This window comes from Bos mutus, chromosome 3, assembly GCF_027580195.1.
Source record: "Bos mutus isolate GX-2022 chromosome 3, NWIPB_WYAK_1.1, whole genome shotgun sequence".
Lineage (NCBI taxonomy): Eukaryota > Metazoa > Chordata > Mammalia > Artiodactyla > Bovidae > Bos > Bos mutus.
Genome location: NC_091619.1, coordinates 55,472,495 through 55,544,583, shown reverse-complemented (window position 1 = coordinate 55,544,583; position 72,089 = coordinate 55,472,495). Strand labels below are relative to the sequence as shown.

The window sequence follows — 72,089 nt, the reverse complement described above, 5'->3', positions numbered from 1 at the left end:
TGCTACAGCCAGCTGATACTTTTATAAATTGAACAAGGCAAAATTCTACTTGGAAAAGTTAAAAAACAAAAAAGTTATCCAACGCTTCAACCTAACGTTAAAAATCGTGGGTATCACATTAGGTTTACAAATAAACTATCAACTGAGCAGTTTAACCGTGGCTTACCTCTTATCGGTTTCACTAAAGAACAATTTCCATTGATGATTCCAGCAATGCATCCTCACCCCAAGCCCCAGCACAAGTTCACAATACACTAACTTCCATATGTGCAGATGTTAAAAAGCACTAGGAATTGCACATTTAAGTACCTACTCTAATTGATGGATCATGACCTTTGGCAAGTCAATTTCTCTGAGCTAGTCTTCTCACCTGAAAAAAATAAAATAGGAAAAGTAGAATTGAGGCAAGCGTGCATGCTCAGTCCCTCAGTCGTGTCCAACTCTTTGCAACCCAATGGACTGTAGCCTGTCAGACTCCTCTCTCCATGAAGAATACTGGAGTGGGTTGCCATGCCCTACTCTAGGGGATTTTCCCCACCTTGGGATTGAACCCCTCTCATGTCTCCTGCATTGGCAGTCAGGTTCTTTACCACTAGCACTACCTGGGAAGCCCTTTCTGAGCCACAAGCTTTTGTTTCCGACTGTACAGCTAGGTAAAAATCTCAGCATTAGAATCTACTCAGCCTTCTATGTACCCCCTTGGTGAACCTTATCTGAGCTGGGATGAGAACAGAGTGGCTTTCTCTAGCAGCTGTGGATACATTCTAGTTGCAGCATGGCTTATAGGCTGTATCATGGTTCGTATCAGTCCTGTCCGACTCTTTGCAACACCACGTGGACTAATTGTCTGTCAATGGGATTTTCCAGGCAAGAATACTGGAGTGGATTGCCATTTCCTACTCCAGGGGATCTTCCCAACCCAGGTGTTGAACCTGAGTCTCCTGTGTCTCCTGCATTAGCAAGCAGATTCTTTACCACTGAGCCACTGGGAAGCCCTCTCCTGGGAAGCCCAAGAAGCATAATTCTTGGGGCCTTTCTAGCACTAAACTAGGATTCTAGCTAACTTTACTAACTTGCATAATTAGAAAAATAACTGTACACAGAAGTTAGGCTTTTGTTGAGAAAAATACTGATTTAAATTGTATTGGTATTATAAGTTGTTGTTTTGTTGTTTACCACCTGTATAAACATTCAAGAGAAAACATTCACAAAAATCTCAAAATGATTACATAAGATTCTTCAGTTCAGTCACTCAGTCGTGTCCGACTCTTTGTGACCCCATGAATCACAGCACACCAGGCCTCCCTGTCTATCACCAACTCCCGGAGTTCACTCAGACTCAAGTCCATTGAGTCAGTGATGCCATCCAGCCATCTCATCCTCTGTCATCCCCTTCTCCTCCTGCTCCCAATCCCTCCCAGCATCAGTCTTTTCCAATGGGTCAACTCTTCGCATGAGGTGGCCAAAGTACTGGAGTTTCAGCTTTAGCATCTTTCCTTCCAAAGAACACCCAGGACTGGTTTCCTTTAGAATGGATTGGTTGGATCTCCTTGCAGTCCAAGGGACTCTCAAGAGTCTTCTCCAACACCACAGTTCAAAAGCATCAATTCTTCAGAGCTCAGCTTTCTCCACAGTCCAACTCTCACATCCATACATGACCACAGGAAAAACCATAGCCTTGACTAGATGGACATTTGTTGGCAAAGTGATGTCTCTGCTTTTGAATATGCTATCTAGGTTGGTCATAACTTTCCTTCCAAGGAGTAAGCGTCTTTTAATTTCATGACTGCAGTCACCATCTGCAGTGATTTTGGAGCCCCCAAAAATAAAAGTCTGACACTGTTTCCACTGTTTCCCCATCTATTTTCCATGAAGTGATGGGACCAGATGCCATGATCTTCGTTTTCTGAATGTTGAGCTTTAAGCCAACTTTTTCACTCTCCTCTTTCACTTTCATCAAGAGGCTTTTGTTATTGAGCACCGTTTTAATAGTTACAGGCCATATGTATATCTTTATGAAGTGTTATTCAAGTTTTTTGCCCACATTTATTGGGCTATTTTTTATTACTGATTGTAGGAGTCTTTTATATTTGTACTATTATCAAATATAATGTGAATATTTCCTCTCAGTCTGTATCTTAGTTCAGTTCAGTTCAGTTGCTCAGTTGTGTCCAACTCTTTGCCACCCCATGGATTGCAGCACGCCAGGCCTCCCTGTTCATCACCAATTCCCAGAGTTTACTCAAACTCATGTCCACTGAGTCAGTGATGCCATCCAACAATCTCATCCTCTGTCGTCCCCTTTTCTTCCCACATTCAGTTTTCCCAGCATCAGGGTCTTTTCCAGTGAGCCAGTTCTTCACATTAGGTGGCCAAAGTATTGGAGTTTTAGCTTCAGCATTAGTCCTTCCAAGGAATGCTCAGGACTGATTTCCTTTAGGATTGACTGGTTGGAGTGCTGAAGAATTGATGCTTTTGAACTGTGGTGTTGGAGAAGACTCTTGCGAGTCCCTTGGACTGCAAGAATGTCCAACAAGTCCATCCTAAAGGAGATCAGTCCTGGGTGTTCATTGGAAGGACTGATGTTGAAGCTGAAACTCCAATACTTAGGCCACCTGATGTGAAGAGCTGACTCATTTAAACAGACCCTGATGCTGGGAAAGATTGAGGGCAGGAAGAGAGGGTACGACAGAGGATGAGATGGTTGGATGGCATCACCAACTCGATGGACATGAGTTTGGGTAAACTCCAAGAGTTGGTGATGAACAGGGAGGCCTGGCATGCTGTGGTCCATGGGGTCGCAAAGAGTTGGACACGACTGAGCGACTGAACTGAACTGAACTAAACCCATTGGAGATCAGGCTGGGAATAAGCATGAGATAAGGTTGAAATGAGTTGTTTCAAAACATAATGATTAGCAGCAAGGGCTTTGAAAATATTCCATCTGCATTCATGTTTTCTAGCTGTGAGTCTTGGGGCAAGTTACTTTATTTGTGGAACACGTAGCCCTGACCTTGATAAATCATGATTTCCCATAAGTATGAGGTATTAATAAACAATGATTGTTTTAAGGTTCAAAGCACATGCAATGGAATAAGAATGATTAGCTCTCTCTTTTTTTAAAGACTTAATTTTCTTAGAGCATTTTTGGGTTCACAGTTAAAATTAAGAGGAAGGAACAGAGATATACTATATATTTTTCTGCCCCACACATGCATAGGCTTCTCCGTCAGCAACACCTCTCACCAGAGGGAACATTTGTGATGACTGATGAACCTCAGCTAATACATCATGATCACCCAGAGTCCATAGCTTAAATTAGGTTTCACTCTTGGTGTTGTGCATTCTATGGGTTTTGACAAATATATGGCATGTACTCACCGTTATAGTACCATACAGAGTATTTTCACTGCCCTAAAAATCCCTTGTGCTCTGCCTATCATTTCCTACCCCCAAAACCCTTAACAACCACTGATCTTTTCACTGTTCCCACAGTTTGGACTTTTTAATATATTTGGAATCATACAATATGTGGCCTTTTCAGATTGGTTTCTTTCACTTGGTAATATCCATCTAAGTTTCCTCTGCATTTTTTTTCATGGTTTGATAGCTCATTTCTTTTTAGTGTTGAATAATATCCCATTGTCTGGATGTACCATAGATTATTTATACATTCACCTACTGAAGAACATCTCAGTTGCTTCCAAATTTTGGCAGTTAGGAATAAAGCTACTCTAAACGTCCATGTGCAGGTTTTTATGTGGACATATATTTTGAAATCCTTTGGGTAAATACTAAGGAGTGAGACTGCTGGATCTGATTATCAGTTTTCACCCAGATACCGTCCACAGAAGTTGGCGTCTTCAGACATGAACTTTCTTAATAAACAGAAGCAATTTAAATCTACTGGTATAAAGATGCTGTGTGGTAACAGAGAGTACAGACATTGTTTTATTGTTCTATCATTTCAAAATCTATCTACTAATATAATTAGAAATTAGGAGAGTTAGGTAACTATCTCAAGAACTCAAAAAATAATGGACCTCCAGGTGTCAAATATGAAGAAAAATACTCATAAGAAGATAGTATGTGGTCTTTGGAGGCAGAAGATTAGTAACTCAGGGATACAAATATGAAATTGGCATAGTTAGTATCTTATTGTTAGTATATGCTTTAAGAATCGCTTAAGAAAACTAAAAGATTAACTTTGTTTTTTTTTAATTATTTTATTTTTGGCTTGTCTGGGTGGGCATTTTTATGGATGGGCATTTTTAAAATAGATCTTTTCCCTGCTAGTTTATTGAAATCAACATGATCCTTTTATACAGAAAAGAAAATTACTTGGACAAAATTTTTTCAAGGAAATGAAAATGATATTAATTTGTTTGTCAGAATATCATACATTTACTTATTAAACCAGTTACTGTACACGTTTTCAAACATTGACTTGCACTTTTTAGAAATGCCTTGGAAAAAGGAGCATCAGACACCACTTTTGACCTGTGGTGTTGGAGAGTCCCTTGGACAATGAGGAGATCAAATCTATCAATCCTAAAGTAAATCAACCCTGAATATTTATTGGAAGGACTGATACTGAAGCTGAAGCTCCAATACTTTGGCCACCTGATTTGAAGAGCCAACTCATTGGAAAAGACCCTGATGCTGGGAAAGATTGAAGGCAGGAGGAAAAGGGGATAACAGAGGACAAGATGGTTGGATGACATCACCAATTCAATGGACATGAGTTTGAACAAACTCTGGGAGATGGTGAAGGATAGGGAAGCCTGGTGTGCTGCAGACCATGGGGTCGTAAAGAGTCAAACACGACTGAGTGACTGAACAACAACAATGCTATTTTCTGGAGAACATTTATCAGTTGCAAGATTTTTGGTGGGAAGTAGTTGGATACCTAACTAATGATGGCTTGAAGAATCAGAGCTTACTTTACACAGTAAGAAGTCTGGAGTTTGGCACTCCGTGGTTGGCTCAGCTGTCACCAGTGTCATCAGTGACATAGGCTCTTTCTACCTTTCAGCTCTGCTACACTTCACTTTTTGGCTGCCCTCTTCACCTAATGAGCACAGAGACTTTCCCAGCCTCTGTCCCTTACAGGAAAGAAGGGTAGGCTTTTTGAAGACATTTCCCTTTTTCAGGGAGGAAAATCTTTCCTGTGAATAATCCCAACACCACCTCTTCCTTCTCCCTCATCTCTCTCCTGCTAGGAGACTACTACTTAGATTATTAGCTGGGACCAGGTTACACAGTGCCCCAGTATGAGGGAGCCTTGGGCAAAGAAGCATCAGATATTTCTGACTTCTGTTCTGCCAGCAAGAAAGAGAAGGAGGCTGACTATTGGAAAGACAACTAATAGTGTCCAAGCAGTAACCACACACCAGAGGAAGGCCTTAATTAATATGGATTAATATTTACTAAACTCTTACTCTGACCTAGACACAGTTTTAATCATTACATGTACAATTTAAATTTTACTGATGTAGAAACTGAGGCATGGAGATGTTTAATAGCTTACCGAAGGAAATGCAACCCACTCCAGTATCCTTGCCTAGAGAATACTACAATCCATGGGGTCACAAAAAATCAGACACATCTGAACGACTAACACACAAGGCCATTCAGCCAGTAGAAAGCAAAGCTGGGATTTCAATTCAGGAAGCCTAACTTCAAAGCCCAATCACTTAACCATGTAACCACTGCTTCTACATAATTAATACAGTACAGGATTAAAGATAAATGCCAATAAAAATTTATAATTGAAAACAGAAGTGGTAGAAAATTTCAACATATCCTTAGACTCTGGGATTTTAATATTTTGGCTTGATCCACTGCTTAATAAGCAATCTACAGTGTGTGACTCACCACTGTAGTTGATATTATGATAACTCATCCTCAGGGAGATAAAACATGTATGTGATATAATAACATTTAAGATAAATTATGACTCTGGAAAAATTCTTTTTCCTTTGTTAAGAAGATAAAGTGCTTCCTGAAAAGTTTCTTGTAAAACATTTGTCAGGTTTTCATAACCATTGTTTTAAAAATGCTCTTAATATTTTTATAATATGAGAATTTGATCTTAGCTAAAAATGTATCATTCATTGCACATTTTCTCCTTAAAATTATTGTGCTTTAATAACCAATTATAGGATCATATTAAAGAACTTATTGATTTTTTCCTTTTTCCTGGTTATATGACTCTAAAGAATCCCTACTCAAAAGACCCCCATTACTTTTTAATAGAAAAAAATTAAAACAGCTATGTAATAAAATATACATACTAATAATTCTTTTTAAAAAATTACTCCCTAGCATTTTAGGAGAACATAAAAAAGGAGAGAAGAAAATAGTCATAATGGAGACCTAAAAAGGATTGATAAGTAATAAGGAATAAAGGGAGCTTCCCTGGTGGGTCAGACAGTAAAGAATCTGCCCACAATGCGGGAGACCCAGGTTCGATCTGTGCGTTGGGAAGGTGTCTTGGAGAAGGAAATGGCAATCCACTCCAGTATTCTTGCCTGGAAAATTCCAAGGACAGAGGAGCCTGGTAGGCTATAGTCCCTGGGGTTGCAAAGAGTCAGACATGACTGAGCAACTAACACTTCACTTCAAGGAATAAAGAAAGGAGATTTCAGTTTAAGCAGGGCCTTCACTGGAATTTTCAAGCAAGCCGCAGCCCAAACTCTTGAAGTAATTATGATGGGAGGTTGTTCAAGAAAACTTGGCTCAAGGTAGGTTGCTAGGAATTGTGGGATGGGGGATGAACTCTGAGACCTTAGCTTTGCCCAGCTAGTTAAAGAGAAAAGAGCAACTTTAGGAAATAGAAATGACATGTCACAGGAAAAGTAATGGTAAAAGAATAAGTGCTTTGACTGAATTTAGAGAAGATGGAGAGATGATTTGGAGTGGCTTTTGAAACAATCCAGAAAGACAAGTGCCTGAGCCAGAATGGTGTTTAAAAGCTCTCATTGGCCTGAATCCCTCATGGGGAGAAGACTATGTATGTCTGTGGTTAAAGAGGAGCCCTTCTAATCCTCTGCCGTGCCTGGTCTCTGAATGGTGCCAAGGATTCAGAGGAGCAGGGCAATGGCACTGTATGAGGCCAGGCAGGGATTTTTGTTGTAGCTGATTGGTTGGTTTTCCTTTAGAAAGTAAGGAAAAGAGAGAAAGGACAAGAGATGAAGATCCCTCAGAATAGAAAGAAGCTGAGGCAACTTGGGCACCAGGCTGCTTCATGGTTGTAAAAAATTATTTTTAAAATGCTGATGCCTTCCTTCAGTGATGTAAATGCTTTATTTTTTTTCTGTGACATAAATACCTCCTTAGCTTCCCCTATGAACTCTTCAATAAAATTTAAACTGCTCACAAACACAGTATGTACATAGTTCTTTGGAAACTCAAGAACACTACATTTGAACAATGTGAAGAACAGAAGCAACATGTGTGGATCTAGGAAAAAGGAGTCTCAAGATCAAGTGTCCAAGCAGTTGCAGAAGTCTTAGTAAGTCTTAGTCTTCCACAAGCCATTGAATTGACAGAGATAAAAACAAGTTACATGTAGGTCTCTTAAGAGCAAGAGAATTCCAGCTGACAATAACTGATAATTATATTGATAATAATAACTATGGCTACCATTTATAGCACACCTATGGATAAGACATAAAGAATCACAGCCTTACGTTACAAACATGGAGTATATTTTTATGTCATTTAAATACAGGTAACTACAGATCTCGGGTTGTTTACACATCATTGTTTCCCAGTTAATCTCTTCTGTTGTCAGTCAGCATCATGCTAGGCACTTTTGGGCAAGGAAGTATTCCTTGATACTCTCTTGATAAGCATACCAACTGAAAGGCTTTTATTTCATCTTCATAGCAAAAATACTCAACGGAGAGGGGAAAGGCTAAAAGAAGACAGCCAAAAGTGTTGTCTGAGCTCTGTCCTTTTCAACTGCATTCAGCAAGAACTTTGCTGGCCCCTGCTTACACCTTTGCCTACTCACAAAAAGTCTTAACAGTCAGATCATGTCACTCCTCCACATTCACCGTTTCCTATTTCATGGGTAAACTCTAGTCTTTCCCACAAGCTCGGCTGAATGAAAACAAATAGATTGCCAGGTATTTCTCCAGCAAAAATGGGTTGATTTGGGATTGACAGAGAACTGCAATTTGGGATCTGTAATGATGATGAATAACGTGCAAGTCCCTCACAGTTGGGTAAGGAGAGACTTTGTAGAGAAGAAAAGGAATTTGGGAAGGCTAGAATAAACCCAGAATCCGTGGCTTTTTGTTGGCTGAGTCCTTGGCAAGAAAGGAGCAGTCTCCTTTTTTCTGCTGGGCTCAGCCGTTGTCTCAGGGTGTGAGAGCCACCCCCCACCCCCAACCCACCACCCCCCCGGCCCAACCCCAACCATTTCTGGTCTCCCAACTTTATTTAACTGAGCTTTCTATTTATTAAATTTTACAGCTGCAAGCTTTATGTGATCTGTGTTCTAGACACAGTTCCCTCCAGTTCATGGTGTCTCCCACTGCTCTCTTCAGGGTGCATTTCACTCCAAGCACTCCCCTGTCTTCCCTCTTGCCCTTCTATCAGCCTGCACCACTTGTCTCTCATGTGGTCAAATGGTTCCTTCCCCACTCCTGACAGTCTTACCTGTGAAGCCTTGCCCAACCACATGATACAAAATAGCAAACCTCTCTCATTGGCCTCCTCCCCATTACCTGACTTCTTGCTGTTCATATCACTTTCACTAGATGTCCCATCATATGTGTTTCCTTAGTCTCTCTCTCTCTCTCTCCACTACTGTTAACTCTCTGAGGACAGACTTGGTCCATTTCATTTCACATCCAACATTTAGAATAGTGCCTGACATCTAGCAGAAACATAGTTTCAAATTTCCAAAAGGTTTACTGAGGTATATTTGATACAATTTTATTTTTGAGTGAGTAAATGAATGAATGAATAAATAAGTGAAAAAAGAAAAAATTAAGGAAGCAGTTCCTTGTTTAAATAAGGTATATCCTTAGAAATTACTTGCTTGAGGCTACATGCAGAGATCAATAAAACAATCTTATCATGGCTCACATAATGATTAAAAAGAAAACAGATGGAATTTGAGGCAAGAGCTTTAATAATAGATGATTGTGGCTTTTGAAAGCCTAAAACCTGAGAGTTAAAGCTTAGGCAGGCAGTCCAAGGCACTTAAGGAGGAGGTGAACATTCTCACTCATGCTTTCCTTAAGCCTTGTACAACAATGTATCTCACCCAAGAACTGGCCTTTCCTTAGGTCTGGAACTAATGATCACACAGTACAATGTCTTACATAAATGCTTTTCTTAGACTCTACCTTAATGATTATAATTGTAACAAATCTTGCCTGGGAACCTGTTTCTCAACACTTGTACCCCTGATTACACAGCAGCAATATTATCTTGCCCAGAGACCTTGCCTGGAACCCATTCTCCCTGGTTAATCTTGTGCCAGTTATCTCAGGATGATGCCTTGGGAAAAGGTCTGGTGGAATTCTTACAACCTTGAGGTATTCTTTTTATCTATTTCATCAGCTAGTTGGAAAGTATATAAGGTCCTACTTAGCTAGTGAGGTGGCTACTCTCCTGCCCCCTTCTGATGTCTGTGTCAGAAGCTTTTTCTGTCACTTTCACTTTAAATAAAATCTACACAAAGCTCTGAGTGACTGAGTTAAATCTTCTCCTTTGGAGACCATGAATCTGGTGGCACCGTTCACTGCTTACCGCATAAGCTATCATCTTGGGGGCTTTCCCAGTATCTTCAAGACAAGGTAAGAATACTCAGAGCTGAGACTCTTTTGCTCTTTTGCTGTAAAGTCTCTACTAACTCAGAAGCATATGGACCAAACTTCTTTTGCTGGTCAGCTTTTTCTGGTCTCTGACCATTTCACAACTGCTTGGGGGAATTAAAGCTACTAACCTAGTGTGCAGACTGTAGACTTTCAGGGGACCTGCAATCCATGCTGTTATTGTGTTTTTCTAGCCAAACCCCCATTCCAAATTTTACAGGACACTGCAGGCAGGAACGCATTAGGGGGCTATCTGGAGCTCTAGCTCCAGGCACATCTCTCAGACTGGAAATCACCATCCTGACCCCAGAGACCCAGAGGCAAGTTCTTATCATGGCCATGCCTCCAGACTATATGGATGGAGGCATTGCTGGTAAGCATGAGATTCCTGAGGACACAGTTTGAGGAACCCCAGATTTGGGCAGATTGGAAATGGAGCAGGCTTCTTCCTTTAGTAGTGCTAGCTCTTAGAGGACCAGAGAAAGCCCTCCGGTGGCTCTTGTCTCAATTCCTTAGATATTCTTTTTGTACAGTCTGCTGGACAGGAATAGAAATGTTGACCTTGACACACCATGAACATGAAAGATTAATTTTTTCCCTCTAGGGCCAGCTCTCCATCACCTCCTTTGTTATCACATAGACTGGTGTGATGACACTCAGAAGAGACATCTTGGGTTTTGGATCATCCCTTTATGACTTACCACTTCTACTGCGGTCAGGAATATGCTCAGGAATGTGCACAGGCATACAGAAGAAGGATGTTTCCCCCTAGCAGTCTTAGCTTGGGAGGCACTCTGGAAGGTTACTCTGCTCCACCCCAGGTGGCACCAGAGAAAAAGGGGAAATCAAGCCAAAGCTTTAATGGTGAGGAACTGGACATCAGGCTGGGATGCCATCAGGTCTACCCCTGGTGCACCGCTACCCCTCCTCGGTAGTAGAACGAGGAGGGACGGCAGTAGGCCACCTGCATCGGTAAGAGAAGGGTTAAATCTGGCCAGGGAAGGAAGCTTAGGTGGAATGCCTGTCCCTGCCCCCACCTAGAGCAGGGAGGGATGCCTCCAGTAGAAAAAAGCCACAGCACTCTGTGCTGCTTTTTTCTCTCTTACGGATGGGAGCTAGCAGTCCCAGAGCCACCCCCTTTGAATTGTATATTGAAACACTAGGATATGTTTGATCCCCAGAGCCTAAAAAGGCCCTTACCTACAGGCTGTCTTTGCTTTAAGAGAGAACCTTACCTTCCCAGAGAGGCTATCCCTGCTGGGACAACACCTCATCAGTCAGTCCACCCCTCTCATCAGAGCCAATTTGAACACACTCTGGTTTAACTTTTAGCTATGACACTATGACTACAAAAAGGAGAGATGACATTTCTGACACTAAATGGCCATGATATTCTTTAGACTCTGGAGAAAACTGGTTAAAATGAAATCTTTTTGAAATTGCAAGATTATTTCTTTTTGCATGTGCAGTTAGGAAAAAGCTGACTTGTTAAAATACTTTTTTTGGAGTTCCATTCCTGCCTGAGAAACAAAAACATGCCTGGGGAAAACCCTGAAGCTAAATCTTATCATGTCCTTGAGATTCACAGCCCACTCTGTCTGAGATTCCAGCCATGAGCAAATCAGTAGAATTTCAAGCCAATTTGCCGGGGGGGGGGCAGGGAAATAGGGCAAAGAAACATTTTAAATTTCAAGCATCTATTGAGATAATCATATGGCTTTATTTTTCAATTTGTTAATGTGGTGTATTACATTGATTGATTTGCAGATATTGAAGAATCCTTGCATCCCTTAACAAGTCGTGCTGGGAAAACTGGTCAACCACTTGTAAAAGAATGAAACTAGAAGACTTTCTAACACCATATGCAAAAATAAACTCAAAATGGATTAAAGATCTAAATGTAAGACCAGAAACTATAAAACTCCTAGAGGAGAACATAGGCAAAACACTCTCCGACATAAATCACAGCAGGATCCTCTATGACCCACCTCCCAGAATACTGGAATAAAAGCAAAAATAAACAAATGGCACCTAATTAAAATTAAAAGCTTCTGCACAACAAAGGAAACTATAAGCAAGGTGAAAAGACAGCCTTCAGAATGGGAGAAAATAATAGCAAATGAAGCAACTGACAAACAACTAATCTCAAAAATATACAAGCAACTCCTGTAGCTCAATTCCAGAAAAACAAACGACCCAAACAAAAAAATGGGCCAAAGAACTAAATAGACATTTCTCCAAAGAAGACATACAGATGGCTAACAAACACATGAAAAGATGCTCAACATCACTCATTATCAGAGAAATGCAAATTAAAGCTACAATGAGATACCATTTCACACCAGTAAGAATGGCTGTGGTCCAAAAGTCTACAAGCAATAAATGCTGGAGAGGGTGTGGAGAAAAGGGAACACTCTTACACTGTTGGTGGGAATGCAATCTAGTACAGCCACTATGGAGAACAGTGTGGAGATTCCTTAAAAAACTGGAAATAGAACTGCCTTATGACCCAGCAATCCCACTTCTCGGGCATTACACTGAGAAAACCAAAATTGAAAGAGACACATGTACCCCAATGTTCATCGCAGCACTGTTTATAATAGCCAGGATATGGAAGCAACCTAGATGCCCATCAGCAGACGAATGGATAAGAAAGCTGTGGTACATATACACAATGAAGTATTACTCAGCCATTAAAAAGAATACATTTGAATCAGTTCTAATGAGGTGGATGAAACTGGAGCCTATTATACAGAGTGAAGTAAGCCAGAAAGCAAAACACCCATACAGTATACTAACGCATATATATGGAATTTAGAAAGATGGTAACAATAACCCTGTATACGAGATAGCAAAAGAGACACAGATGTATAGAACAGTATTTTGGACTCTGTGGGAGAGGGAGAGGATGGGATGATTTGGGAGAATGACATTGAAACATGTATAATATCATATAAGAAACAAATCACCAGTCCAGGTTCTATGTAGGATACAGGATGCTTGGGGCTGGTGCACTGGGATGATCCAGAGGGATGGTACGGGAAGGGAGGTGGGAGGGGGGTTCAGGATGGAGAACACGTGTATACCCGTGGTGGATTCATGTTGATGTATGGCAAAACCAATACAATATTGTAAAGTAATTAGCCTCCAATTAAAATAAATAAATTTAAATTAAAAAAAATAAATTTCAAGCAGAAAACTGTGAGGTCTCTGTCCAGATGTATATGTATCTCAGTGTGTGTCTTCATCTTTGGGCAATGTTGCTGAAGGTTAATTGTCCTAAAGAGAAGTAAGCATTTACAAATCAAACAATTCTAGATTCAAGAAAATTATAGGAGAAGGCAATGGCACCCCACTCCAGTACTCTTGCCTGGAAAATCCCATGGACGGAGGAGCCTGCGAGGCTGCAGTCCATGAGGTCGCTAGAGTCGGACACGACTGAGTGACTTCACTTTCACTCTTCACTTTCATGCACTGGAGGAGGAAATGGCAACGCATTCCAGTATTCTTGCCTGGAGAATCCCAGGGACGGCAGAGCCTGGCGGGCTGCCGTCTATGGGGTTGCACAGAGTTGGACATGACTGAAGCGACTTAGCAGCAGCAGCAGTGGGAAAATATAGTAAATTATGAATAAGGGGTTCAATAATGATGCTTAAATTGTTGTGTAATGGATTGCAGATAATATGATAATGTCGTTTATTAATTCGGTGTACCCAGAAGTTTATGATAAATTGGAAAGCTATTATCTCACATTTTGTACAGTTACAGAGAATAATTTTAAGAACATAAAGATTAAACCCTTTGCTCAAGGTATCATAGTTATCAAGATATGCAATATTTAGGAGTTGAAGCCAGGTTTTCTGAGACTAAACATAATTTTCTCCCCATTTCATGACGCTTCCTCCTGTCTAACCTGATTAACATGAACTACACATGTAATTTCTAGTTGAGAAATGACTTGCCCAATCAGCAGTATAAAGAATTAGGAAAATAAATATTATGCAGGCATATTCATAGATCTTATCTCTAGTGGAGTGGGGTATTTTAATGAAGTTATTTACCACTGGTCTGAGGCTCTATATGTTTAAAATTTATTTTTAAATGCAGTGTTATTATTTATTCTCATGAAGAGAATTCTCTCGTGTACAATATGACCATATAGACAGAGTCAGGATTAAGAGCTTGCCTGGTGGCTCAGATGGTAAAGAATCCACCTGCAATGCAGAAGACATGGGTGAGGAAGACACCCTGGAGAAGGAATGATAACCCCATCCAGTATTCTTGCCTGGAGAATTCCATGGACAGATGAGCCTGTGGTCTACAGTCCATGGGGTCGCAAAGAGTCAGAAACAACTGAGCGGAAACTATCATATTGGATTAAGAGGCTGAATAAATCTCCACCATACCCTCGGCACCCATCCTCCTCAAGTAATACTGCTGGTAAAATGTAGTAAAACCAGAAAAAATATGAAGGACACCAAGCCAGTTTGAAATGTATCTGTGTGCCTCTCCTCATATCGCTTTACCTATAGTCTTAGCATATTCTAGATGAACCATGAATACTTTTTTCTTGACTTATTTATTTGATAAGAATAAAACATATATACCTTTCACTTTCAAAAAAAAAAAAAGAAAATTATACTAAATGAATTTCAGGCTTGTGTGAACTGGGACATATTTACTATTGAATTGGTACCTGATATTAATGTTTATTTATTGACTTTGTGGAAATACTTTTGTAAATGACATAGCTTTGGGTGATTTATGTTTACCAATCTACAGAATGATGATATAAAGTACAGTTCATGGTTGCTGAAGGAAAGTAGGACGTGTGTTTTCAATAAAAAGTTCTAACAAATAGAATTACATTCTGCTAAGGGAAAAGGAAGTAAATCTGAACTTATAGGTAGCTGTTCTCTGAGTGGGCAAATACAAAATATAAAAAGGTTGTGACAAATAAAAAAGGTTTGTGGCAGGTAGAGGAGAGTTTTGTGCATCATCCAAATTTCTTAAGTCATTAAACTGCCTTTTATTGATACTTTGAATGACTATTGTTTCACCGTGAATGTAAAGTGGTACCAAACTAGAATTTGTTTTTCTCTCCCCTTTAAAAGAACAAAGTCTTCTTGGAATATGGCTTTTGATAACAGACTATATAAATTTCTTTCTCTTTAAGTGATTCATACTTGCTTTTAAAATCTTTTGTTACTTTGATGAAATGAATGAGTTATTTCATAATGATCTATGGAGACTATGGCACACATAGACAAAGCTCATTCTGCTTCTACAAAGTTAACCCTTCATCAGGGAATTTAAAATGGATAAAAAATGGCTATAAACTAAACAGTCAGGACTATGGGAAGTTTAAGCTCCCTGACAAACCCCACTTTTAAGCCTTTCCTGGCTTCAGGGTTAATATCTCACAAGAGAGAAAAAAAATGGTTAAAATGTGTTTTCTGCAATTTCCAGTGATTGGGACACCCACTTTGCTGGACAGGTCACACAGACATTGGCATAAAAAACTTCACGAGCTTCTTAGAGACTATCATTTTCACAGATATCCTCAGTCATCAGGCAAGGACGGCAGAACAAAAGGATCGGTTACATGGGATTGAATAAACTGCTAAATATGATTACAATTTTTGTAATTTTGTCTGACATACTACTGGCTTCTAATCTTTGTTTACAGATATAAAGAAACTCCTCTCTTCAAGTTACTAATGGTTTAAAACAATTTAGTGATATACACCAGTTGGTAAAATTATAACTTTTTTCTCTCTGCCTCATCTCTCCAGAAATTGGAGGCTTATCAGGTATAAACCTCAAAATATACTGGGGAGCTCTAAAAGAAAAATCCACCCAACTGATGTCAGGCCTATGGCATCTATTATGTTTCACTGAATATTAAGTTCTAGTTTTGTTAATTAAGGTCTGTATATACTAAGATTCACTTCTGAGACAGTTCCTTGTGGTTATGATATATTGGTAAGAGGTTTAATTAAGTTATTATAAAAGGCACTTGCCGGGAGCCGGCGAGAGACATTCCACTCGTGACAAAGGTCATGAGGAAGGAGGCTCGGCATACACAAAGGCGGGATCGAGCCTCAGGAGTCCCCCTGGATATTCTCGAGCATCTACCCGCCAAAAACCAGAGTCTGCCTACTTTATTGCTTTGTGCTCTCACCTCTGACTTTACTGGGGGCTGTCCCCCACCACCATCTCGCTCTCTCTGTCAAAGAGTTAACCTACAGCTCCAATTAATAAAGTTCCTGGGCAATTAGGAGTGTTTAAATCCAAACCCCTCAGATGGCTCTCTAACTCGCCTGTCAAGTTTACCCGGACTCCTACAGCTATGCATACGATTGTTTACAGTCTCCCAGCCTCGAGAGGCACGGGAAGCTTAAGATATTCAAATAGCTTAGAGCCTCTCAGAGAGTTAGAAACTGTCAGAATAAAACTAGTAAAAGATTTCATTGATGAGCCAATGCTTGATGCCAAGTTTCCACATCCCCTGAATTGTATCCTTGAATGTGTATTAATTAATACAGTTGGTATGTAGAAAAAATAAGTAGTGGCCTTGGTGTTAGTAACTTTAGACCCTTAAGGTAATAAATTCTTTCCTTTGTTGTAAACCCATTACACATCCGCCCTATAGGAATGCAATTTTATCTTCGGAAGATGGCACCAAACCTTAAAATAATTACTCTTAGAGAAAATAAGTCTTACGGTTGATAAGTCTTTGTCAAGAGCCATAAAATATTAATAGGCCTTCTGGCCAGAAGATGATGTAAATCACCTAAACCATTTGTATATGATAAATTTGCAGGAAAGAAACCCTGGTTTTTGATAAGGATCAAAAACTGCTGACTTTGCATCCCCTATTATCCTCTATGTGTAACTTAGGGTATATAAGCCCCTGTTAAAAATAAAGCTACGGGCCTTGCTCACCAACGCTTGGTCTCCCCATGTTATTCTACCCTTCAAATTCCAGCTGAGTCTCCATCTGGAGCGCGGATATCCTCTGCGACCATTTATTTGCCTGGGCTTCTAAGACCCACTCGAGAAGGTGTCTAAGGTGGGGCACCTTCCGCTATTCGAGAGGGCGCCTGCGGCCTCCGTGGTCAGAGCTAACCTGGTGTCACGGGTTATATTGATTTTCCGCGTAAACCAAGCTACTCAGCTTCTTTTCTCCACTGAATTTTCCTACTGAGCTATCCTCATTCTATTACTCTTTATATCTCTAATTAACATTTGAATAGGTCACCTAAGCCATCTCTCCTTTGAATACCCTGGATCAGCCAGGGCTGGACCCCGGCAGGCACTCTGAGTTTTTTTTCTAAAGTTTATCTCAGTAACCAGTCTTTGAATAAAGATCAGATGCTCGGAGAGGGCACTGGCGACCCACTCCAGTATTCTTGCCTGGAAACTCCCATGGACGGAGGAGCCCAGTGGGCTGCAGTCCATGGGGTCGCTAAGAGTCGGACACAACTGAGTGACTTCACTTTCACTTTTCACTTTCATGCCTTGGAGAAGGAAATGGCAACCCACTCCAGTGTTCTTGCCTGGAGAATCCAGGGGATCCTGGTGGGCTGCCGTCCATGGGGTCGCACAGAATCTGACACGACTGACGTGACTTAGCAGCAGCAGCAGCAGCAGATGCTCCAGGATCTACAACCAGGAGATTAACAACAGGCCAGAGTCATTTAACAAACTAAGTCAGATGATCTGGAGATGTCACTGGGCTATACCTAATGGAAGTTCTTGACTTAAAAGCTCTTACTTATGATTTTGCTATTCAGTTCAGTTCAGTCACTCAGTCGTGTCCGACTCTTTGCGACCCCATGACCCACAACATGCCAGGCCTCCCTGTCCATCACCAACTCCTGAAGTCCACCCAAACCCATGTCCATTGAGTTGGTGATGCCATCCAACCATCTCATCCTCTGTCATCCCCTTCTCCTCATGCCCTCAATCTTTCCCAGCATCAGGGTCTTTTCCAAAGAGTCAGCTCTTCGCATCAGGTGGCCAAAGTATCGGGGTTGCAGCTTCAACATCAGTCCTTCCAATGAACACCTAGGATTGATCTTCTTTAGGATGGACTGGTTGGATCTCCTTGCAGTCCAAGGGACTCTCAAGAGTCTTTTCCAACACCACAGTTCAAAAACATCAATTCTTCTGCGCTCAGCTTTCTTTAAATCCAACTCTCACATCCATACATGACCACTGGAAAAACCATAGCCTTGACTATTACTATTAAATATATTGTTTTTTATACTGCTTGTTGCAAAAGTGTTGTCCCTTACATTATCAAGTGTGTGACTGAGCCACTGATATAATGATGGTGTACAGTTCCATATGAAATTCATAATTATAATGGTGTGACTCTGTATATGAGAAGAAGCAACAAGAAGGAATATTTTCCTGGACCAACAGACTAGTGAGATAGGTGTGGTCCAGAGACTTTTGCTACTCACAGGGCCTAGTCGAGTAACAGCACACTGAGTGACCTATCAGTGAAACCTTCAGCAGACCTGGGAATGAGCTTTCCCAGCACTGTGGGACAAGATGGTCATGAAATGTCCTCCGAACCACGGGCATACTCATGGCCATAAAGGGGCCCTGTGACTGGAAACTGACACTTGCCAGTTAAATTATGCCAAAGATTAAATCATGGACACTACAGCTGCTGACCTTCAACATCCCCTGAATGGAATTCAGGGTGAAAATCAGAAATTAGACATTCACTCTGTGCTCTGATAAAAGTGGACAAAACAGGCCTTCAGATATGCCTTCAAATATTTTCAAAGATTTCTTGAGCCCAAATTCTTTCATCTTCTCATACCTAGAAAAACACTGAAATTGTTAATGGTGACAACTACTTTGGCTTATATGTTAATACCGCAATAAAGAGGCTGAAGCCTACTTGGACAAACTTAGACAACTGGCTACCTGGCTATAGGTCTCCTAAAATAGCTGTCTACATTGGGGTTCAGACCCATTCTTCTGAAAAGAAATGGTAAGATTTACTTTGTTAAGATTCAGGTTATCCCTCTTTCAACTACTTCTAACTGGGTTTGTTATACCTACATTCAAAATGTGTATGAACACGCCAAATGGCTCCATTCTTATAAACAGGGCAGCCCAAGTGCTGACTCTATCTAGACCAGGATCAAAGTTACTACCAAATGTGACCTGATTCTTACTCTTGCTTGGACTGCTAACTACAATAATTCTTTTACTGATTATTGGTCTCTGCCTTTTTAATCTACTTGTCTAGTCTGTTCTTTCTAAAGGGTACAGTGGCTTCCCAGACAAAGTAAAGGTGATGAAGAAATTCTGGTCACACTTCAAAAGGGACTCCCCTGATGTTCTACTCTCATCACAGATGCAATTTTGATTTACAAGCTCTCCTTGGTGGAAAACTATCTCGACTGTAATAATTGTAATCATCTTATTCTTGCTGTTTGCTCCTTATATCTGTAAGTGTATAATGAATTTTGTATCTAAGCAGCTTGAGGCATTTAAGTTACAAATGGTTGTTCAAGCTCCTATGATTGCCACAGCCTCCTCCAACTATTACTTGGGGCCCCTGGATCAGAGATCCTCAATATGAGGGTAAGGAGAATATGTTGCCTCAACAATTTAGGGTCTGTGCCCCTTATCAGCAGGAAGAAGTTAGAGAAAGCTTTCTCTGCCCCTTTCCCTGGCAACCATATTCTGCTAAAAGAAAACCGGGGGAATGAAAGAGTTAAAGGTTAGGCAGGCAGTCCAAGGCCCTTTAAGGAGGAGGTGAACATTCTCCCTCATGCTTTCCTTATGCCTTGTGCAACAATGTATCTTGCCCAAGAACTGGCCTTTCTTTAGAAGCTAATGATCACATAGCACAATGTCTTACTCATAGAAATGCTTTTCTTAGATCAGATCAGATCAGTCGCTCAGCCCTGTCGGACTCTTTGCTACCCCATGAATCGCAGCATGCCAGGCCTCCCTGTCCATCACCAACTCCTGGAGTTCACTCAGATTCATGTCCATCAAGTCAGTGATGCCATCCAGCCATCTCATCCTCTGTCATCCCCTTCTCCTCTTGCCCCCAATCCCTCCCAGTATCAGAGTCTTTTCCAATGAGTCAACTCTTCGTATGAGGTGGCCAAAGTACTGGAGTTTCAGCTTTAGCATCATTCCTTCCAAAGAAATCCCAGGGCTCATCTCCTTCAGAATGGACTGGTAGGATCTCCTTGCAGTCCAAGGGACTCTCAAGAGTCTTCTCCAACACCACAATTCAAAAGCATCAATTCTTCGGCGCTCAGCCTTCTTCACAGTCCAACTCTCACATCCATACATGACCACTGGAAAAACCATAGCCTTGACTAGACGGACCTTTGTTGGCAAAGTGATGTCTCTGCTTTTGAATATGCTATCTAGGTTGGTCATAACTTTCCTTCCAAGGAGTAAGCGTCTTTTAATTTCATGGCTGCAGTCACCATCTGCAGTGATTTTGGAGCCCAGAAAAATAAAGTCTGACACTGTTTCCACTGTTTCCCCATCTATTTCCCATGAAGTGATGGGACCAGATGCCATGATCTTCATTTTCTGAATGTTGAGCTTTAAGCCAATTTTTTCACTCTCCTCTTTCATTTTCATCAAGAAGCTTTTTAGTTCCTCTTTACTTTCTGCCATAAGGGTGGTGTCATCTGCATATCTGAGGTTATTGATATTTCTCCCGGCAATCTTGATTCCAGCTTGTGTTTCTTCCAGTCCAGCGTTTCTCATGATGTACTCTGCATAGAAGTTAAATAAACAGGGTGACAATATACAGCCTTGACGTCCTCCTTTTCCTATTTGGAACCAGTCTGTTGTTCCATGTCCAGTTCTAACTGTTGCTTCCTGAAAATTGCATACAAATTTCTCAAGAGGCAGATCAGGTGGTCTGGTATTCCCATCTCTTTCAGAATTTTCCACAGTTTATTGTGATCCACACAGTCAAAGGCTTTGGCATAGTCAATAAAGCAGAAATAGATGTTTTTCTGGAACTCTCTTGCTTTTTTTCCATGATCCAGCGGATGTTGGCAATTTGATCTCTGGCTTTTCTTAGGCTCTATGTTAATGATTATAATTCTAACACATCTTGCCTGGGAACCTGTTTCTCAAGAGGTGCCCCTGATTACACAGCAACAGTATGTCTCACCCAGAGTCAGTTGCCCAGAACTGTTCTCCTTGGCTAATCTTGTGCCAAAGTTATCTCAGGATGTATGCCTTGGGAAAGGGTTTGATGAAATTCTTACAACCTTGAGGTATTCTTTTTATCTATTTTCAACATCTAGTTGAGAACTATATGAGGCCCCCTTAAACTAGTGAGGTGGCTACTCTCCTTCCCCCTTCTGATGTCTATATCAGAAGCTTTTTCTGTCGCTTTCTCTTTAAATAAAATCTGCACAAAGCTCTGAGTGACTGAGACTGTCTTTGGTCCAGGAGTTAAATTTTCTCCTTTGGAGACCACGAATCCGGTGGCACCATTCGCCAATCACGGTGCAAGCTATTAAACCCAGCTATCTGTGTTGATGTTGTTAATTTCAACCTTGTACTTAGTAGTTGTTTCTTTACAAAGAGAAAACAATGGTGTTACCACAAAAATCCATAGTTAATGCAATATTTTTTTCCTGAGTTCTGAAGAAAACACAGGCCTTTCCCATAAGAATTAATAAAGACTACACAGACTACCTCTTTCTAGTGTAAGGAGTGTAATCACGAAGTGTGGCCCAAGGACCAGCAGCCTCAGCATCACCTGGGAGCTGAATAAAAGTGCAGACTATAGACCTTACCTTGACCTCCAGAGTTGGAATCTGCATTTGAACAGGTAATTCTCAGGAATATTTAAATTTGAAAAGCACTATGCCAAGTATCTTTTGGTCTACTCTAGAAGGTCTGTGCAGGCTAATTTTGTTTGCTGAGAGTTTTGCCTGGGGATTCAGAGGCGCAGGTACCTATACTCCAAAAACAGAAGGCGGAGCCCTAATCCCCATTTGCAGATCTGGTTAATGTTGATTCCTGTTCTTTGTCTGTCTGGTGGGGTGAAATGAAGTAGCCGAAGCAGCGTAAGGAGAGAAGGAAAACAGAAAAATTTACTGCCCCCTGTTGGTGGGAATAGGGGAAGTCAAGGAATCTGGCAGAGCCCGGGGCTTCTCAGAGGTATTGAGGACAGAATTAGACCAGGAAGAAAACAAAAAGGGAAACTAGGGAAGAAGGGGAGAAGGAAATGGCACCCCACTCCGGTGCTCTTGCCTGAAGAATCCCATGGACGGAGGAGCCTGGTGGCCTGCAGTCCATGGGGTCGCTAAGAGTCGGACACGACTGAGCGACTTCGCTTTCACTTTTCACTTGCATGCATTGGAGAAGGAAATGGCAACCCACTCCAGTGTTCTTGCCTGGAGAATCCCAGGGACGGCGGAGCCTGGTGGGCTGCCGTCTATGGGGTCGCACAGAGTCGGGCACGACTGAAGCGACTTAGCAGCAGCAGCAGCAGCAGGGAAGAACAGAGTTAAGATTTTATACTTCTGCTTTTGTTCTGAATCTCTCTGGTTATTTTTCATCTTTTAAAATAATTTCCCCTACATCTTTGCTTTCTCTTTTTTCTTCTCTGAAAAAATGGTAGTAATATCTTATACATGGCATGATACTATACACTATCTGAAACTCCAGTACTTTGGCCACCTCATGCGAAGAGTTGACTCATTGGAAAAGACTCTGATACTGGGAGGGATTGGGGGCAAGAGGAGAAGGGGACGACAGAGGATGAGATGGCTGGATGGCATCACTGACTCGATGGATGTGAGTCTGAGTGAACTCCGGGAGTTGGTGATGGACAGGGAGGCCTGGTGTGCTGCAATTCATGGGGTTGCAAAGAGTCGGACACGACTGAGTGACTGAACTGAACTGAACTGATACACTATCTGGTACATAATAGATAGAACAATATTTTATAGAAAGCAACTTTATAGAATTTTTTGCAAATGAAAAATATTCCATACCTTTCTCACATTTTCTTTATTATGCTATGTGCTCAGTCACTCAGTCGTGACCAACTCTTCGTGAACCTATGGACTATAGCCTGCCACACTCCTCTGTCCATGAGATTCTCTAGGCAAGAATACTGGAGTGGGTTGCCATGTACTCCTCCAAGGGATCTCCCCAACCCAGGGATTGAACCCATGTCTATTAGTCTTTTGCACTGGCAGGCAGATTCTTTATCACTAGCTTGGATTATCATTAAAAGTAGTTCTTGTTTCCATTCATTTGGGCAAATTTTGGAGGGTTTTCTTGTGCACAAAATCATCTTCATTATTGCCATCATGAGGGTGGAGTTATTGTTGTTCAGTTTCTCAGCTGTGTCCGACTCTTTGTGACCCCACAGACTGCAGCACACCAGGCTTTCCAGTCCTTCACCATCTCCAGAGTTTACTCAAACTCACGTCCATTGAGTTCGTGATGCCATCCAATCATCTCATCCTCTGTCACCCCCTTTTCCTCCAACCTTCAATCTTTCCCAGCATCAGAATCTTTTCCAATATCCTTTTCCAAGATCCAAGATGCAAAAGCCAGCTTTTTGCATCAGATAGCCAAAGTATTGGAGCTTCAGCTTAAGCATCAGTCCTTCCAATGAGTATTCATGATTGACTTCCTTTAGGATTGACTGGTTTGATCTCCTTGCTGTCCATAGTTCAAAAGCATCAATTCTTTAGTACTCAGCCTTCTTTATAGCCCAACTCTCACATCTGTGCATGACTACTGAGAAAACCATACCTTTGACTATACAGACTTTGTCAGCAAAGTGATTTCTCTGCTTTTTAAAATCTATCTAGGTTTGTCATAACTTTTCTTCCAAAGAGCAAGCATCTTTTAATTCCATGGCTGCAGTCACTATCCACCATGATTTTGGAGCCCAAGGAAATAAAGTCTGCCACTGTTTCTATTGTTTCCCCATTTATTTGCCATGAAGTGATGGGACCAGATGCCATGATCTTAGTTTTTTGTTGCAAAATCCCAGAGGTGAAAGACTGCATGGGGATAATTCAAGAAATGAGAAATGAAGTGAAAGCTCTCTGTGCTTTGGCAAAGTGGTGACTCAATAAACACAAATGACTTCCCAGACCCTATTTGCACCATCCACTGCACTCCTTTGCCTTGAAAATGAGAGTAACTGTAAAGAAAATGGGATAAGGCAGGTGTCCAATGTGCCATCTTAGTCCTTAGCAAGGTCTATGTTTTATTCAAACTCTGCTTAATACTATGGGGCAACTTAATTGGGAAAATAACTTGAAAAAGAATAGATACATGCACATATGCACGATCGAATCACTTTGTTGTACACTTGGAACTAACAAAATATTGTTCATCAACTATACTCCAATATGAAGTAAAAAGTTAAAACAAATTTAGTCTACAACTGTTTTTACCTTGTGTTTAGATTTAGTTCAAAAACACTGCAAAACTGAAGTGGCCCATAAGCTTTGTAGCCAAGACACACAGAGGATGATATTTTCCTCTTCTCAATGGGATTGCTGACAAGCTGAAACAAAAGCCTGAGAGAAAATTATTCAAAGCTTTTGGGGACTCCTCAAGATGTCAGATCTCCTGATTCTCTGACCCCAACTGCATGTTTAACTCACTTTGATTATGGGTCTCTACCTGTAGATTCCATGAGAAAACAGAGAGGCCTTCTGGGATCAGCCTGAACTGTAGATTTAGACAATAAACAAAAATGTGCTTTAGATTCTTCAGTTACTGAAACTGAAGAACTCTTATTTTCTTGAAAACAGATAAAAACAGTAGAATCTTAAAATGTATATAACATTGAAATAAATGCTTAAACACTGTATTCCTATTTTTCTTCACTTCAGGTTTGTTTCAGTTCTTAGATATCATAAAATCTATAGGAGCAGATTTTTTTTTTGAATGAAAGGATAATGTGGGGTTTTGTTGTTGTTGACAAGGTCTCACACTTTATAGGACGTGGACACTGCTCAGGAATGACTTTAAGTCACTTAGTCAAGTCAGGATTTGCCAGCTTTCTCGTTTTGTCTCCTGTAGGGTCAGCGTGGTCAGAAGAGAAGGTAGGAAGAAGAGATGCTCAGCCAGCCCAGCCCCAGGTCTGGTTTCTGAGAGTAGAAAGTGTTCTTAGGTAGGTCAGAACAGAGGCCATGGGAAAGGGCTTTCAGGAGTGAATATGACTCCCAAGACACAGTTGAAAAAAAAAAGGGGGGCGGGGAGTCCAGGGACTAGGAATCTGAAGAGGCAGGTGATGAGAGTGGAATCCTGCCAAGTGGCCAGACCTAGGGATTAGGTTCCAGAACCAAGGAATCAAAAAGCAGATAGACAGGAATGGATGTCATACCTGGACTCTCAGCCCAAGGTGAGCAAAATCTGCCTGTGTTTTTCAGGTTTTAGACCAGATGACGTTGGATACAACTGCTCACTTATGATTGTTCTTTATAAAGCATTGCATGCACTCTGTAGCCAACATTCTCCACCCCTACATTCTAAGGGAGCCTTTGTAACTGTTGACAAGAACAAGTAAGTAGAGAAAGAGCTGGATGTCAGCCCTCAGCTCCCACCTTAGCCAGTGAACAACTCACATAAGTGTGCACAGTGGTAAGAAGAAACTTCCCTGATTGTGGCAAAAAGCTACTGTCATGATGTGGCTTACGCATTTAATTTTTTAGTATATTGCTTTACTGATGGGAATAATGTTTTTCTTGAAAGTATAAGAGATTAGTAAAAGAAAATTAAATGCCAAGGAAAGCTGACAATAAAGTGCATTGTTGCAGTCAATGAGTCACAGTTCCAGGCAAAGCCTTTGAAGTTGCCACACCTGGTAGTTTCCACTCAGACACAGCATGAGTGAGAGGAAAAAAAATGGCTGTGAATCAGCCCCAGAAGACAAGACAGCTCAACTGACCTCTGAGCTATAGCATGAGCAACTCTGGTAGCCACATGGTGACCAGTGACATTCGTTCTCCAGCACCCCCGAGAGAGCACCAAAACCCAAGCTACTTCTTTTAAGAGGAATCAAGAGGGAAACGGTTCCAGAGAAAGAGATACTTTTAAAATTGGGGAGATTATTTTCACACTATAATCCAGGGCTGCTTCTTATTCTGCTTTACTTTACTTCTCTGACTCTGTTCATTGATTTATTCAACAAATATTTATTGAGTATTTACTGAATTAGGTACTAAGGAGGTAGTGAGAAAAACAGGCAGGGTCCCTCTGTCATAAGCCCCTCAGCAGGAAGCAGGCAGCCGGTAACACAATATGAATGTGACACTGTAGCCATGATCATGCTTCACAGGGGAGGCACCTGATGCACTGACAGAGTGAAAGAGAGGATTCTAGGTGGTAGAGAGCTCAGCTCAGGCTCCCAGGGCAGTAAAAGAATCTGTAGGAAAAGCAGGCGAGAAGCAGTGGGAGGGAAGTTTACAAACAGAAGGACAGTAAAAGACAAATTCCCTTCAATATCCCTCAACATTTTAGCTCTTAACACTTCATTTCTAGTTTCTTGAGAACATAGAGACATGGTTCAGTAGAAAATGGAACCTGGAACCTAGAGTCAGTCGGTCTCATTCTAACCCTGTAATAATACTCACACAGCTTTGAACAAGTTTGAATCTCAGTTTTGTTACCAGTGAGACAGAAATGATAAAACCCAGCACATGATAAAATTAGCTCCCTTCCCCATTGGCTAATTTTCATAATCTGTCTGAGACCCAATGTCTTCGTTGACAAATAGTAGTAAAAATTATACCTATTCTAGGGAATTGAAATTTAAGTGGGTTCACTTGTAAACTCTAAAAGCATTATATAATTATCAGGTAACATTAATCGCCTATAAAATATTTGTGAGGCCTACTATCCTCCAGATCCTGTGAGAGCTATTGGAGAAATAGAAGGTTGACTGAGGCACAGCCTTGCTCTCAGGAGAGAGTTGCTAAAAGAGAAACCCATTCTTTTCCTTGATTCAGAGAGAAAAGGCAGCAAGGACGGAAGGAACGGCCTCTGTGGCCGCACAGGCATGCGATTCCTGGCACTTGGCCCTCCCCGGGGGATACCCGATCCCTTCCCTCCAGTCATCAGCTGACCTAAGGGTCTCAGGGAGAGGGTTACAGGATGGATTTTTGAATCTTCAAAATAAGCAGACAAAGGAATCTTCCATCAAACAAAAAATTACCTGAGAGCCATAGGGAAGTAGTTGCTCTGACTGATGGAGGAAGTTTTCAAAGATGAAGAGAGAAAAATAGATCTCTGTGTGTCTAGTAAAAGTGGATGGAAAAACCCAGATTCTCTGATTCCCAGCCCAGCCAGCCAGCCAGCCCTCCTTCCTTGAAGCTCCTTTTGCCTTATTTTCCTATTCCTTTTGAGAAGACATAAAATAAGTAAGGGGTGGAAGATTTCTTGCCCAACCATGATTCAGGAGGAAGCCCAGCCACAGAACAGGCAAGTGTGGCATTGCCTAGAGAAAAAGGACTTGCAGAGACAGGTCTCATTTAGATCCACCCCAGATTTTGCAAAGAAGGCACCACCTTCATCACAGACTCTAAGCCCTTCCAAGTTCAGGAAGAAATTATCTGCTTCGCCATTAACAACTTGGCACAATGTACCTGGAAGGACCAGTGTGACTGAACCAGAGGTTTTTCTCAACATGACCCACAGGGACAGTGAAGGTCGTGTTTGCAGCCTGAAATTTGTGACTCTCCTGGTGGCCTTCAGTCCAGAATTCCTCTTTCTGGGAGCTGGACTGCAGCTTCGAGACAATGGGTACGATGGATTACTTGTTGCAGTCAATCCTCAGGTATCCGAGGATCAGAACCTCATCCCAAACATTAAGGTGAGTGGTGTATATGAAATTGAAACCATCATCTTATTCATATAGACCTTTAGCCTTTTGTACGAAATTAACAACACTGCCTAGTTTGTATTTGAGCAGCAGAGAAAGGGGTGTTTCTCAAAGATAGCAAAAAAATTATAATTAAAGCCATGCCAATTCATTCACCTAATTCTGTGTAGTCTCAGCTTACACACTGTTTACCTAGCCACCTTTTCTCTGTTGTTGGTTACTACTAATTTTAGCTTTTGTGTTTAATTACTTGACTGTTTTGGGGGCAGAAACTCCAAAAATAACCTATTGTGGCAACAAAGACCAGATGCGTGGCTGATGAAGAAGCATGATTGTGCTTATTAAAATCATGTTGCTGAAGTCCATCCTGAGGGTGGGAATTCTCAGATAGAAAGAGAGTCTGGATGGAGCACCAACGAGCAACATTCTTTTCACCTGAATGTCCTGTGAAGTAACTTGACTATTTTCCCCTTAGTATGGTAAGGTGTAGGCTCACAGCTCCATTACTTGAGTCTCCCTTTGATGAAATTAGTGTTGTCATAACGTGTGGTCTTGGGCATGCCCACACGTATGACATAAAAAAGATCTGTTCAGTGAAAGCTTAGAAAGCTTTGTGAAAGCTTTTCTTTTACAAAATTGGGAAAATTATATGGGCAAGCCGAGACACACAGTTAGTGTCCTAAATTCTCAGATAAGCATTTGAAGTTTATTTATTTTTGCTTCCAAGTTTTCCCCAAATCTAATGCTGTCTCTAAAAGAAATGGGCTCCTTCAAAATATTTTCATTATTTTTGTTACTACTTATTCAAGTATAACTAGAAAACCAAAACATTAAGAATTCACAGTGATAATATAAACTTTTCTTTTATTTGGTTATAGGAAATGATAACTGAAGCTTCTTTTTACCTATTCAATGCTACCAAGAGAAGAGTGTTTTTCAGAAATGTAAAGATTTTAATACCTGCCACATGGAAAGCTAGTAATTACAGCAAAGTAAAACAAGAATCGTACGAAAAGGTAAGAATTCAGGATTTCATTAAATGAATTCAACTGAAGAAGAAAATACAATATAATGTGTTCAAACTTTAGGCAATAACAAATCATTGCTATTAATACACAAATAATATTATTGAAAAGATTGTTATGCACAAAATGTATGAAAATACATACATGTAATAAATGAAAATTGTGAAGTAAAAAATAAGCAAAATGCCATTGCCCAAGCAGTCTCGCAGACGATCTCTTTCCTCGCAGACGATCTCTTGCACTTTTTAACTTACAGAGTCCTTCCTTTCTGAAATTCTTGGTTAAGGACCAAGAACTAGTTTTACTGAGTATGAGATGTAAAGGGAACGATTCCAATTATGAGTATCTTCATTTCCCACCCTGTCAAGGGCAATAAACATGCATGTCCACATGGACGCCTAAGCCACTCACACAGAAAAATTTGACTTTCCTATCCCACAAGAGTGCAAATTCGTAGAATTTCACATTAGCCCAAGTCCGGGTCACTGTTTTTGAGAAGTATGTTGAGAGAAGCAAGGAAGAAAGCAGCGTAAGAGGCATGACTAACTTTTCTTTCCCAACCAAAAAATAAAGAAAAAAAACTTAAGCTTCAAGGACTCTCGTAAGCCGAAAATTAAAACACCTGTGGTCATGTCTGGCACATACTGGGAACAAGCTACAAATAAATGTTAAATAAATTTGGCAAATGACTATTTGAGATTACTGTGAAAAGAGTCCTGACAACTACCAGAAAGGGCAGGAGCAGAGAGGCATTGAGGACAGAGCTCAGGGCGTTAGCAATGGGTTGGGTTCGAGATCTGTAATGACAGCTCAAATAGAAGGGCTGGATTACAGCAATTTCCCCTTTTCCTTATTTGTGTCACTTGGCATGAATTTTCCTAAGGCTGTTTTAATTCTTAGCTCTTTTTTGAAGTTTATTCCTCAGTAACTGAATAATATATTAATAGCAATCTTTATAGGCATTCCAGTGTCCTAAAAAAGTTAAAGGGGCTCTTAAAACTATTTGACTTATAACCAAATGAAAGCATTTGAGGCTCAGACATGGAGATAAGAGAGACAGAGGCACTGGGATAAACTAAGAAGAGAGATAATGTTTATTAAACTTCAATTAAATGCCAGAAATTCTACATATATATAATTATTACAATATTAATATTATATTATTATATTGTTTGTGTATTATTATATTATTGTGTCTCAGCTGGTAAAGAATCCACCTGCAATGCAGGAGACCTGGGTTCGATCCCTGGGTTGGGAAGATCCCCTGGAGAAGGGAACAGCTACCCACTCCAGTATTCTGGCCTGGAGAATTCCATGGACTGTGTATTCCATGGGATCGCAAAGAATCGGACATGACTGAGCGATTTTCACTTCACTTCACTTCAAATGCCAGACTATATATATATGCACACACATATATATAATTATTACAATATTAACATTATATTATTATATTGTTGGTGTATTATTATATAGTATATATTCCTACATATTCCATATAACTGCTTAATTGCTTAATATATATATTGCTTAGTTCTCAGTCACACCTAAAATTGTTGCTGTTAGTTGCTATTATCAAAAATTAGGAAAATGAGGCTCAAATACAGTAAGGATTTTATCCCAAGTCAAACAGCTGGTAAATTAAAGAGCAATTTGAATTCATGCCTGCTGCTGCTGCTGCTAAGTCGCTTCAGTCGTGTCCGACTCTGTGCGACCCCATAGACGGCAGCCCACCAGGGTCCTCTGTCCCTGAGATTCTCCAGGCAAGAACACTGGAGTGGGTTGCCATTTCCTTCTCCAATGCATGAAAGTGAAAAAATAAAGTGAAGTCGCTCAGTCGTGTCCGACTCTGAGCGACCCCATGGACTGCAGCCTATCAGGCTCCTCCGTCCATGGGATTTTCCGAAGTACTGGAGTGGGGTGCCATTGCCTTCTCCGAATTCATGCCTATTTGATTCCAAAACCTGTGCTTTTTGCTCTAAGCTATGCTGTCACCAGTTATCTTACACAGATGTTGTTCATCACTTTGGCCTTTAGTGGAACAAAAAAGTATTGGCATTAACCAACAACAAAATCAGGTGGTACTTCTTATCCTAATGGAGAAGACAAATAAATAACTAACGCAAAGATGACTGAACAGAAAGATTAAAGGAAAGAATCACTGAATCATATATCTGCTAGATACCAATTCTTTTAATCTCATAATGTTAACCAAGCAAGCACTTAGTGAATAATCATTATATACAGGAACCATGTGAGGTATGACAGAGGACACAAGGAAAAGCAGTATAGTTCCTGTCCTTGTGAATCTACAGTCTAGTGTAGGTAGGCAGCAGAGGGTGGGGATAGGGTTAGGAAAAGTAGGTAAAAACTTAATATGGCCTATAAGTAGAATATAACCCCAAACAGCTGAGTATTCCATTCAATGCTGAGCACTCTTTCCTTATTGCTTCAGGACAACTTTCCAGACATAGAAATGAGGTTTTATCCTCTTGAAGACTCTTCTAGGACAAGACTGTAGCTCTTTCACAGGTGTTGCCTTGAAAAGTCCTTGGCCTGAATTCTTACATTTCTAAAAATAAATGTTAATTATTATAAAAATAATTCATGCTTACTGCAAAAAACAATGTAGAAATATGGAAAATGAAAACATTACCTTTCATTATTTCTCAGTGGTGTGTACATAGACACACACACACACCAGTACACATGTAGTACTTTTATAGTGATCAGTACATATATATATAGACATATATATATATATATTCACACATTTATGAAAGTGAAAGCCACTCAATCGTGTCTGACTGTCTGCCACCCCATGGACTATACAGTCCATGGAATTCTCCTGTCCAGAATACTAGTGGGTAGCCGTTCCCTTCTCCAGGGGATCTTCCCGACCCAGGTCTCCCACATTGCAGGTGGATTTTTTACCAGCTGAGCCACGAAGGAAGCCCATACACTTATAGGATTATATTAAATTTATTGTTCCAAAATCAGCTTTAAAGAAATTAACCAGATAGATACTCAACTTCTAAGAACAAGTCTCCAGACAACTTCTAAGAGCAATTCTTGAGACAATGTATTATCTTTCTTCCTAAAAACAATATTGTATATAAAACTGTGTTCTCTAGATGGTTATTGGAATAGATATTTATTTTTGTTTCCAACTTAAAATAATGTGTTTTATAAATAGTAATTGAAATGGTCAGGGTACAATATGAAATATAACTTCAACAGAAAAATTGTTTTGTTGATCTGATTGGTTATGGGAATAAAAGGAAAAGGGATCAACCTACAGAAAGTTGTTCACAAAAGGCTATACCATTTCACAGTACAGCTCTAAATGATGTGTAAATGCTCTTAAAATTTCTTTGAATATTTAAATTACATTTTACAGTGTACCTAATGTCAGAATTTTACCGTTTTGACTTCTGAGAAAATTTTAATCTGGAAAATGGGTACGTCAAATGACAGTAATGAAGTTCCATGGAAATCTGTTAAGTTTTTAAAATGTACACATTTTTGAAAGTGACAGATATTGGTGTTGACATTTAATTGTGAATTCATTCTAAACTCCATCTAAAGGCATATGTTTTTATTTTTTAAAAATTTGTTTTTTGGCAAATTGGGATTAAAAAATGAATATTTTTATAAAAAATAATAAATTGGGATATTAAAACACACAGGAAAAATTCAATATCTTTTTAAATGTACAAATGTAGATATTAGTATCACCAATATCACAGCCAAGATACATGGTATTACAAGGCATTTCTTTTAATTTAGGCAAATGTCATAGTAACTGACTGGTATGGGGCACATGGTGATGATCCGTACACCTTGCAATACAGAGGATGTGGAAAAGAGGGAAAATATATTCATTTTACATCTAAATTTCTACTAAATGATGGCTTAACAGCTGGCTATGGATCACGAGGTAAGTGTGATCAATCAAGAAATAGACAATGGACAGCACTATTTATAATATTGTGCTCAGTACTGAAAGGGATTCAGAGAACCTGAAACCTGTTGGGGAATTACCATTTGGATGAGAAGATAGGCCACATGCCCATAAAAAAGATAAGAATCAAAGTGAGCCAGAAAGGGTTAAGCACCAGATTAGTGGCCCAGACAGGGAGCTCTTTAAGAATTCAGCAAAGAGAGAAAGTATTTTGAGCATTTGAGCTAGAGATCCTCTCACAAGAGGATCTTCAAGGTTGAATATCATTTTGATGAGTGGAAAGAAGAGGGAGAAGAGTGGGAAGAGTATGAATAAAACTGTGGCAGCAGAAGAACCCAGGGCATATTTGAGAGAAGAAAGCAATAGACCCCACTGATGGTGCAGAGAGATTACGGGCAGTGAATAGTGGGAGAAAATGCTGAAATCCACATGGGATAGGTAATGGAGAGCCTCAAATGCCCAGATTAAGGAATCACCACTGCAGGCTTGCAAGCATAGGAATGAAACCATCCAAGCAGGATTTTCAGAAGCTGAATGTGGCTGTGTGGATAATCTGGCTTCCTCAGATAAGTGAGGAAGAAACTGGATTTGCGAGAGAATAACTAGAAGGCCAAGCATGAGGCCATGAGGCTTGAGTAAGATTGCAAGCAGGGAAATGGGAAGGACAAGAAAGATAGTAATGAAAACAAGAAAATTTTCTCTGTGCCAAGTGCTGGGTTATTTGCTTTTTAAGTGTTGTTTTATTTAATCCTAAAAACTCTAAGCAAGGATAGTCCAGAGAGTGGAAAAATATGAAATAGAGATCAGAACTGCTTCAGAGTGAAAGGCAATGGGTGTGTGTGTGGGCAGCAGCATTAAGGAATACATTAGGTTTTTGTCAGAAGTAAAAGTCAGCAGTTTAAAGGGGAAATCCACAAGTCTGAGTTTAGGTGACTGAGTGTGAGGAACAGTGGACTGTGCTTGGAAAGGCCTAGACTATGGCTGGAGAAGGATGACTAGAGTGTGACAGAGAAGTCAGTGTCACAGGTTTGGAGACCAGCATTTAGTGGATGAGATCTGAGAAAGAAACTTTGGTGAGAAAAAAATCAGCAAGTTGAGGGCTAACTTTTCAATTCTTAATTTTTTGCGTGTGATTAATGTACAGTCGGAGAAGGCAATGGCAACCAATTCCAGTACTCCTGCCTGGAAAATCCCGTGGATGGAGGGGCCTAGTAGGCTACAGTCCATGGGGTCGCGAAGAGTAGGACATGACTAAGCAACTTCACTTTCACTTTTCACTTTCACGCATTGGAGAAGGAAATGGCAACCCACTCCAGTGTTCTTGCCTGGAGATTCCCAGGGACGGTGGAGCCTGGTGGGCTGCGGTCTATGGGGTCGCACAGAGTCTGGCACGACTGACGCGACTTAGCAGCACCAGCAATGTACAGTAGTGCCATTCAAATGTTGTTTTTACTTTTACCCCCATTTAAATCCAAACAGATTTTATTATCCTCTGTATAACTAGCAGGAAGTAGAGCCACGCACCCCATAAAACACACTTTATAAAACACCTTATAGAAAAGGCCTTTTTTTTCCTGGTAACTATGAGGTGCTGATAATCTCTGTACAAATATATGACTTCACCAGCACTTCTAAATTCCATGAGTAGGCAGAAACTTTTCCTTAACACTTTCAGCTTTAGACTGTTCCCCTCCCTTCATTTGTCCCAAGGTCCCAAAATTGCACAATAGGTCACAGCCTGAGTCAACTCAGCAAACATTTCCTGCCTTCCCAGGTCTTAAAAGTATTCAGTAAAGAAAGTGTACTTTGGGAGGGGAGTTAATCTGGAAAATTCTAAGGAAGTCAGTTTTTTGCTGAACATTGAAAGAAATGCAAGATTTAGAGAGGTAGAGAGGAACTTATAAAGGACGATGCTGATGATGAAGATTTTCATGAGTAAGAGTTGGAGATAAACATGGAGAATCAGGGATATAATGAAAGAGAAAGGACCATCCAACCTGGTGAGGAGGTTCTATGATTCTTTTGGCTCCTTCCTCCCTCCCTGGCCCCAGGGTTTTAATTTTTGCTCCAGACAGAATTATCTATAGGAAAAAAAAAAAAAAAAGCAGCAGGCAAGCCTGCATAAAACAGACTGAAAAACAGGAAAGCTTTATTTGCTTTTTTGGTGTCTTAGTCCATTTTGGTTGCTATAACAAAATATCATAGACTGAGAGGCTTACTTACAGCAGAAATTTCTCATGGTTCTGGAGACTGGAAGTCCAAGATCAAGGCACCAGCAGAACTGGTGTCTATGATGGCCCACTTCCTGGTTCACAGACAGCCATCTTCTCTCTGTGTCTTCTCGTGGCAGAAAGAAGAAGGGAACTCTCTAGGGTCTTTTGATAAGAGCACTCATCCCATTTATTAGGGCTCCAACCTCCAACCTCATGATCTAATAATTACTCCCAAAGGCCTTACCTTTTAACACTTTCACATTTGGGGTCAGGATTTTGACATATGAATTTGGGAGGGACATAAAAATTCAGTCCATTGAATTAAAACATTCAGTCCATTGGTTTTTTTTTTTTTTTCCTTTCCCAGAATCCTGAACTTATAGGCATGTATGAAGCTAAATAGAAATCTGTTAGGCAGCTTCATTAGGGAAATGAGAGGATATGAGATTGCTCACTACTTTCTAACAGGTGTGCAACGGGTAAATCACTGGTTTACACTTACAACACTAAACATATTTTTTTTTGTGGTGGTGGGAATAAAGCAGGAGATGGGAGTGGGGTGGGGAAGAGGAAAGTGGAAGGAAGAATTGCACTTCAACCATTCAGAACGAGTACATATAGTCAGCTGATGCTATATCGTCAATGACTAGCAAGGTCCATTGCTGTAATTTTAGGAACTCAAAACAAAAATCCTCCCTTCCACAGGCAGAGTGTTTGTTCATGAATGGGCCCATTTCCGTTGGGGTGTGTTTGATGAATATAACAATGAGAAACCCTTCTACATAAATGGGCAAAGTCAAATTGAAGTAACAAGGTTAGTGATTTTTCACATGTTTAAAATTCCTTGTTTATTTTTTGATTCTAAAATCGTTTATAATGGCAGCTAAAACTTAACTGACAATTTTGAAATTTTATTGTATTTTTAAAAATTTGTAAATATTTCTGTGGTCAAATATCAAAACAATAGAAAAAGTTATACTCTTATATATCATGCTCCCACCACTCTCTTCACCCTATTCTCTTTCATCCCCTCTAGGTAACCCACCTTATTTGTGTTTTTTTAGGAAAATTGAAATAAATATTAACACATAGTTTTCTTCACTTTTTTCTTTTAATTGCATAGTGTTCCACTGTATGATATACCATAATTTTTCAACCAGTCCCTTATTGTTAAACAAATGAGTTGTTCACAATGTCTGTTATTATTACAGATTGTAATTATATATATATATATATACACACACACATGACCTTCCCTGGTGACTCAGATGGTAAAGAGTCTGCCTGCAATGCAGGAGACCTGGGTTCAATCACTGGGTCAGGAAGATCCTCTGGAGAAGGAAATGGCAACCTATTCCAGTATTCTTGCCTAGAAAATCCCATAGACAGAGGAGAAAGTCAGGTTACTGTCTGTGGGATCACAAAGAGTTGAACACAACTGAGTGACTTAACTTCACAATATTTGTTATTACTACAGGTCACAATGATATATATATTATTTCCATTTTATACAGGCAGATCTGTGTATGTATTGAGCAGCTTCTAACAATTACCAGGTTATTGGGCAATTTCAGTTGTAACTTTGGTAGATACTGATTCTTCTCCTGAAAGTTATAGGTTTTTCATCCCATCGAAAGTATTGAGACTGTTAAATTAAGAAGGAATCCTTTATCATCATTACATGTTCACTCTCTTCTTCCTCTGATGTCCAATGGCAATGAACTCAAAGAAGCCCTGCTTCAGGATATCACCACTCATGCTTTCCTAGGGCCTCCAAAAGTTCATGGGGATTTCCTAGTAGCTTTTGCTTCGACCTTGTTTAGTTGGGAAAGCCCTTGGCAAAACAGAGCTTCTCATCAGAATCAAATGCTTGAAAATAAAGTGAAGTGCATTTATAAATTAATGACCTTTCTTAATAGCTTTAAAAATGTTTTATGTGTATCTAGCAATCTACAATCCTTAAAACAAATTATTTTATGAACCAATGAAAAGGAAACATAAGTTTTTATAAAACAAACCAATTTCTCTTACTACTTTAGGTGTTCATCTGACATCGCAGGTATTTTTGTGTGTGAGAAAGGTCCCTGCCCCCAAGAAAACTGTATTATTAGCAAGATTTTCCAAGAAGGATGCATGTTTATATACAATAGCACCCAAAATGCAACTTCATCGATAATGTTCATGCAAAGTTTATCTTCTGTAAGTATGATCTTAGAATGGCAAACTCCTACAAGACCCCACCTTTTCCCAAGATAGACTGATATGTTTTAAGTATTTAAACAACAAGGTAATTATGATTCACTACATTTTAAATCTTGGGGAACCTTAGAGTTATTCTAGTTTTTACTTTACAGATTAAAAAAAACACCTCAGCATCCCCCTCACCCCACACACACAATCCAAGGTGATCAGTAAAAACAGATTCCTTTATAAAAGTGATTATTCGCTCTCCAGGGAAAATGGAGAATCCTGGAGTCTTCAAAAAATTTCTTGTATAGTGGTTCTCCAGTATCCTTTTATGGGAAAGTATACCAGGGGTTAATGACAGAGATGTAATTTATGATTATATTTCTCACATTTGAGATAGAAAACCATTTTTATTTATATGGAATTCCCTAATTCTCTTTCCCTCATTTTGCGTATTCTAGAACTTGAAAAGTCTATTGTTACCAAGGGAAGTCAACTAACCCTTAGCTTTACAGGTTCAAAAACTCAATCTTGTCAGCATTCCCCACTAACTGACAAGAAACGTGTAGGAATCCAGAACACATTTTTAATATTATTATTTAAAAAGAGTACTCTGTCATGGAGATCTGACATTTGCATCTTCTAGTCAGTTCATTTTCTATTTGAAGGAACTATCATGGAATAGCCAAATTCCACCCAGAGGCCTGCTTTGACTTTGAGAGTGTGAAATCAGAAAGAAGGGAGTTAGGAGATTCAGAGATTTAGTTCCATCAGCCTTCATAACCCGATACATTTTCCCAACTTCATCATCTCTGTGAGTCATTTCCTCTCCAACAGGCTGGGAACACTATGGGCAGTGTTCTGGTGAAGTTTTCTGTCTCTGTGGCTGACCCAATGTTCCTTGGATTGACACATTCATTTTTTCAGATAGGTTTTTTTTTTTTTTCCCCTTCAGTCCACTTTTAGTCAAGGCTAAGAGTCATTCTGTAACTTTAAGGTGACTTTTCATATTTTTTATCCAATTCATTATAGTTTTAATTTACAGTTTCAATATCTGAAGCCAAGCTAATTCCATGTTATTTAATGCACATTGTTTGTGGCTAGTATTCTCTTTGTGATCATTTGAAAGCCCTACTCATTAATATCATCAGAAAAGTTTCACCATCTCCTAACCATAGTCATGAAATTTAAAAAGTTAAAAACGAACAACAACAAACAGGTTCTATCTTGTCTTCCCATCCTACTAAGAAACTTGTGTCTTTATGCAATTGTTAACTTTTTGAAACTTCAGCTCATTTTCTAAGAACTTAGACTCAAGATTAGAGAGTCTATAAGATTTCTAATTTTAAATTCCATATATATGCATTAGTATCCTGTATTGGTGTTTTTCTTTCTGGCTTACTTCACTCTGTACAATAGGCTCCAGTTTCATCCACCTCATTCGAACTGATTCAAATGTATTCTTTTTAATGGCTGAGTAATACTCCATTGTGTATATGTACCACAGCTTTCTTATCCATTCGTCTGCTGATGGACATCTAGGTTGCTTCCACGTCCTGGCTATTATAAACAGGGCTGCGATGAACATTGGGATACACGTGTCTCTTTCAATTCTGGTTTCCTCAGTGTGTATGCCCAGCAGTGGGATTGCTGGATCATAAGGCAGTTCTATTTCCAGTTTTTTAAGGAATCTCCACACTGTTCTCCATAGTAGCTGTACTAGTTTGCATTCTCACCAACAGTGTAAGAGGGTTCCCTTTTCTCCACACCCTCTCCAGCATTTATTGCTTGTAGACTTTTGGGTCGCAGCCATTCTGACTGGTGTGAAATGGTACCTCATAGTAGTTTTGATTTGCATTTCTCTGATAATGAGTGATGTTGATGTATAGAACAGTCTTTTGGACTCTGTGGGAGAGGGCGAGGGTGGGATGATTTGGGAGAATGGCATTGAAACATGTATAATATCATATATGAAACGAGTCGCCAGTCCAGGTTTGATGCACGATACTGGATGCTTGGGGCTGGTGCACTGGGATGACCCAGAGGGATGGTACGGGGAGGGAGGAGGGAGGAGGGTTCAGGATGGGGAACACGTGTATACCTGTGGCGGATTCATGTTGATATATGGCAAAACCAATATAATATTGTAAAGTCAAAAAATAAAATAAAACATAAAAACAAACAAACAAACAAAAAAAGATTTCTAATTTTAGCTCTAAGCTTCCATGGCTCTATTAGCAGGAAGCATCTACTCTTCATAGGAATATAGCCACTGGAAAGTTGATAACACATTACTTTGGAATGCAAATCATGCCTTTAAAAGGAGTACTGCCATAGGTTTAGTATTTTTACATGAATTATGGCCATATCTCCAAATGAGGGGAAGATCAGGAAATAGATTTCAGTTGCTTTTTTCCTTATCTTATTCTTACATAGATCAGTATTTGAACTAGCGTAATATATGTTGACTGATCAATAGATAGAGATACAGTGGTTATTAAATATGATTTCAAGGAATAGCTGACCAAGATAACATCTCCTGTGGTGTTTTCTTTAACACATTATCATGCTAAGGAATGAGAATTGGGTTTTATTTTTTTAAAGACTAAGTTATTTATACATGGTCTACTCTCTCTGTTATCTAAGGGCAAGTAAAATTTATTAGAGATTGACCACAATACCTCAAGGGTGCTAGTGTTTGAAGCAAAGGGCATCAAGGTTTATTTTTGAAATGGCATTCTTGAAGTAAAGATGGACATTGCTGTAGCACTTCTGATTTCTCGTGTTTCAGCTCACCTTTCCTTTTACTTTTAGTTGTCTGAGAATGAGAAGTATGTCTAGTATGAGAGGAGTATTTTTATTTTCTAAGTACTTTTATTTTGTTCTTTTTCTAGGTGGTTGAATTCTGTAATGCAAGTACCCACAACCAAGAAGCTCCAAACATGCAGAACCAAATGTGCAGCCTCAGAAGTGTCTGGGATGTAATCACAGACTCTGACGACTTTGTAAACAGTCTTCCCATGAGTGGGACGGAGCTTCCACCTCCTCCCACTTTCTCTCTTGCACAGGCTGGTGACAGAGTGGTTTGTTTAGTGCTGGATGTGTCCAGCAAGATGGCAGAGGTAACAGCTGAACCAAAATGGTTGTAAACCATTCATCCCTTTTTTCTATCAGTTTTTAATTTCTTTTCTTTTCAGAGGGTAAGGGCAGGGAAATGTGAGGGCAAACGTTTGGAATATTTATGGGCATCATCTCTTCTTGCGCATGAGAGAAGCAGATTCAGAATGTGGCCCAGAAATTGAGATAATGCAGATAAATAAAGTGCACAAGTAATTTCCAGCCCTTATTTTTGCTATTAATTGCAATCTTTTCCAACAAAAACCCTCTACAAAACTCTGACATGTAACTGAAGGCTCCTTTGTGACCACATTCCACTCACTGGTAAACACCCTTCCTGAGGCAATAGACTGAGTTTGCAGTTAAATGTGCATATCCACTACATGTATATTTTCTATGTCATTGTGTACAGAGAACCATGTCTCAGTTATCTCTAATCTAGCAGCCTTCCAGAAACCCACTCTCTAAAGCTCCATAATTCCTAGGCAGTATTAGACATTTGAAAGTGAAAGTCGCTCAGTCGTGTCCAACTCTTTGCAGCCCCATGGACTACACAGTCCATGGAATTCTCCAGGCCAGAATACTGCAATGGGTAGCCTTTCCCTTCTCCAGGGCACTTTCCAACCCAGGGATCGAACCCAGGGTTCCCACATTGCAGGAGGATTCTTTACCAGCTAAGCCACAAGGGAAGCCCAAGAATACTAGAATGGGTAGCCTATCCCTTCTCCAGTGGATCTTTCTGACGCAGGAATCAAACTGGGGTCTCCTGCATTGCAGGCAGATTCTTTACCAACTGAGCTATCAGGGAAGCCCATGAGAGGTTTTGTCTTTGGAATCAGGCAGATGTGCTTTGAGTCCTGGCTCCTTCACTTACTGTCTGTGTAATCAGGAGCAAATAACCTCTCTGGAAGCTCAGTTTTCTCAACTGGTAAAACAGAAACAACAATACCTATTTCATTGTTGGTACAGAGCCAGTTCATACTGACTCACAGGAGTCAACTGTTAAATTTTTAGGAAATTTGCAAGTTGTAAATGCAGCCATTATTAAAAATTAAACTATGTAGACTTATAATGAAATAAAATATTGAAATAAGCATAATAAATGCTCAAAATTCATTCAGTTCAGTTCAGTCACTCAGTCGTGTCCGACTCTTTGCGACCCCATGAATCGCAGCACGCCAGGCCTCCCTGTCCATCACCAACTCCCAGAGTTCGCTCAGACTCACGTCCTTCGAGTCAGTGATGCTATCCAGCCATCTCATCCTCTGTCGTCCCCTTCTCCTCCTGCCCCTAATCCCTCCCAGCATTAGAGTCTTTTCCAATGAGTCAACTCTTCGTATGAGGTGGCCAAAGTACTGGAGTTTCAGCTTTAGCATCATTCCTTCCAAAGAAATCCCAGGGCTCATCTCCTTCAGAAGGGACTGGTTGGATCTCCTTGCAGTCCAAGGGACTCTCAAGAGTCTTCTCCAACACCACAGTTCAAAAGCATCAATTCTTCAGCGCTCAGCCTTCTTCACAGTCCAACTCTCAAATCCATACATGATCACTGGAAAAACCATAGCCTTGACTAGACGGACCTTTGTTGGCAAAGTAATGTTTCTGCTTTTGAATATGCTATCTAGATTGGTCATAACTTTCCTTCCAAGGAGTAAGCAACTTTTAATTTCATGGCTGCAGTCACCATCTGCAGTGATTTTGGAGCCCAAAAAAAGAAAGTCTGACACTAGTTCCTAATTATTTTTCTACTATTTTTTCTGCTTTGCATTGCCTGCAAATTAAGAATGGGTTTATTAAGTAGACACATTAAAATTATATGAAATTCAAATTTTAGCATCCATAGTAAAATTTTATTAGATGACAGCAACACTTATTTGTTTACATATTATCCATAGCTGCTTTAGTACTAAAATAGCAGAGTTGAGTAGTTGCTGAAGGGAATATATGTCCCACCCAACCTAAAATGTTTACTATCAGATCCTTTATAGAAAATGTCTGCTGATCCCAGATACAGGCTCTTGAGGTTCTTTCTGGTCTATCCTATCTCTATGTCTGCTCCTGCATATCTCTTCCCAACTGTGCACTCAGTGACATCAGGTTGACAACTTAAACCAGTCACAGTGGGAATATTTTACCCCACAGAAACTGCAACAAACCCAGGATTTCCCCCCTCTCTCTTTTGACCAGAAAGCCATTTTTTAGTATTTACCAGAACACTACTAACTACTTCATAGGATTGTTGAGAGGATAATGAGGTAGTTGATATTAAGTTTTTGGTTTATAAGTGGCAACTGTTATTTTATTATAGTATTGAATACTTTAAGAAAGAGTTTATCCTCTTGCATTTTCTGGATCAGTTGTTTTGGAAATCTGGGTTCCATCCCTGGGCTAGGAAGATCCCCTGGAGAAAGGAATGGCTACCCACTCAGATATGGAGGCTGGTAACACAAGAGTAATAAGAGAGAGCTTCGAGTTTCTGGCTTCACTAGTTAGAAGTAGAGGTCATGACTGTGATATTAGCAATAGCTACTATTTACTGAATGCTAACTATGTATCCATTTTGCAGATAAGAAAACTGCAGCTAAAAAGGATAAGTAATTTCTCTATGGTCACACTATTAGTAAAAGTTGAAGGCATATTCAGAGTCTTTGTTTTATCCACTCTACCAGTTTACCTCTCAATATTGAAAGAAACAATATTTAGGAAGGAGAGTAATGAATTCAATGTGTATAGATTCTGAAATGCCTATGGCATGTTAAATTAGTGGTATTTCCTAAGCAGTGTGAAAAGCAGGTCCAGATGTTAAGGGAGACGTGTAGTTTGGAGACAGAGACCAGAATCATAACTGAACAGTTGGTCTCTGAGCTCGGCTTGTTGCTCCTGCAGCCTCTAAGACAAGTGACCCTAATGAATTTATCACTAGTATCACCTGCCCAAACGCAGTCAGTAATATTAGTATTACTTTATACTTAGTATTTCAAGGTGTAACTATTGTCATATACATACCTCAGTTGATCCTCACAGTAATTCTACTTTAATAAGTAAGAAAGAATATTATTCCTCCAATTTACAGATGGGATGCCCAATCTAAGATAAACATGGTAACAGAGGGTAGTGCTAGGACAGATACCTGACTGCTGTTCCTCTCTACTGTAAGGTCTTTGCAATGTTTCCTCTTACTCAGGATGAATTTTCAAAGAAGACATTACAAACCAATTCTCTATTGGTTCTACAGATCTTTGAATTTGGATAGGAGAGAAACAGTGGATATATGTGTTCTTAGGGAATGGTAAAGTATGAACAGCATCCTGGGGGCAGAGTTCCAAATCACACCACCCTCCCCGAAAAGCATTCATTTTTGAGCCTGCAATATCAAACAATATTCTAGCATCATATCAATCTTTACAGCTCAAAAATCATAATCTGACATCTTTAAAAAAATTAGCAGAGATATTTGCTAATTGAATTACTAAGTTATACTTTTGTCTACCAACCAAATGTTATTATCTTTCTTTTTTCCTTTTTGAAACATAGGCTGACAGACTCCTTCAACTGCAACAAGCAGCAGAATTTTACTTGATGCAGATTGTTGAGATTCATACCTTTGTGGGCATTGCCAGTTTTCATAGCAAAGGGGAGATCAGAGCCCAGCTACACCAAATTAACAATGATGATGACCGAAAGTTGCTGGTTTCATATCTGCCTGTCGCCGTGTCAGCTGAAGCAGAAACCAGTGTTTGCTCAGGGCTGAAGAAAGGATTTGAGGTACAGTAGAGCACCCTAAGCCTCGGATCACCATCACTTTCCTTTCTCTCACTTCATATCTGAGGTTGCTTCTGATTTGGGGAAATCTGTTGCAATGTCATCACAGTGTCAAATATAGGAAAATAATAATGGATTACCTTTAAGATCAGGAACCACAACTTTCTCATCACTTAATCCCCTGCACCTAGTAAAAGGCATATAACATTAAATAGTTGCTTCAGAAATGTTTGCTGAAACAATGAGTAAATAAATGAATACAATGGTTAAGGTTGGGACATCAGCATCATTTGAATAATTTCTAACACTGTCCCTATCTATTCTGGGACTGTGGCCATTGTTATCCTTGGATTTTCCAAGCAAAATCAGCATGTCTGGCTTCTGCCTACAGTCATACTAGAACTTAAGCATATGAATATCAATTAAAGTCAGAGGTATGTTTCAAGAATAACGGAGTTCATCTAAATCACCATAAGTTTGGATTTGACACCGAGGATACAACCATTTGTTAAATATCTAGTAGCAAGCAGAACAAAATTGCAATTGTTGCTGCTCACCCATAAGTGTTTCTCCACCTTGGCCTCCCATCAAAATCACCTGGGGATACAAAACTTCTGATATCTCAGTCTCACTCCGAGAGATTCTGTTTTAATTCGTTTTGGGTATGATCAGGCCATTAAAAATTGTAAAGTTCTCATCTTATTTTAATGTATAGCCACTGCTCTTGGTCCTTTTATTGGCCACTTATTGGATCTCAGAAGCAAGGATCTCACACTATAATGTTCTCCCATATCCTCTACGATGGACACTGTTCTAAACTAGGGCATCTTATAGTGATTTGAACAGGAAGAAGCCCTATCCATGAGTAAGCTGACAATGGTGTGTAGGGTGGCAGGGGCTCTGATGGGGTGAGGTAAGGACTGAGCACAGATGGGCATGGAGAGTGCAGGGAGCTGTGGAGGACCTGGAAGAGGAAGAAGCCCCACTTATGGGGAATTTGCAATGAAAGTGAATTCTTCTGCCTAGTAAGGCAATCTGAATTACATCTCCTCCTAAATGACTGATACCCTGTGTTCAGGTGGTTGAAAAACTGAATGGAAAAGCCTTTGGCTCTGTGATGATATTAGTGACTAGTGGAGATGATGAGCATATCAGCAACTGCTTCCTCACTGCTCTCAGCAGTGGCTCAACTATCCACACCATTGCCCTGGGTTCATCTACGGTCAAAAACCTGGAGGAACTGTCCCATCTTACAGGTAAGTAAATCCCTGGGAACATATGCTAGAGAACTTCCTTTCAACTTGGATATTCCAAGAACAGCCATGAAACGCATATAATGTGAACAAAACACAGGGCTTAATTGAAAGAAAAAAATATAAAGAGTTTTCTTACAAAAAAACACAATTCAGTGCTAAATTCTGTCAAAAATTTGCTGACTTTTTGTACTTTTCTTAGAAACTGCCAATTATATACATCTAATGAAAATATTATTACTACTTCTTTGTTAAACCAACCTGAGTATGTATAATCATGGGGCTAAAAGTATGTTTGAATGCACTAACTTCTATGATAAGATCACATGCAGTATTAAACATACATCTTTTTGTTTTAAATGAGGCATAAGATAATTTTATCTTATACTCAATAAAAAAGGAGTATGCTAACTTGAAAATTAGGTTTTATTGAATTATGTTTGAAAATAATGTTTTCAGAATGTAAATGTAAACATATAGTGATATAAATAGATAGCAATTAACCTAGATCATCTATGAATTATATTCATTAAATATTTATTGAATTCAATAAATATTTATTGAGTTTTTATTGCATAGTGGATAGAGCTCTAGACCCTACAATTACAGCCATTAATAGAAGAGACAAAGCCACCTGCCTCGGCCATCCACTCACCATGTGATTGTACAGGATGCCTTGTATAGAAAGCCAAGCACAGCTCCTGTTTTCCCCAAACTCACCCTCTTAAGCAAAGGAAGTTTGTTAGGAAAGGCCTATCAGTTTATCTTTTGTATTACTTTACATTTTAACAGCTAACATCCCACTTGTGTGTTTCAGGGGGTTTAAGGTTCTTTGTTCCAGATGAATCCACTTCCAATAGCATGATTGATGCTTTCAGTAGAATTTCCTCAGGAACCGGAGACATTTTTCAACAACACATTCAGGTCAGAATTTCCTCAGTATTTTATTTACAGATGGGTGAAAGAGGAGCAAGAAAAATAGATGAATTGTGCTGACTGCCTCACTAACATTATTTGAATATGTAACAGTCCTTGTTAAATTAAAAGAAGGCTTTTAATGAGCTTCTTGACATCACTAGAACCAGGCTCCATCTTTATCTGATGTCTATACTCCTCAGACCTACAAGTCATCTTACAGATGGTAAATGAACCTCTCAAGTCAATGGCTTGATGGGAGCAATGAAGTCAGTAAAATATTCTAAGAAAACATTTAACATGAAGATTATGTGTACACAGTAAAAGCAATGATCACAATTCTATCATTAGATGTGGAAAAAGATGAATTTTAAATGACAATATATATTTTAGATTAGGGTACAATTTGCTCTCCTGAATAATCTTTCTACCTTTGATTTTCTCTTTATCAATATGAAATAAAAACAAATATTCAAGAAAGTAAAAGAAAAAAATTAACAAAACATTGTTCATATGACTCAAATTAGTTTCCAGACATGGCCACCTATCCCCCATTCTTTACATGTCATTAGCCCCATTAGACTATGGGCAGAAACTATATCTAATCCCCTTCAACAGTACGGAGTGCAGCACAGAGTATGTTTGGCACAGTAGCAGGCAACCAGGAACACTTGTGAAATTGGTTTGGACAAATAACCCACAATGTCTTTGCTGTTCAGATCAGATCAGTCACTCAGTCATGTCCGACTCTTTGCGACCCCATGAATTGCAGCATGTTAGGCCTTCCTGTCCATCACCAACTCCCAGAGTTCACTCAGACTCACGTCCACTGAGTCAGTGATGCCATCCAACCATCTCATCCTCTGTCGTCCCCTTCTCCTCTTGCCCCCGTTCCCTCCCAGCATCAGAGTCTTTTCCAATGAGTCAACTCTTTGCATGAGGTGGCCAAAGTACTGGAGTTTCAGCTTTAGCATCATTCCTTCCAAAGAAATCCCAGGGCTCATCTCCTTCAGAATGGACTGGTTGCATCTCCTTGCAGTCCAAGGGACTCTCAAGAGTCTTCTCCAACACCACAGTTTAAAAGCATCATTCTTCAGTGCTCAGCCTTCTTCACAATCCAACTCTCACATCCATACATGACCACTGGAAAAACCATAGCCTTGACTAGACGGACCTTTGTTGGCAAAGTAATGTTTCTGCTTTTGAATATGCTATCTAGTTTGGTCATAACTTTCCTTCAAAGGAGTAAGCGTCTTTTAATTTCATGGCTGCAGTCACCATCTGCAGTGATTTTGGAGCCCAGAAAAATAAAGTCTGACACTGTTTCCACTGTTTCCCCATCTATTTCCCATGAAGTGATGGGACCAGATGCCATGATCTTCGTTTTCTGAATGTTGAGCTTTAAGCCAACTATTTCACTCTCCACTTTCACTTTCATCAAGAGGCTTTTTAGTTCCTCTTCACTTTCTGCCATAAGGGTGGTGTCATCTGCATATCTGAGGTTATTGATATTTCTCCTGGCAATCTTGATTCCAGCTTGTGTTTCTTCCAGCGTTTCTCATGATGTACTCTGCATATAAGTTAAAAAAACAGGGTGACAATATACTGCCTTGACGAACTCCTTTTCCTATTTGGAACCAGTCTGTTGTTCCATGTCCAGTTCTAACTGTTGCTCCCTGACCTGCATACAAATATCTCAAGAGGCACATCAGGTGGTCTGGTATTCCCATCTCTTTTAGAATTTTCCACAGTTTATTGTGATCCACACAGTCAAAGGCTTTGGCATAGTCAATAAAGCAGAAATGGATGCTTTTCTGGAACTGTCTTGTTTTTTCTATGATCCAGTGGATGTTGGCAATTTGATTTCTGGTTCCTCTGCCTTTTCTAAAACCAGCTTGAACATCAGGAAGTTCACGATTCACATATTGCTGAAGCCTGGCTTGGAGAATTTTGAGCATTACTTTACTAGCGTGTGCTATGCTATGCTATGCTAAGTCACTTCAGTCGTGTCCGACTCTGTGTGACCCCAGAGATGGCAGCACACCAGGCTCCCCCGTCCCTGGGATTCTCCAGGCAAGAACACTGGAGTGGGTTGCCATTTCCTTCTCCAATACATGAAAGTGAAAAGATAAAGTGAAGTCACTCAGTCGTATCCGACTCCTAGCAACCCCATGGACTGCAGCCCGCCAGGCTCCTCCATCCATGGGATTTTCCAGGCAAGTGTACTGGAGTGGGGAGTGCAATTGTGCGGTAGTTTGAGCATTCTTTGGCATTGCCTTTCTTTGGGATTGGAATGAAAACTGACTTTTTCCAGTCCTGTGGCCACTGCTGAGTTTTCCAAATTTGCCGGCATATTGAGTGCAGCACTTTCACAGCATCATCTTTCAGGATTTGGAATAGCTCAACTGGAATTCCATCACCTCCACTAGCTTTGTTCGTAGTGATGCTTTCTAAGGCCCACTTGACTTCACATTCCAGAATGTATGGCTCTAGGTCAGTGATCACACCATCGTGACTATCTGGGTCATGAAGATCTTTTTTGTACAGTTCTTCTGTGTATTCTTGCCATCTCTTCTTAATATCTTCTGCTTCTGTTAGGACCATACCATTTCTGTCCTTTATCAAGACCATCTTTGCATGACATGTTCCTTTGGTATCTCCGATTTTCTTGAAGAGATCTCTAGTCTTTCCCATTCTGTTGTTTTCCTCTATTTCTTTGCATTGATCACTGAGGAAGGCTTTCTTATCTCTTCTTGCTACTCTTTGGAACTCTGCATTCAGATGCTTATATCTTTCCTTTTCTCCTTTGCTTTTCACTTCTCTTCTTTTCACAGCTATACGTAAGGCCTCCCCAGACAGCCATTTTTCTTTTTTGCATTTCTTTTCCATGGGAATGGTCTTGATCCCTGTCTCCTGTACAATGTCACGAACCTCATTCCATAGTTCATCAGGCACTCTATCTATCACATCTAGGCCCGTTAATCTATTTCTCACTTCCACTGTATAATCATAAGGGATGATTTAGGTCATACCTGAATGGTCCAGTGGTTTTCCCTACTTTCTTCAATTTAAGTCTGAATTTGGCAATAAGGAGTTCATGGTCTGAGCCACAGTCAGCTCCTGGTCTTGTTTTTGCTGACTGTATAGAGCTTCTCCATCTTTGGCTGCAAAGAATATAATCAATCTGATTTCGGTGTTGACCATCTGGCTATGTCCATGTATAGAGTCTTCTCTTGTGTTGTTGGAAGAGGGTGTTTGTTATGACCAGTGCATTTTCTTGGCAAAACTCTATTAGTCTTTGCCCTGCTTCATTCCGTATTCCAAGGCCAAATTTGCCTGTTACTCCAGGTGTTTCTTGACTTCCTAGTTTTGCATTCCAGGCCCCTATAATGAAAAGGACATCTTTTGGGGGTGTTAATTCTAAAAGGTCTTGTAGGTCTTCATAGAACCATTCAAGTCTTTGCTGTTATTCACCAATAAAATTTTATGTTCTTTACAAGTCTGAGCAACTTTACAGTGTTGCTAATGTATTTATTTAATAAATATAATTTTTCAAAGTTATGTATAGATTTGTATCCTTTGTGAATGCACAGCAATGAAATGAAGAGGATCTGGTGTCAGCTAGCCTGGGCTCTATGTGCATTTCACCTCCTTGCTGTGTGGCAGCTTTGTTCCCTAAGTGTCAATGATTTCATCTGTGAAATGTGAGTGACAACAGCACTCATCTCAGAGGGCTCGTTATGCCCTCTGAGGACAATGTGAACAATATGAACACATGAACAATGTTTTGTTAAATTTTTGTGTTTACTTTTGCTAAGCATTTTTTAAATTTCATATTATTAAAGAGAAAATCAAAGGTAGGAAGATTTTTTTCAGGATGAGCCTCTTATCCTCCTACATCAGAGGGCAGACAGAATGAAAACCACAATCACGGAAAACTAACCAAACTGATCACATGGACCACAGCCTTGTCTAACTCAATGAAACTATAAGCCATCCATGTAGGGCCACCCAAGACAGACGGGTCATGGTAGAGAGTTCTGACAAAACGTGGTCCACTGGAGAAGGGAATGGCAAACCACTTAAGCGTTCTTGCCTTGAGAACCCCATGAATAGTATGAAAAGGCAAAAAGATAGGAGGACACTCAAAGATGAACTCCTCAGGTCAGTAGGTGCCCGATGTGCTACTGGAGAACTGCAGAGAAATAGCTCCAGAAGGAATGAAGGTGCTGAGCCAAAGTGGAAACAACTCCCAGTTGTGGATGTGACTGGTGATGGAAGTAAAATCCAAAGCTGTAAAGAGCAATATTGCATATGAACCTGGAATGTTAAGTCCATGAATAAAGGTAAATTGGAAGTGGTCAAACAGGATATGGTAAGAGTGAATATTGACATTTTAGTAATCAGTGAACTAAAACAGACCAGAATGGGCAAATTTAACTCAGCTGACCATTACAGTTACTACTGTGGGCAAGAATCCCTTAGGAAAAATGAAGTACCTGTCATAGTCAACAAAAGAGTCCAAAATGCAGCACTTGGATGCAATCTCAAAAATGATAGAATGATTTCTATTCCTTTCCAAGGTAAACTATTCAAAATCACAATAATCCAAGTCTATGCCCAACCGCTAATGCCTAAGTAACTGAAGTTGAACTGTTCTATGAGGACCTACAAGACGTTATAGAACTAACACCAAAAAAAAGATGTCCTTTTCATCATAGGGGACTGGAAGGGAAAAGTAGGAAGTCAAGAGATACCTGGAGTAACTGGCAAGTTCAGCCTTGGATTAAAAAATGAAGCAGGGCAAAGGCTAACAGAGTTTTGCCAAGAGAATGCACTGGCCATAGCAAACACCCTCTTCCAACAACACAAGAGACAACTCTACACATAGACATCACCAGATGGTCAACACCAAAATCAGATTGATTATATTCTTTGCAGCCAAAGATGGAGAAGCTCTATACAGTCAGCAAAAAAATACCGGGAGCTGACTGTGACTCAGATCATGAACTCCTATTGCCAAACTCAGACTGAAATTGAAGAAAGTAGGGAAAACACCTAGACCATTCATGTATGACCTAAATCAAATACCTTACTTTTATACAGTGGAAGTGAGAAATAGATTTAAGGGACTAGATCTTATAGACAGAGTGCCTGAAGAACTAAGGATGGAGTTTCATGACATTGTACAGGAGGCGGTGATCAAAACCATCCCCAAGAAAAAGAAATGAAAAAGGCAAAATGGTTGTCTGAGGAGGCCTTACAAACAGCTGAGAAAAAAGAGAAGCAAAAGGCAAAAGAGAAAAGAAAAGATACACCCATCTGAAAGCAGAGTTCCAAAGAATAGCAAGGAGAGATAAGAAAGCCTTCCTCAGTGATCAATGCAAAGAAATAGAGGAAAACAATAGAATAGGAAAGACTAAGACAAAAGACTAAAACGGTAGAATGGGAAGACAAAGATCTCTTCAAGAAAATTAGAGATACCAAGGGAACATTTCATGCAAAGATGGGGACAATAAAGGACATAAATGGTATGGACCTAACAGAGGCAGAAGATATTAAGAAGAGGTGGCAACAATACACAGAAGAACTATGCAAAAAACATCTTAATGACTCAGACAACCACGATGGTGTAATCACTTACCTAGAGCCAGACATCCTGGAATGTGAAGTCAAGTGGGCCTTAGGAAGCATCACTATGAACAAAGCTAGTGGAGGTGATGAAATTCCTGCTGAGCTATTTCAAATCCTAAAAGATGATGCTGTGAAAGTGCTGTGCACAATATGCCAGCAAATATGGAAAACTCAGCAGTGGCCACAGGACTGGAAAAAGTCAGTCAGTTTTCATTCCAATCCCAAAGAAAGGTAATGCCAAAGAATGTTCAAACTACCACACAATTACACTCATTTCACATGCTAGCAAAGTAATGCTCAAAATTCTCCAACCTAGGCTTCAACAGTATGTGAACCAAGAAGTTCCAGATGTTTAAGGTGGATTTAGAAAAGGCAGAGGAATCAGAGATCAAACTGCCAACATCTGTTGGATCACAGGAAAAAAAAACCACGCACACACACATAGAGTGTTTCAGAAAAACATCTGCTTTATTGACTACATTAAAGCCTTTGACTGTGTGGATCACAACAAACTGTGGAAAATTCTTCAAGAGATAGGAATACCAGACCACCTTACCTGCCTCCTGAGAAATCTGTATGCAGGTCAGGAAGCAACAGAACTGGACATGGAACAACAGGCTGTTTCCACATTGAGAAAGCAGTACATCCACGCTGTATATTGCCACCCTGTTTATTTAACTTACATGCAGAGTACATCATGCAAAATTCTGGGCTGGATGAAGCACAAGCTGGAATCAAGGTTTCAGGAAGAAAGATCAATAACCCCAGATATGCAAATGACACCACCCTTATGGTGAAAACGAAGAGAAAGTAAAGAGCCTTGATGAAGGTGAAAGAGGAGAGTGAAAAAGCTGGCTTAAAACTCAACATTCAGAAAACTAAGATCATGGCATCTGGTCCCATCACTTCATGGCAAATAGATGGGGAAACAATGGAAACAGTGACAGACTTTATTTTCTTGGGCTCCAAAATCACTGCAGATGGTGACTGCAGCCATGAAATTAAAAGATGCTTGCTCCTTGGGAGAAAAGCTATGACAAACCTAGACAGCATATTAAAAAGCAGAGACATTACTTTGCCCACAAAGATCTGTCTAGTCAAAACTGTAGTTTTCCCAGTAGTCATGTATGGATGTGAATGTTGGTTCATAAAGAAGACTGAGTCCTGAAGAATTGATGCTTTTGAATTGTGGTGTTGAAGACTCTTGAGAGTGCCTCAGCAAGGAGATCAAACCAGTTAGTCCTAAAGGAAATCAACCCTCAATATTCACTGAAGGACTGATGCTGAAGCTGAAGCTCCAGTACTTTGGCCACCTGATATGAAGAGCCACCTCATTGGAGAAGACTTTGATGCTGGGAAAGATTGAACGCAGGAAGAGAAGGGGAGGACAGAGGACGAGATGGTTGAATGGCATCACTGGCGCAACGGACATAGTTTGCTCCAGGAGATGGTGAAGGACAGGGAAGCCTGGCGTTCTGCAGTCCATGTAGTCGCAAAGAGTCGGACAGGACTAGTGACTGAACAACAATAACAGAGGACTTTCATAAGGATTGTGTGAGATAATATATGTAAAGCATTTAGCACAGTGCCTGTCATCTGTATGCAGTTTACATATGCTACACACACACAAGGCACAATTGCACACACAATGTAAGTGCGTACAGCTTAAATCATGACTAAATGATTTTTTTTAATGTACAAAACCCAGCTGAAATCCATGTCTGATTTCTTATCAAAATACATAATGGTATCTGGACAGATTATATACAAATTAATTAGAGCATAGTCACAAACAAAAGTAAAAAGAAGCTTGTTTTAACTACTACTCTGAAGCTAATATTGATATGGATAAGAGGCAAATATGAGAACACCTAAAATCTCTTGATAAAAATTAATGAAGTGACACGTGTACTAGCTACAAAAATATTTTATATCTACTGTACTTATAATACTTTGCTGAAGCAAATATTTTTATATGAAAAATAATTTATATACTTAGGACATGTTAGAATCAAATGGTTTTTATTTCTGCCAACTCAGTTTTGTCATAAAAACAAAGAAAATATGGAATGATTATGCCTATGCTGGAAACTGTCACTTATATATTCTTTTGAACAGCTTGAAAGTACAGGTGAAAATGTTAAACCTCAGCATCAGCTGAAAAACACTGTTACTGTGGATGACCGTGTGGGCAATGACACTACCTTTCTAGTTACATGGCAGACCAGTGGTCCCCCTGAGATTGTATTATTTGATCCTAATGGAAGAAAATACAACATGGATGATTTTATCATCAATCTAGCTTTTCGGACTGCTCGCCTCTGGATTCCAGGAACAGCTAAGGTAAGTGTTGTAAGCTTGTTCATAATGACAACGTTACAAGCACACAACTTTCGACTGAATCACAGAGCTAAATGCATTGTGTAAAGGAAATCAATTCTGATATACCAAAATTCTACTTCAAATTTATGAGGGAATTTTGTGAATGTTCAAAATTTAAAAGGAACGACTAAGGTATGTTCAAAACTTTAAAATGGATATCAAAGCCTTCTCTCACTTCAACAGTGAAAATTAGTACTTACGCAGTGCAAATAAGTTTTTGCTTACTTCCTTCTTTACAAAGTCTATATAGAATACTTATCTATACACTTAGAAAAAAAAAAACCCTCTACTTAGAATTTATAATATAAACACATGCAGTACATATGTTTTGGAACACCTCCTATGTGCCAGGTCTTGTTCTAGGTGTTTTACAATAAAATGCCATAATAGGAATAAGAACAGGGTACTCAGAACCCAAGAAGGCATGTGCAGGCAGTAGGGGAAGGAGAATGCTTCCTGAAAGTGAAGACATCCAGATGGAAATATGGAGGACTGAGGAGCGAGAGGTGTAAATGACATTCTCGGCAGAGGAAACAGCACATAGAAAGGCTTATAGAAAAAGAATATGGCTTTTCATAGAACTATAAGTACTAGTTTGATGTGGATGAAATACAGAATAGCATAGAAAGTGGAGATTTAGGGGAAGAAGAGGAGGGTGTGATGGGGCTAGATGGATATACAGGAGTCAATGAGAGGAACAGTTAAAGGGAACGACTAAAGGTTGTAAGCAGGGTGGTAAATTCGTTAGATCCACTCTTGCATTGCCTGCATGCAGTCCCTCTTCAGGTCTGTTGGCCTTCACCTCCCCTTCATGTGACTGTTGATAGCCTCTGCTAGGTCTTCCAGCCTCTGCACCAGCATCCTTCCTTTCAAGCACCTTTATTAGAGTGATCATTCTGAAGCACAAATCTTATCAAGTCTGTGTCCTACTCAAAACTTTTTGATGGTCTCAGAATAAAATACATGTGGTTATTATTATATACCAAGCCTATTACTTTCTGGCTTCTGCCTAAACTTATCTCTTTTTTAAAATTATTTTTTAATTTAAAATTTTTAATATAATTTTAAAGGCTACTTTCCATTTACAGTTATTATAAGAGATTGGCTATATTCCCCAGGTTGCACAATATATCACTGAGTCTCTCTTATATACTATTTGTACCTCCCACTCCCTGACCCCAAGCTTATCTCTTAACCTTTCTCCCAAATACCTTATGCTCCGCCCCTACTTTTCTCCACACTCATCATGTTCTTTTCACACCTGTACACAAGGACCAGAACACTTTACCTACTTCTTGCTGCTTTTGCCTGACCCCTTTGTCTGGATTAGGTGCCCTGTATTAAAACACTTATTATGCCCACAGAGAAGTTTTCCACGTGGAGTTTCCACCATGTGCCTGTTACTAATGTTTTGAGTACAAAAGCCAAAAAAATAAAAAACAGAAAAAAAGAGATAAATAATCTTGTTTGAATTGTGACTTCACTGTAAAATGGTAAAGCATTGTTTCCCAAAGAAGAAGGCTGGGTAGGGCATTCAGGCATCTTAATATTATAGTCAAACCTTAACCCATTGTTCTCTCCTCTTCCTCCTGCTCCACTGTGTTCCTCCTGCTACTTCCAGGGTTTAAGAAGGAGCAAAGGCAGGAATGAGGAAAAAAGGGAATACTTATGGACAATTTTATCAAAAGAACAAATTTCTGCTACATTGTAGTTTAAGTTTTTTCTTCTAGATATTCTTTTGCAGGTTTCCCTCAGGCAGCCCAGACAGATAAAGAGAATGGCATCTAGCAATATTTCTATAATTCAACATAGACATTATGAAATCCTGATCTATTAAAAAATAGTACTCCTTTTCTTGATCCCTTATAGTGCGTGCGGATTTTGTTGCTTGAGATTTCTGGGTCTGGGAATTTTGAAGGAAGTAGAGGGAAGGAAGGTACTATTGCCTTTTAGTCCAGGTTATCCACATAAACCATAATTGTCCACTTGATTTGCTATAATTTTTTCCATTATGTAAGAGGAATAAAAACATTGAACCTCCTTTTGGGTGAAGGAGCTCAGATTAATGTTTGCCAAGTACTTTGAAGCTGGACACATTATTATTCTCTAAAAATGTGAATCAAGTTGTGTCCTTCCCCACAAACAAATTCAGGGTGTAATTCCCTAAAGAGAAAGTGGGTTGTACAGTGAAAGTCATGTAAATACTGAATTTGGTTATCTCGTAACCAATATTACTCTTCCTGACATTCTTTTGTATCATTTTAGAAAATGCAGTATCAACAAAACAAGAACAATAAACCCTTGGAGGTTAGGCTTGCACTTTAAAATAAGGGTTGATTTTCTTCTTGACAAACAAAGTCTTTGTTTTGCAGCCTGGGCTATGGACTTACACACTGAACAATACCCACCACTCTCCTCAAGCCTTGAAAGTGACAGTGACATCTCGCGCCTCCCGCTCAGCCATGCCCCCTGCCACTGTGGAAGCCTTTGTGGAAAGAGACAGCACCCATTTTCCCCATCCTTTGATGGTTTATGCAATTGTGAGAAAGGGGTTTTATCCCATTCTCAATGCCACTGTAACTGCTACAATTGAACCAGAGACTGCAGATCCAGTGATGTTGAAACTTTTTGATGATGGAGCAGGTAACAAGGAATTCCATGTCATTTTTCACATTCTTAATAACTGTTCCGATGCTGCCATATCAATATGAAGTTATTTTTTTAATTCTCTAAATTTATATTTTTTATCCCTTAACATTATGAGATTCTCAAATTGTCATAGTCATTGACATACCAAGTAGCTACAGGTTTCCATCTGCACAGCAAAAGCAAAAAGTGAACTTGGGAAAAGAGAGTCCCCTTGAGGCTCCTGAGAGTGGCTGTGTGTGAGCAGCACTGAGGGAGAAAGTGTCCCACCATTCAGGTCTTGGCTTCCCCTTGTCCTGTGACACTGAGCACATTCAATAAGGTCACTTGGGAATAGGCATGCCCACATTCCTCTCGGATTCACCAGTTTTACTATGCACTGAAATAATTGGATTAGACAATTAAATAGTAAATGAAAACCCAAAAAGGGAGATGCTTGAACTTGTGAGTCATGAGATGTCATAGACAATTCTTTGGTCAACTAGCTCAGTTGATGAGAGAAAATAGCCAGTGCGTTTTACATGTGTTATTTGATCACAAGAAGACCAGGCCAGTAAGCCTAGTGGAATCAGGATAGACATTTTTCCATCACTGGAAAAACAAAGCAAATAAAACCAAACTCTGCCTCAAAGCACTCATTCTGCATAGAGTTAAGAATTTCATCATCATACCTCATAGCACAGCATCATGCTGGGCAAAGAGCAGCAGCTGGGCTTCTTCTGACTAACTTGTGTTAACTTTTAAAAACAAACTCCTTTATTGTTTTATCTTTCCTGTTCTGTTCTTTTCCTAATCTAAATTCTCAGAATTACAATAGACCTCAAAGTTTATGTTGGCAGACCCAATGTTTGATCTACCAGTAAAATCATATTCCTTCTCTTCGTTGTTTCCAAGGTAAATTTTTTTTAAGAGCCTCATGTTTGACAACTCATTAGTATCTTGACATAGCAATCTTGCATGATATTTATGAAGCAAAAGTTCTTTTAAAGGATTTTAGTTCAAGTCCACCTCAGACAATACTAGAGAAATTCTCTTGTTCTGCCTACTGGAATGGATCCAAACAACTTTTCAGACTCTGATGCTTATCTCTGGCCACACCTTTCACTTTGTATATACTCCAAAAATACACTTGGGCTGGCCTGAAAAACAGATCCTGCTGTCTTATGCTCAATATGCTCAATAGGCTTTTATATTTATTCCCTGGAACCATTTTATTTATCTGATGTCAAAATTTAAGCCGGATGAAAGAAACAATGAAAAGGCTGTTTAAACATCAAAGTGTAAATTTTGATTTTCCCTCTGTATTTACACACTTGCATATAGTTTTCTAATACTTATTTTTATAATGGAAATAGTATTTATCAGCTAATAAAATGAACAATAATAAAATTTATACTAATAAAATATCATAATTTAAAATGGACTTTCTTATACATACTCTCAAGTAATCATCACAATCACCATGTGAGATGTTATGTCCATTTTACAGGAGAGAAAACTGAGGCTCAGAGGGATCAGCTACTAAGTGGCAGATCCAGACCTTAAAAAAGTCCTCTGAGACCCAAGTCAGTGTTCTTTCCCATTTCTTTCTGAGAACTTTAATTTCTCAGCAATTAAAAGAGGTAACAGTGGTAACCACAGCAGGAAGAGATTTGGCTTTATCATTTCTCAACAAAGATAGACCTTTATAAATAATTAGAACAATAAATATCAAGATCTGGTTTCTTTCCAGTACATAAAAACGTTTTCTAAAACTACTATGATCATAAAGTGCTTAGTGTTTTTTGTTTTAATAAAATATACTCCCATTTTTCTCATATTAAGAAGCAGCCCTGCCTCTCTAGTTGAGATTCTAGAGCCCTTCAGTACAGGGCTTGGGTGTGTGGTGTGAGAACCGAACTGACTCTAGAACAGGACAAGCTGCTTGCCCCATGCGGCCATCTGCACTTGAACAGTGAATGTGATCTCCAGCCTAAGCTACACCTTCTACGGCTGCCCTGGAGTCCAGGCCTTGCTGCCGTTCAGCCATGTACTTGGTTTGGAATTGAATGGCTCTCTGAGGAGCAATGCAAATGGAAGAAAGTCTAGCAAGCTTTCAGAATGCCTCCAGAAATAAGACACATTCTCCTGAAGCAGACAGATCCCAAAGCCTGTCATACTCCAAGTCAGTGAGCCTCTTCAAATTGAGAACAACAGTTCCATGTATCCTCTAGTGAGGAAATCAAATAATTTCACATTGTTACATCAACTACCAAAGTTTCTTTTTTTAATCAGGGCTTCGGGCTATTCATAAACATCTTGAATTTGTATGAAAGTGTGTGTTTATGTGCATATATATTTATTCACTGGGAGCAGAAAACTTTTACCTCAAAAGGGTCTGTGACTATAAACCGACTTAAGAATGTATTTGGTTTCTGTGAAAACCTAGTACTATTTTCAGTGATAGAAATGAGAACTCTAAAGGTGATTAAATGCTTTACTAGCACTAAAGCAGATAGAACTCATTCACTTTTAGAAAACAAATTTTCAGAGGTTAATGAATCACAAGGAGAAATTATAGAGCCATGGAATTTTTTAACCACCTGATAATGTCAAAAGTAGCTATTAGCATGCCAGCATATGCCAAAAATTGGAAAAATAAGGAGAATAAATCTTATTTTAATAATTTGATTAAATGTTAGTAATCAACTGTGATAAGTACTGACCTTGAGATTTTTTTTTTCATGTATATAAACAGGTGCCGATATTATAAAAAATGATGGAATTTACTCGAGGTATTTTTTCTCCTTTCCTGTAAATGGTAGATATAGCTTGAAAGTGCATGTCAACCATTCTCCCAGCATAAGCACCCTAGCCCACTCTATTCCAGGAAGTCATGCTATGTACGCACCAGGTTACATAACAAATGGTAAGAATCATAAACACTGTGATTTGAATAACATCATTTAGTGTGTGTATTTCTAGTGAGTGTGTGTATGTGTATGTATTAGAGAGAGGTGAATTTCAAAACTTGTGCAAGTCAGTGCATAATTTGTTGACTGTCTCTTCAATCCTTAGTGATGTATGATAGTGGATAACAGGAAGGCAGTAGGTAATTCCCACAGATAATTTTGACCTCTTTTTGTGACTGTTTTATCAGAATTACTACCAGGCAAGGGGATTAATTGATTTTCTCAGTTCCAACTCCTATATTTCTCTATAGAGCTTTAGGCAAAAGGAAGAGGCAAAAAGTTGTTAGCAGTTTAAAGAAGGAAGCAAGCAGCCCAAACAATCCACACAGGAAACGAGTTCCTGGGAAAATATGAGTGTGGATATTACGGGAAAGTGAGGGCTTCCTGAAGATGTCCTGCCTCAAAGTGCCAAATACATAGACCATACACATCTCTTTTAAACACCATTATTATAGTAGTTCCTGATAGGAAGCAGTGGTTAAAGTATAACAAACAGAAATATGCTGTAGTCTTTAAACATAATCTTAAAAAATGTTTGGAAGCATTCTTATATGCAAAACAGCAGAATCTTTAAGAATACTTACATGTATTCTAGCAGCTATAACCAATCATTTGGACTATACAATAGCATGATTCTGTACTTTTCAGTAGAAAACAATTAAGATGCTACAGTGGATTTGCATCTCCTGATATTTTTTGTATTGCTAGAGTATAACTTGCTCTCACCTATATTTAAAATAATTTGGATTACTTCAAAACCAATGTAAATCAATTTGCAAGGTAACTCAACTTTACTACCAAGATATGATTTTGTATCTAGATGTAATACTTCATTTCTAAATAGATATCTTCTCCTTTATATTATACATCAATGTTTTTGAAAGCCTACTAAGTGACAGGCTTAGTCCTAGGAACTTGGGATACCAGGACTTATTGATATCAAATCAATAAGATTCCTATCAAGGAGCTTGCAGAATACAGACTGGTATTTTTTTTAAAGCCATGAATTTAAAGGATTCAAATATCAATATCTACAGTACACTGAGAATAGAAAAGTCATATTCAACTCTGCTTTTATCTGTGTACTTCATGCACAGAAAGAAAAATTTAGATTTCTCTAAGCATGCCTAGTTCACATAACATCTGTTAGCTCATTTTCAGGTGATGACCCTGAACGTGCACAATATGGCACAAAATGGCAACTGCTCTGTTTTCACACAACCAAATCTCCAGACACTGCAGGAACTACTCCCTTCCTCTCCTCCCCAAGGCCTCTGCTGAATCTGCTATAGATTCCACCCAGCCTGCTCATTCAGAGCTTGAGAGCTCTCCCTTGCATGTTCCCACACTACTGATCCCTCTGAAAAGCATTCAAGAATATTAAAAAGAAATTTTGTTGGTCCCCCTTAAGCTACTGTCCACCTCTTTACTCTGTCATCTAGTTCCTTGAAATTAAATCTGTCTGTACATTCTTGCCCCCAGTTTACTATTCAGCTCACTGCAAGCAGACTTCCAGCCACGTGACCATGACTCTACTGGAATTGCTCTGGCTCTGGTTACCGATGGCCACCTGCTGTTAAGTCCAAAGGATACATTTCAGTCCTCATTTTTCTTGACACAGCTGACTGATTTCTTCTTTGTCATTTCCTGGTTTCTATGATACCACACTCTCCAAATTACCTCTTATTCTCTGGAATTTTTATTCTTAGGCTCTTTTTCCCCTCCTTTTTTTCTACCAAGCCTCTAAGTGTTGGCAATTATCAGAGCTTAGTCTTAAGCTTCTCACTGTTCTATCTGGAGCCACACTGCCTGAGTTTGAAATCTAGCTCCTCTATTCACTAGCTGTGTGACTTTGGGCAAGTCACTTAGACTGTATGCTTAGCTTCGTCATCTATAAACATGGGAGTAATTGTGCTCTCCTCACAGCATTGCTGAAAAAGTTAATAGTTGATACACGGAAGGTACTTTAAAAAGTGCCTGACATATAGCAAGCACTCAGCAAATGCTATTTGTTTTTACAGCTGAAATTCTTACTGGGTAATATCAATAACCTACATGGCTTTAATAACATCTTTATGCTGATAATTTCCAAATTTGGAGGTTCAAAATTATTAAATGTAGCTAAAACTTCTTCTTTGAGCTTAAAATCTATGTCTAACTGGCTCCTTGACATCATCACTTAGATGATTTACAGGGACCACAAACCTTGAAAATTAAATTTGTCTTCTCTTCTTAGGCTGTTTGTCTTTCCATTTGCTCATTTTAGGAAGGTGGGAGCTATTCTTTTTGTTCACCAACTTTCTCTCCTTTACCATTCCATATTCAAATGCATAACCAGACTGCTGATTTTTATCTCCAAAATGCATCTAAAAATGCCTACTTGCCTCCCCTCCACTGCTGTCACCAACCCAGCTACTATCTTCTTCTATCTGGACTGTTGCAGAAGCCTCACTGCTCGCTATGCTAGTCCATTCTCCACTGAGAGCAGCCAGAGTGACCTGTCAGAGAGCAAAGTGACTGTATCACTGCCTTGCTTCCCCACAGCATGTAAGATTAAACTATAAAACTATTGTAGTGGCCCACAAGGTCCTGCCTGAACTTTTCCCTCCTGTCTCATCTCAAACTATCTTCCTCCTAGATTTAAATTTTTCTAATGTGCAAAGCTCTTCCATACCTCAAGATTTTTAACTCAGCTTGTTTTCTCTGCCTGGAATGTTCTTAACCTCCACTCTTTACCTCCCTGACTCCTACTCATACTATAGGAAATCTTTAAATGTTACTTCCTTGATACCACTTTAAATTATTTGTTGTTGCTTAGTTTCTAAGTCCTGTATAATTCTTTATGACCCCATGGACTGTAGCCCACCAGGCTCCTCTGTCCATGGGATTTCCCAGGCAGGAATACTGGAGTGGGCTGCCATTTCCTTCTCCAGGACATCTTACCGACCCAGGGATGGAACCTGCGGCTCCTGTATTGACAGGCATAGCACCCTTCCTTTTTTTCCTTCCAACATTTGCCACAGTTATAAAACATGTGTTTATAAACAGGACTTCTAAATTCTGTGAGGGACACTGTTTTGTCTATGATTGCTGGCACAGCATAGGCCCTCAAAATACTTATTGAATGAATGAATGGTTGAATGAATAAAAGAACTGTTGAATAAACCAACTTATTCTAAAGATGTAGAAAAGGAAATAAGGTCTTAAAATGTCAATAATCTATAAAACAAGCTATCCAGGAGATTGTAATTTGTTGTTTTGGCTATTCTTTTCTTTGATGTCACAGGTAATATTCAGATGAATGCCCCAAGAAAATCGGTGGGCAGGAGTGAGGAGGAGCAAAAGTGGGGCTTTAGCAGAGTAAGCTCAGGGGGCTCCTTTTCTGTGCTGGGCGTTCCAGCTGGCCCACATCCTGATGTGTTTCCACCATGCAAAATTATTGACCTGGAAGCTGTAAAAGAGGAAGAAGAGGTGATTTTATCTTGGACAGCACCTGGAGAAGACTTAGACCAGGGCCAGGGTAGGTTTCTTGCTTTCATTATCTATTTTTCTACAAAGTGGCATTTCCAGTAACTGTCAGGGGTCAGTTGGGTAAAAATAGCTTTGGAGATTTACAGCTGACAAAGTTGCAGAGGGTTGTCATGAAAAGTTTTGAGTTGATGACAAGGCCATGTATCCTGGAGTACAGGAAGAGAATGTACCAGCTCCCCCAGGATTGAAGAGGTCCTGGTAGACTTATTGACACTAATGTAGAAACCTCTGTTGGAAACCTAAATATCACATATAACAGTGATCTAGTCAAAAGAAATGGGTTTTATATGACAGAGCATGGACTTTTAAATACTGGAGGCAATTAGTCTTCTGAAGATTGAATGGTAAATTGTAAATTCAAGGATTTACAATTCAAGTTTAAGGGAATAATTCCTGTAAGTCATGAAGTATTTGGCACACTGTCTTCTACTTCTGGTCATCATTTTTTGTTAGGGAGGCTGGTACCTGTTCTCCAATTTGAGGCTTTCTAACCCTTGCTTGGACATGATGAGTTCCTACTTCTACCCTCTCTTTTCTAATGCTTTTATGCCAGCCTCCAGCTTCCACCTACCTCATTTTCTTCATAGCAACTCAACAGACTAAATTTTCTGAAAGAATAAACGTTCCAACATCTTTGCCATTACCAGAACAAGATTATCATTGGTTACACATGAAATGGTTTATTTCCAAAAGCCTCTGAGATTTCTGTAGGAACTAACCTTCTCTCTTGAAAGCCAGTTTGTCAATATCAGTGAATAACAGCAGCCACCTTAGGCCTCTGCCAGTCTTGCTTTCAATTTCTATCTTTTTTTTTTTGGCTTATAATTCTCTACTACTCTCTCCAGAAAGCATCTTAATTACAAATAATTCTGCACTGCTGAGAAACAGTCAATATTGTAGTTTTGTCTTGAAGAATCTGTTATCACAATCTATCTCTTCTTGCTAGAGAAGAAGGAAGAGAAATATTTTACATTCTAATTTAAGGATTCTCCTAATTTAAAGTTTGGAGATATGAATTGATTGAAACTGTGGGATGGATGCATCGTTTGTATAATGGAAACAGCTGTAACTTAACATTAGAGCCAAAAAGTAGTCCCTGCTGTAACTACAAGTCCAGCTGTTGTATCTTTGGCAGTTTGCTTAAACTCTATTAGCCTCAGTTGTATATGTGAAAAATATAACTAAGACTATCTATTTCACAAAGTATTGTGGTGTTGGAGAAGACTCTTGAGAGTCCCTTGTACTGCAAGGAGATCCAACCAGTCCATTCTGAAGGAGATCAGCCCTGGGATTTCTTTGGAGGAAAAGATGCTGAAGCTGAAACTCCAGTACTTTGGCCACCTCATGCGAAGAGTTGACTCATTGGAAAAGACTCTGATGCTGGGAGGGATTGGGGGCAGAAGGAGAAGGGGATGCCAGAGGATGAGATGGCTGGATGGCATCACTGACTCAACGGATGTAAGTTTGAGTGAACTCCAGGAGTTGGTGATGGACAGGGAGGCCTGGCATGCTGCGATTCATGGGGTCGCAAAGAGTCGGACATGACTGAGCAACTGAACTGAACTGACTGAAGGTGACATATATAATACAAAATGGAGGAGAAAGAGGGCCCAGTTAATTTCCTGGGCTGTTGATTTGTGTTGCTAGAGTTCTCTAGCTTCTTATTTGAAGTAAGTAGCCACCCACACTCACTCCCATCTTTATGTAAAAGAAAGTGTGGTGCCTGCCATCTAGTACTTTTCCTCTTTCCTCACTGCCTCAGAAGCACAGTAGTGTGAAAAGAGACAAGCTCAGACTACTGGTAACTGTGTTCCCAGTTCCCAGTGGTTTCAACTATACCACTGAATTAAGAGTACAAAGAAAATGGGTGTACAGTATCAGTGATTTTGAATGGCTTGAAAAGAAGAAATACAACTGAATGGGACTTTAGAACTGATATTACAAAGGGCTTTAGAAAGGGAGAGAGGATTTCACACATTCACATAAATGGCCCTGCAGGATGGAGAGGATGACTAGAGCAGGATGACTAAAGCATATCAAGCCTGTTACAATGCGAAATCTCAAATACAAAAGATCGGCAGGTAGGGAGTGGTGAGATGTGTATTAACTTGCTGAGATCACTCAATCATAACTGACTTGATGACCCAGCAATGGCAAAATTGACCAATTAGCCATGAGTATACCAACTAGCAAGTAGGTGCCTGTTTAACTTATAAACATGTGCTTTCATCCTCTCTTTTTTTTTTTTCACAAATTGTTGTCTAGAAAGCTGTGATATTCACCTCTATCACCAGAGTTAAAAACAATCAGGGTATGTCTCTGGCATTACAATTATGAAAAATTTCACTATTATTAAAAACCTTATTAGCAATAAATGAACAACTCGTATATATCACTGTATATACAGTATCAACTCTTTACCATATACAATACACTGTAAAAAGATGACAAAGTATGTGAAACAAGCAAAATATTACCAGATCATTACTATGTTTGGGAATATATGTGGACAAGGTATTATGGAAATAGATTATGCCCTTACCTCTTCATTAAGAGTGTGGGTTAATAACTGTTTAAACTGAGTTTTTATTATTTACTGTGTGCTAAGTCGCTTCAATATGTCCAATTCTTTGCGACCCCATAGACTGTAGCCTACCAGGCTCCTCTGTCCTGGGATTCTCCAGGCAAGAGTACTGGAGTGGGTTGTCCTGCTCTTCTCCAGGGGATCTTCCCAACCTAGGGACTGAACCTGCATCTTTTATGTCTCCTGCATTGGCAGGTGGTTTCTTTACCACTAGCACCACCTAAGCCATATTAAGTGCCTAGTACAGTGCTAAATAAAAGTGAAAGTCATTCAGTCATGTCCAACTCTTTGCGACCCCATGAACTATATAGTCCGTGGAATTCTCTAGGCCAGAATACTGGAGTGGGTGGCCTTTTCCTTCTCCAGGGGATCTTCTCAACCAGGGAACGAACCCAGGTCTCCCGCATTGCAGGTGGATTCTTTACCAGCTGAGCCACAAGGAAAGCCCAAGAATACTAGAGTGGGTAGCCTATCCCTTTTACAGTGGATCTTCCTGACCCAGGAATCGAACCAGGGTCTCCTGCATTGCAGGTGGATTCTTTACCAACTGAGCTATCAGGGAAGCCTGTTCAGTTCAGTCTCTCAGTCGTGTCCAACTCTTTGTGACCCCATGAATCGCAGCACGCCAGGCCTCCCTGTCCATCACCAACTCCCAGAGTTCACTCAGACTCACGTCCACTGAGTCAGTGATGCCATCCAGCCATCTCATCCTCTGTCACCCCCTTCTCCTCCTGCCCCTAATCCCTCCCAGCATCAGAGTCTTTTCCAATGAGTCAACTCTTCACATGAGGTGGCCATAGTACTGGAGTTTCAGCTTTAGCATCATTCCTTCCAAAGAAATCCCAGGGCTGATCTCCTTCAGAATGGACTGGTTGGATCTCCTTGCAGTCCAAGGGACTCTCAAGAGTCTTCTCCAACACCACAGTTCAGAAGCATCAATTCTTCGGCACTCAGCTTTCTTCACAGTCCAACTCTCATATCCATACATGACCAGTGGAAAAACCATAGCCTTGACTAGACGGACCTTTGTTGGCAAAGTAATGTCTCTGCTTTTCAATATGCTATCTAGGTTGGTCATAACTTTTCTTGCAAGGAGTAAGCGTCTTTTAATTTCATGGTTGCAGTCACCATCTGCAGTGATTTTGGAGCCCCAAAAATAAAGTCTGCCACTGTTTCCACCATTTCCCCATCTATTTCCCATGAAGTGATGGGACCAGATGCCATGATCTTCATTTTCTGAATGTTGAGCTTTAAGCCAACTTTTTCACTCTCCTCTTTCACTTTCATCAAGAGGCTTTTTAGTTCCTCTTCATTTTTTGCCATAAGGGTGGTGTCATCTGCATATCTGAGGTTATTGATATTTCTCCCAGCAGTCTTGATTCCAGCTTGTGATTCTTCCAGCCCAGCGTTTCTCATGATGTACTCTGCATAGAAGTTAAATAAGCAGGGTGACAATATACAGCCTTGATGTACTCTTTTTCCTATTTGGAACCAGTCTGTTGTTCCATGTCCAGTTCTAACTGTTGCTTCCTGACCTGCATATAGGTTTCTCAAGAGGCAGATCAGGTGGTCTGGTATTCCCATCTCTTTCAGAATTTTCCACAGTTTATTGTGATCCACACAGTCAAAGGCTTTGGCATAGCCAATAAAGCAGAAATAGTTGTTTTTCTGGAACTCTCTTGCTTTTTCAATGATCCAGCAGATGTTGGCAATTTGATCTCTAGTGCCTCTGCCTTTTCTAAAACCAGCTTGAACATCTGGAAATTCACGGTTCACGTATTGCTGAAGCCTGGCTTCGAGAATTTTGAGCATTACTTTACTAGCGTGTGAGATGAGTTCCTGAATATGTCTTGGTCAATTTTTATACATGAATGTATTCATGCACCTGTACTGCAGTTTTTCAGCTATTGAAGCATTGCAGGGTTTTTATATCTGATAAAGTCAGTCCTTCCACTATAAATTTGCTATTTTTTAAATTTATATGGTTAATTTTGATTATTTAGTTTCTGTTTAAACTTGCAATAAGCTTGTTAAAACAGAAACTAGAGGTACTTTTAATAAAATCATGTAAAATTTACAAAATAACTTAGGGAAAAAATAACATCTTTTATTGTGTTGAATCTTGCTATTGAAAAACATAATAAAACTTTTCTCTTATTCAGGTTTTAGTATGAGTTCTTATGTAGTGTCTTAAAAGTTTTGTTCTTATGCATATTTCTCTCCTTGTTTATTCATAGGTATTTTGATTTTTTTGGTTGCTATTGTCATTAAGCCATTTCTAATAAACTAGAGAGTTTATTCAAAATCACTTAACTTCCCCATTTGTATTTTTTTTTTAATTTCAGCTAACAGCTATGAAATAAGAGTGAGTAAAAGTCTGCAGAATATTCAAGATGACTTTAACAATGCCATTTTAGTGAATACATCGAAGTTAAATCCTCAGCAAGCTGGTACCAAGGAGATATTTAAGTTCTCATCAGAGCTTTTCACAAACAGACCTGAATATCAACCTGATGGAGAGGCACAAAAAAGCCACAGAATTTATATGGCAATACGAGCAGTAGACAGAAACTCCTTAAAGTCTGCTATCTCTAACATTGCCCAGGCATCTCTGTTGATTCTCCCAAATTCTTCTCCTGTACTTGACAGAGATAATCTTATATTAAAAGGAGTTCTGACAGCAATAGGTATTATAGGAATCATTTGCCTCACTATAGTTGTAACACACTGTGTTTTAAACAGGAAAAAGAGAGCAGGTAAGAAAGAGAATGAAACAAAATTACTATGAGAAATGTACAGAGTACATTCCCTCTTAAATATAAGATCCATGGCTTTTGCACTTTACAAAAACATACTAATAAAGTCAAATTAACATCAAATTATTAAAAATGTCTTGAGTTTCTGTGCAGTATAGATCAGAATTTTACACGGTAAATAGACCAAAAATCTTTTTTATAGCATTAATTGAGGGGGACGGGAATTAGAAAACCTTTAGGCTTTGGCTATGGACAAAATAATGGAATTTATTCTCTAAGTTCGGAGAAGGCAATGGCAACCCACTCCAGTACTCTTGCCTGGAAAATCCCATAGACAGAGGAGCCTGGTAGGCTGCAGTCCATGGGGTTGCGAAGAGTCGGACATGACTGAGTGACTTCACTTTCAGTTTTCACTTTCATGTATTGGAGAAGGAAATGGCAACCTACTCCAGCGTTCTGGCCTGAAGAATCCCAGGGACAGCAGAGCCTGGTGGGCTGCCACCTATGGGGTGCAACAGAGTTGGACACAACTGAAGCGACTTAGCAGCAGCAGCAGCATTCTCTAAGTTAATGTGTTTAAAGGCAAAGGCAATAGCAAAATCGAATCAAAGATTCAAAAGCTTACTCTATTGAAGAGGAAAAACAACCCCAAGTAAAGAGAAGGAGGTTATGCCGGAATGATACAGTATAATTATCTACATGAAGCAATTGCTCAGTTGCTATGATTAATTTTTCATTTCTCCTTATTTGTTCAGAACAGGTTGCTTGTTTATGACTAAAGGTCAAGTTGTATTTTATATATGAAGCACCTATTGTAAAGTTCTTTTCTTCTTTCATTTGGTTAATTAGACTACAGATAGATGCCACTGCTAATGCTCAAAGAGATTTGGCTCATTGTAAGAGTTAACCTTAAAATGTAGGTGTTATCCTTGTCCCCTGGCACTGGTTTTATAACAGAGGTATATTAAATTTATTGCTTATAATGTTCTACTCTTATCAAAGCAGCTTTCCAAGTAATTTGCTTTGAGTGTTATTCAATGAAAATGGTTATAGCTCTCATAAAACTAAGTAAAGAAAAAACTACATAGTTCTGAGCCTATTTTAACACATATATAGGCTATATCATTTCATTCAACTTCAACCAAAAAAGTCACAGGGGAGAAACTGACCTTTGGAGATTATTAACTAATTCTGTTTTTTACTGTTTAAATAAGACTTCACGAATCCTTTCCCCATAAAAGCTTATTTACCTACAGGTATTTACCTACAGGGGTGGATGGTGACTAGAGAGAGGCAAGCACAGGTCATAAGGAAATAAAAAATTATCTTTTATTTAATTTTACCCTTATTTTTTTAAGATTATGGGGCAATAAAATTGCATGCTTTGCATATTATAAAACTTAAAATTTTATTGGGTGAATGCAAACAATAATGTGGATTAGAACTGTTTCATTACTAGTACCAACTAAGAATGACAATTAGATTAAGTTTTGGAGATGGACTTCCCTGGTGGCTCAGACGTTAAATCGTCTGTCTACAATGCAGGAGATTTGGGTTCAAGCCCTGGGTCCGGAAGATTCCCTGGAGATGGAAATGGCAACCCACTCCAGTACTCTTGCCTAGAAAATCCCACGGACAGAGGATCCTGGTGCAGGCTACTGTCCATGGGGTCGCAAAGAGTCGGACATGACTAAACAACTTCACTTCCAGTTTGGAGGTGGAGAGGGAATAGTAGGGAGCTGGAACAAGAATGCAAAGGGACAAAGATGGGGTGCGTGGGTTTTCAAATGTTTTCCTCAATTTAAAAATAGGGAAATGAAGGGTTAAGGAAGTAATCTAAAGCACTGTGCTGGCTAATGGCAGAGTAAACAGGAGTCAAGTTGCCATAATGCTCCTTCACTCCTGTCTATTTTTTTAATTCATTTATTTATTTATTTTGGCAGTGTTGGTCTTTGTTGCTGTGTGGGCTTTCTCTAGTTGCAGCAAGCAGGGGCTACTCTTTGTTGTGTGTGAAGGCTCCTCATTGTCATGGCTTCTCTTGTTGCAGAGCATGAGCTCTAGGCAGGCAGGCTTTGGCAGTTGCAGCACCCAGGTTCTAGAGCTTTAGGGCTTCAGTAAGCATGGCACATGGACCCAGGTGCTCCTTGGCATGTGGGATCTTCCCAGACCAGGGATCGAACCTGTGTCCCCTGCACCGGCAAGTATAATCTCAACCACTGGACAACCAGGGAAGTCTACTCCTGTCTATTTAAGAAAATGTGGAAAGATGCCAGGGATTATGCCTAGAAATATTTAAATCTTCAAGGTTAATAAGCAAGAATACAGGGTTAGGCTGAATAAATAGGGTTTTGTTGTTGTTTTTTTTTTAGTTTTGTGGGTATAGTATGAACACATGGCTTTAAATCCACAAATCACTGAATTGAGAGAGATAGAACTGAAACAGATTAATGATGTTGAAGTAGTAAACTGAAATATAGCAGAGCTGAAAGAGTGATCTCATCAAAGGTATAGGATAAACGAGCTTCAGTGATTGTGAGGGAGTGAAAAACACTTTGTTGGCTTATCTTTTACTCATTGCAAGAAAGTTGGCTGAAATGAGTGAGTTCTTTGAAAGAAACATGGTGCTTGCAACTGCTTGCTAGGAGCTCATCTCCTACCTAGTACACCTAGGCTTATCCAGGTGTACATTAGACAATAAGAAAGATGTGGTAAATGTGGGATGATACTGATTTAGAGACCCCAGTGATCATCAATAGAACAGAGCCATAGGAAAGGAGGTGACACTGATCCTGAACAAATAATAAGGAATATAAATACATGAGAGCTGGGCCAAAGAGAATGAGGAACTGTGAAGTATTGGTCACTAGTGGGATACCACATGAATAGTGACATCACTGATAATCTGATCAAAGATCGCAAGAAGAGGAAAAAATTTTGAGCCAATTGTTCAATTATTTGGGAGAGGAAAGCGAAGTTTAGGAATTGAAGGTGACATAAGCTGCTCTGCAGCTTAGTCATGTCCGACTGTCAGCAATCTCATGGACTATAGTGCACCAGACTCTTCTGTTCATAGAATTCTCCAGGCAAGAATACTGGAGTGGGTTGCTGTCCCCTTCTCCAGGGGATCTTCCCAACTCAGGGATCAAACCCAGCTCTCCTGCATTGCAGGCAGATTCTTTACCATCTGAGCCACCAGGGAAGCCCAAAGATGGATAAGCTGCCTGGGAGGTAATATAGGCAAGTATTATTATTATTATATTCATATGCCAGAATGGTTAGTTATGTAAATCTGTTCCTGATATTGAGGACAATATCCTTTTCCTTTTTACACTATTCTTTTTAGGGATAGTAAAAGGTTAAATTTCAATGGGAGAGAGAGAGACTTTTAGATGAATTCATGTAGCCTATGTGCTGAGCAGATTGCTGTTATATGTGCGATGTTGTCTGTTCCA

At 39.6% G+C, this 72,089-nt stretch overlaps 1 protein-coding gene across 1 annotated transcript; it reads left to right on the top strand.

Annotated features, from left to right (window-relative positions):
- Positions 1 to 27,369: 27,369 nt before the first annotated feature.
- CLCA2 (chloride channel accessory 2) lies at positions 27,370 to 68,699 on the top strand. The gene is made up of 14 exons (XM_005888433.2): positions 27,370 to 27,711; positions 28,599 to 28,736; positions 32,535 to 32,685; positions 35,628 to 35,736; positions 36,962 to 37,121; positions 40,004 to 40,231; positions 43,758 to 43,988; positions 45,064 to 45,241; positions 46,056 to 46,162; positions 53,906 to 54,130; positions 56,542 to 56,812; positions 59,553 to 59,723; positions 63,053 to 63,286; positions 68,227 to 68,699. The coding sequence occupies exons 1-14, from the start codon at positions 27,526 to 27,528 to the stop codon at positions 68,667 to 68,669; spliced, it is 2,832 nt and encodes a 943-aa protein (XP_005888495.2). The 5' UTR covers positions 27,370 to 27,525; the 3' UTR covers positions 68,670 to 68,699.
- The last annotated feature ends 3,390 nt before the right edge of the window (positions 68,700 to 72,089 follow it).

What these genes read in the sequence shown, in the direction of transcription:
- CLCA2 (XM_005888433.2), top strand. Translation starts at nt 27,526, where the DNA reads ATGACCCACAGGGACAGTGAAGGTCGTGTTTGCAGCCTGAAATTTGTG. An exon ending in AGCTGGCTATGGATCACGAG is followed by an intron (nt 32,686 to 35,627) that starts GTAAGTGTGATC and finishes TCCCTTCCACAG; the next exon opens with GCAGAGTGTTTGTTCATGAA. An exon ending in AGTCAAATTGAAGTAACAAG is followed by an intron (nt 35,737 to 36,961) that starts GTTAGTGATTTT and finishes TTACTACTTTAG; the next exon opens with GTGTTCATCTGACATCGCAG.